Source organism: Phyllobates terribilis, unplaced genomic scaffold, assembly GCF_046119375.1.
Source record: "Phyllobates terribilis strain yellow unplaced genomic scaffold, ASM4611937v1 Scaffold_253__1_contigs__length_2831437, whole genome shotgun sequence".
Lineage (NCBI taxonomy): Eukaryota > Metazoa > Chordata > Amphibia > Anura > Dendrobatidae > Phyllobates > Phyllobates terribilis.
Genome location: NW_027363013.1, coordinates 265,672 through 337,760, shown reverse-complemented (window position 1 = coordinate 337,760; position 72,089 = coordinate 265,672).

Below are 72,089 nucleotides of genomic sequence, written 5' to 3'. Positions count from 1 at the left end.
TGATATTTAGTTGTTTTCAGCCAATTTTCTGGATTTTTGAAAATTTCACTTTTTTTTGAAAATATCCACTAAATGAGGGAATAATATGTGTGAGGGTAACCCAGGAGAGTTCCAAATGTGTGTGTGTAGAAAATATATCCCACGGGGGTAAAATTGAAAAAAGTTGAAAATTTTTTTTTTTTGGACTTAGTCATTTTTCGTGCGTTTATCAGACTTTCAGATAGGGCAAATGTCAGTGAGCGTTTCGATTACAGTTCCAGAGTGATGCGCCCAATGAGTCCTTGATATTTAGTCGTTTTCATCCAATATTTTGGATTTTTGAAAATTTCACTTTTTTGCGAAAATATCCACTAAATGAGGGAATAATATGTGTGAGGGTACCCCAGGAGAGTTCCAAATGTGTGTGGGTAGAATATATATCCCACGGGGGTAAAATTGAAAAAAGTTGAAAAATTTTTTTTTTTTGGACTTAGTCATTTTTCCTGCGTTTATCAGACTTTCAGATAGGGGAAATGTCAGTGAGCGTTAAGATTTCAGTTCCAGAGCGATTCGCCCAATGAGTCCTTGATATTTAGTCGTTTTCAGCCAATTTTCTAGATTTTTGAAAATTTCACTTTTTTGTGAAAATATCCACTAAATGAGGGAATAATATGTGTGAGGGTACCCCAGGAGAGTTCCAAATGTGTGTGGGTAGAATATATATCCCACGGGGGTAAAATTGAAAAAAGTTGAAAAAAAAATTTTTTTACACTTAGTCATTTGTCCGGCGTTTATCAGACTTTCAGATAGGGGAAATGTCAGTGAGCGTTCCGATTTCAGTTCCAGACCGATTCGCCCAATGAGTCCTTGATATTTAGTCGTTTTCAGCCAATTTTCTGGATTTTTGAAAATTTCACTTTTTTGTGAAAATATCTACTAAATGAGGGAATAATATGTGTGAGGGTACCCCAGGAGAGTTCCAAATGTGTTTGGGTAGAATAGATATCCCACGGGGGTAAAATTGAAAAAAGTTGAAAAAAAAATTTTTTTAGACTTAGTCATATTTCCTGCATTTATCAGACTTTCAGATAGGGCAAATGTCAGTGAGCGTTTCGATTTCAGTTCCAGAGTGATTCACCCAATGAGTCCTTGATATTTAGTCGTTTTCAGCCAATATTTTGGATTTTTTTTGAAAATTTCACTTTTTTGTGAAAATATCCACTAAATGAGGGAATAATATGTGTGATGGTACCCCAGGAGAGTTCCAAATGTGTGTTGGTAGAATATATATCGCACGGGGGTAAAATTGAAAAAAGTTGAAAAAAAAATTTTTTTGGACTTAGTCATTTCTCCGGCGTTTATCAGACTTTCAGATAGGGGAAATGTCAGTGAGCGTTCCGATTTCAGTTCCAGAGCGATTCGCCCAATGAGTCCTTGATATTTAGTCGTTTTCAGCCAATTTTCTGGATTTTTAAAAATTTCACTTTTTTGTGAAAATATCCACTAAATGAGGAAATAATATGTGTGAGGGTACCCCAGGAGAGTTCCAAATGTGTGTGGGTAGAATATATATCCCACGGTGGTAAAATTGAAAAAAGTTGAAAAAATTTTTTTTTTGGACTTAGTCATATTTCAGGCTTTTATCAGAATTTCAGATAGGGGAAATGTCAGTGAGTGTTCTGATTTCAGTTCCAGAGCGATTCGCCCAATGAGTCCCTGATATTTAGTCATCTTCAGCCAATTTTCTGGATTTTTGAAAATTTCACTTTTTTGTGAAAATATCCACTAAATGAAGGAATAATATGTGTGAGGGTACCCCAGGAGAGTTCCAAATGTGTGTGGTTAGAATATATATCCCACGGGGGTAAAATTGAAAAAAGTTGAAAAAAATTTTTTTTTGGACTTAGTCATTTTTCCGGCGTTTATCAGTCTTTCCGAGAGAGGAAATGTGAGTGAGCGTTCCGATTTCAGTTACAGAGCGATTCGCCCAATGAGTCCTTGATATTTAGTCGTTTTCAGCCAATTTTCAGGATTTTTGAAAATTTCACTTTTTTGTGAAAATATCCACTAAATGAGGGAATAATATGTGTAAGGTTACCCCAGGAGAGTTCCAAATGTGTGTTGGTAGAATATATATCGCACGGGGGTAAAATTGAAAAAAGTTGAAAAAAAATTTTTTTTGGACTTAGTCATTTGTCCGGCGTTTATCAGACTTTCAGATAGGAGAAATATCAGTGAGCGTTCCGATTTCAGTTCCAGAGCAATTCGCCCAATGAGTCCTTGATATTTAGTCGTTTTCAGCCAATTTTCTGAATTTTTAAAAATTTCACTTTTTTGTGAAAATATCCACTAAATGAGGAAATAATATGTGTGAGGGTACCCCAGGAGAGTTAAAAATGTGTGTGGGTAGAATATATATCCCACGGTGGTAAAATTTAAAAAAGTTGAAAAATTTTTTTTTTTGGACTTAGTAATATTTCACGCTTTTATCAGACTTTCAGATAGGGGAAATGTCAGTGAGTGTTCCGATTTCAGTTCCAGAGCGATTCGGCCAATGAGTCCTTGATATTTAGTTGTTTTCAGCCAATTTTCTGGATTTTTGAAAATTTCACTTTTTTTTGAAAATATCCACTAAATGAGGGAATAATATGTGTGAGGGTAACCCAGGAGAGTTCCAAATGTGTGTGTGTAGAAAATATATCCCACGGGGGTAAAATTGAAAAAAGTTGAAAATTTTTTTTTTTTGGACTTAGTCATTTTTCGTGCGTTTATCAGACTTTCAGATAGGGCAAATGTCAGTGAGCGTTTCGATTTCAGTTCCAGAGTGATTCGCCCAATGAGTCCTTGATATTTAGTCGTTTTCATCCAATATTTTGGATTTTTGAAAATTTCACTTTTTTGCGAAAATATCCACTAAATGAGGGAATAATATGTGTGAGGGTACCCCAGGAGAGTTCCAAATGTGTGTGGGTAGAATATATATCCCACGGGGGTACAATTGAAAAAAGTTGAAAAAAAATTTTTTTTGGACTTAGTCATTTTTCCGGCGTTTATCAGACTTTCAGATAGGGGAAATGTCAGTGAGCGTTCAGATTTCAGTTCTAGAGCGATTCGCCCAATGAGTCCTTGATATATAGTCGTCTTCAGCCAATTTTCTGGATTTTTCAAAAATTTCACTCTTTTGTGAAAATATCCACTAAATGAGGGAATACTATGTGTGAGGGTACCCCAGGACAGTTCCAAATGTGTGTGGGTAGAATATATATCCCACGGGGGTAAAATTGAAAAAAGTTTAAAAATTTTTTTTTTTGGACTTAGTCATTTTTCCTGCGTTTATCAGACTTTCAGATAGGGGAAATGTCAGTGAGCGTTAAGATTTCAGTTCCAGAGCGATTCGCCCAATGAGTCCTTGATATTTAGTTGTTTTCAGCCAATTTTCTAGATTTTTGAAAATTTCACTTTTTTGTGAAAATATCCACTAAATGAGGGAATAATATGTGTGAGGGTACCCCAGGAGAGTTCCAAATGTGTGTGGGTAGAATATATATCCCACGGGGGTAAAATTGAAAAAAGTTGAAAAAAAAAATTTTTTTACACTTAGTCATTTGTCCGGCGTTTATCAGACTTTCAGATAGGGGAAATGTCAGTGAGCGTTCCGATTTTAGTTCCAGACCGATTCGCCCAATGAGTCCTTGATATTTAGTCGTTTTCAGCCAATTTTCTGGATTTTTGAAAATTTCACTTTTTTGTGAAAATATCTACTAAATGAGGGAATAATATGTGTGAGGGTACCCCAGGAGAGTTCCAAATGTGTTTGGGTAGAATAGATATCCCACGGGGGTAAAATTGAAAAAAGTTGAAAAAAAAATTTTTTTAGACTTAGTCATATTTCCTGCATTTATCAGACTTTCAGATAGGGCAAATGTCAGTGAGCGTTTCGATTTCAGTTCCAGAGTGATTCACCCAATGAGTCCTTGATATTTAGTCGTTTTCAGCCAATATTTTGGATTTTTTTTGAAAATTTCACTTTTTTGTGAAAATATCCACTAAATGAGGGAATAATATGTGTGATGGTACCCCAGGAGAGTTCCAAATGTGTGTGGGTAGAATATATATCCCACGGTGGTAAAATTGAAAAAAGTTGAAAAAATATTTTTTTTGGACTTAGTCATATTTCAGGCTTTTATCAGACTTTCAGATAGGGGAAATGTCAGTGAGCGTTCCGATTTCAGTTCCAGAGCGATTCGCCCAATGAGTCCTTGATATTTAGTCATCTTCAGCCAATTTTCTGGATTTTTGAAAATTTCACTTTTTTGTGAAAATATCCACTAAATGAAGGAATAATATGTGTGAGGGTACCCCAGGAGAGTTCCAAATGTGTGTGGTTAGAATATATATCCCACGGGGGTAAAATTGAAAAAAGTTGAAAAAAAATTTTTTTTGGACTTAGTCATTTTTCCGGCGTTTATCAGTCTTTCCGAGAGGGGAAATGTGAGTGAGCGTTCCGATTTCAGTTACAGAACGATTCGCCCAATGAGTCCTTGATATTTAGTCGTTTTCAGCCAATTTTCAGGATTTTTGAAAATTTCACTTTTTTGTGAAAATATCCACTAAATGAGGGAATAATATGTGTAAGGGTACCCCAGGAGAGTTCCAAATGTGTGTTGGTAGAATATATATCGCACGGGGGTAAAATTGAAAAAAGTTGAAAAAAAATTTTTTTTGGACTTAGTCATTTGTCCGGCGTTTATCAGACTTTCAGATAGGGGAAATGTCAGTGAGCGTTCCGATTTCAGTTCCAGAGCGATTCGCCCAATGAGTCCTTGATATTTAGTCGTTTTCAGCCAATTTTCTGGATTTTTGAAAATTTCACTTTTTTGTGAAAATATCCACTAAATGAGGGAATAATATGTGTGAGGGTACCCCAGGAGAGTTCCAAATGTGTGTGGGTAGAATATATATCCCACGGGGGTAGAATTGAAAAAAGTTGAAAAAAAATTTTTTTTGGACTTAGTCATTTTTCCGGCGTTTATCAGACTTTCAGATAGGAGAAATGTCAGTGAGCGTTCCGATTTCAGTTCCAGAGCGATTCGCCCAATGAGTCCTTGATATTTAGTCGTTTTCAGCCAATTTTCTGGATTTTTAAAAATTTCACTTTTTTGTGAAAATATCCACTAAATGAGGAAATAATATGTGTGAGGGTACCCCAGGAGAGTTAAAAATGTGTGTGGGTAGAATATATATCCCACGGTGGTAAAATTTAAAAAAGTTGAAAAAATTTTTTTTTTGGACTTAGTCATATTTCAGACTTTTATCAGACTTTCAGATAGGGGAAATGTCAGTGAGCGTTCCGATTTCAGTTCCAGAGCGATTCGCCCAATGAGTCCTTGATATTTAGTCGTTTTCAGCCAATTTTCTAGATTCTTGAAAATTTCACTTTTTTGTGAATATATCCACTAAATGAGGGAATAATATCTGTGAGGGTACCCCAGGAGAGTTCCAAATGTGTGTGGGTAGAATATATATCCCACGGGGGTAAAACAGAAAAAAGTTGAAAAATAATTTTTTTTGGACTTAGTCATTTTTCCGGCGTTTATCATACTTTCAGATAGGGGAAATGTCAGTGAGCGTTCAGATTTCAGTTCCAGAGCGATTCGCCCAATGAGTCTTTGATATTTAGTAGTTTTCAGCCAATTTTCTGGATTTTTAAAAATTTCACTCTTTTGTGAAAATATCCACTAAATGAGGGAATGCTATGTGTGAGGGTACCCCAGGACAGTTCCAAATGTGTGTGGGTAGAATATATATCCCACGGGGGTAAAATTGAAAAAAGTTGAAAAATTTTTTTTTTTGGACTTAGTCATTTTTCCTGCGTTTATCAGACTTTCAGATAGGGGAAATGTGAGTGAGCGTTCCGATTTCAGTTCTAGAGCGATTCGCCCAATGAGTCCTTGATATTTAGTCGTTTTCAGCCAATTTTCAGGATTTTTGAAAATTTCACTATTTTGTGAAAATATCTACTAAGTGAGGGAATAATATGTGTGAGGGTACCCCAGGAGAGTTCCAAATGTGTTTGGGTAGAATAGATATCCCACGGGGGTAAAATTGAAAAAAGTTGAAAAAAAAATTTTTTTACACTTAGTCATTTGTCCGGCGTTTATCAGACTTTCAGATAGGGGAAATGTCAGTGAGCGTTCCGATTTCAGTTCCAGAGCGATTCGCCCAATGAGTCTTTGATATTTAGTCGTTTTCAGCCAATATTTTGGATTTTTTTTGAAAATTTCACTTTTTTGTGAAAATATCCACTAAATGAGGGAATAATATGTGTGATGGTACCCCAGGAGAGTTCCAAATGTGTGTTGGTAGAATATATATCGCACGGGGGTAAAATTGAAAAAAGTTGAAAAAAAAATTTTTTTGGACTTAGTCATTTCTCCGGCGTTTATCAGACTTTCAGATAGGGGAAATGTCAGTGAGCGTTCCGATTTCAGTTCCAGAGCGATTCGCCCAATGAGTCCTTGATATTTAGTCGTTTTCAGCCAATTTTCTGGATTTTTAAAAATTTCACTTTTTTGTGAAAATATCCACTAAATGAGGAAATAATATGTGTGAGGGTACCCCAGGAGAGTTCCAAATGTGTGTGGGTAGAATATATATCCCACGGTGGTAAAATTGAAAAAAGTTGAAAAAAATTTTTTTTTGGACTTAGTCATATTTCAGGCTTTTATCAGACTTTCAGATAGGGGAAATGTCAGTGAGCGTTCCGATTTCAGTTCCAGAGCGATTCACCCAATGAGTCCTTGATATTTAGTCGTCTTCAGCCAATTTTCTGGATTTTTGAAAATTTCACTTTTTTGTGAAAATATCCACTAAATGAAGGAATAATATGTGTGAGGGTACCCCAGGAGAGTTCCAAATGTGTGTGGTTGGAATATATATCCCACGGGGGTAAAATTGAAAAAAGTTGAAAAAAATTTTTTTTTGGACTTAGTCATTTTTCCGGCGTTTATCAGTCTTTCCGAGAGGGGAAATGTGAGTGAGCGTTCCGATTTCAGTTACAGAGCGATTCGCCCAATGAGTCCTTGATATTTAGTCGTTTTCAGCCAATTTTCAGGATTTTTGAAAATTTCACTTTTTTGTGAAAATATCCACTAAATGAGGGAATAATATGTGTGAGGGTACCCCAGGAGAGTTCCAAATGTGTGTGGGTAGAATATATATCCCACGGGGGTAAAATTGAAAAAAGTTGAAAAAATTTTTTTTTTGGACTTAGTCATTTTTCCAGCGTTTATCAGACTTTCAGATAGGGGAAATGTCAGAGAGTGTTCCGATTTCAGTTCCAGAGCGATTCGGCCAATGAGTCCTTGATATTTCATTGTTTTCAGCCAATTTTCTGGATTTTTGAAAATTTCACTTTTTTTTTAAACTATCCACTAAATGAGGGAATAATATGTGTGAGGGTAACGCAGGAGAGTTCCAAATGTGTGTGGGTAGAATATATATCCCACGGGGGTAAAATTGAAAAAAGTTGAAAAAATTTTTTTTTTGGACTTAGTCATATTTCAGACTTTTATCAGACTTTCAGATAGGGGAAATGTCAGTGAGCGTTCCAATTTCAGTTCCAGAGCGATTCGCCCAATGAGTCCTTGATATTTAGTCGTTTTCAGCCAATTTTCTAGATTCTTGAAAATTTCACTTTTTTGTGAATATATCCACTAAATGAGGGAATAATATCTGTGAGGGTACCCCAGGAGAGTTCCAAATGTGTGTGGGTAGAATATATATCCCACGGGGGTAAAACAGAAAAAAGTTGAAAAATAATTTTTTTTGGACTTAGTCATTTTTCCGGCGTTTATCATACTTTCAGATAGGGGAAATGTCAGTGAGCGTTCAGATTTCAGTTCCAGAGCGATTCACCCAATGAGTCTTTGATATTTAGTAGTTTTCAGCCAATTTTCTGGATTTTTAAAAATTTCACTCTTTTGTGAAAATATCCACTAAATGAGGGAATACTATGTGTGAGGGTACCCCAGGAGAGTTCCAAATGTGTGTGGGTAGAATATATATCCCACGGGGGTAAAATTGAAAAAAGTTGAAAACATTTTTTTTTTGGACTTAGTCATTTTTCCGGCGTTTATCAGACTTTCAGATAGGTGAAATGTCAGAGAGTGTTCCGATTTCAGTTCCAGAGCGATTCGGCCAATGAGTCCTTGATATTTCGTTGTTTTCAGCCAATTTTCTGGATTTTTGAAAATTTCACTTTTTTTTTAAAATATCCACTAAATGAGGGAATAATATGTGTGAGGGTAACGCAGGAGAGTTCCAAATGTGTGTGGGTAGCATATATATCCCACGGGGGTAAAATTGAAAAAAGTTGAAAGTTTTTTTTTTTTGGACTCAGTCATTTTTCGTGCGTTTATCAGACTTTCAGATAAGTCAAATGTCAGTGAGCGTTTCGATTTCAGTTCCAGAGTGATTCGCCCAATGAGTCCTTGATATTTAGTCGTTTTCAGCCAATATTTTGGATTTTTGAAAATTTCACTTTTTTGCGAAAATATCCACTAAATGAGGGAATAATATGTGTGAGGGTACCCCAGGAGAGTTCCAAATGTGTGTGGGCAGAATATATATCCCACGGGAGTAAAATTGAAAAAAGTTTAAAAAAAAATTTTTTTAGACTTAGTCGTTTTTCCTGCGTTTATCAGACTTTCAGATAGGGCAAATGTCAGTGAGCGCTCCGATTTCAGTTCCAGAGCGATTCGCCCAATGAGTCCTTGATATTTAGTCGTTTTCAGCCAATTTTCTAGATTTTTGAAAATTTCACTTTTTTGTGAAAATATCCACTAAATGAGGGAATAATATGTGTAAGGGTACCCCAGGAGAGTTCCAAATGTGTGTTGGTAGAATATATATCCCACGGGGGTAAAATTGAAAAAAGTTGAAAAAAAATTTTTTTTGGACTTAGTCATTTGTCCGGCGTTTATCAGACTTTCAGATAGGGGAAATGTCAGTGAGCGTTCCGATTTCAGTTCCAGAGCGATTCGCCCAATGAGTCCTTGATATTTAGTCGTTTTCAGCCAATTTTCTGGATTTTTGAAAATTTCACTTTTTTGTGAAAATATCCACTAAATGAGGGAATAATATGTGTGAGGGTACCCCAGGAGAGTTCCAAATGTGTGTGGGTAGAATATATATCCCACGGGGGTAGAATTGAAAAAAGTTGAAAAAAAATTTTTTTTGGACTTAGTCATTTTTCCGGCGTTTATCAGACCTTCAGATAGGGGAAATGTGAGTGAGCATTCCGATTTCAGTTCCAGAGCGATTCGCCCAATGAGTCCTTGATATTTAGTCGTTTTCAACCAATTTTCTGGATTTTTAAAAATTTCACTTTTTTGTGAAAATATCCACTAAATGAGGAAATAATATGTGTGAGGGTACCCCAGGAGAGTTCCAAATGTGTGTGGGTAGAATATATATCCCACGGGGGTAAAATTGAAAAAAGTTGAAAAAATTTTTTTTTTGGACTTAGTCATATTTCAGGCTTTTATCAGACTTTCAGATAGGGGAAATGTCAGTGAGCGTTCCGATTTCAGTTCCAGAGCGATTCGCCCAATGAGTCCTTGATATTTAGTCGTTTTCAGCCAATTTTCTAGATTCTTGAAAATTTCACTTTTTTGTGAATATATCCACTAAATGAGGGAATAATATCTGTGAGGGTACCCCAGGAGAGTTCCAAATGTGTGTGGGTAGAATATATATCCCACGGGGGTAAAACAGAAAAAAGTTGAAAAATAATTTTTTTTGGACTTAGTCATTTTTCCGGCGTTTATCAGACTTTCAGATAGGGGAAATGTCAGTGAGCGTTCCGATTTCAGTTCCAGAGCGATTCGCCCAATGAGTCCTTGATATTTAGAAGTTTTCAGCCAATTTTCTGGATTTTTAAAAATTTCACTTTTTTGTGAAAATATCCACTAAATGAGGGAATACTATGTGTGAGGGTACCCCAGGAGAGTTCCAAATGTGTGTGGGTAGAATATATATCCCACGGGGGTAAAATTGAAAAAAGTTGAAAACATTTTTTTTTTGGACTTAGTCATTTTTCCGGCGTTTATCAGACTTTCAGATAGGGGAAATGTCAGAGAGTGTTCCGATTTCAGTTCCAGAGCGATTCGGCCAATGAGTCCTTGATATTTCGTTGTTTTCAGCCAATTTTCTGGATTTTTGAAAATTTCACTTTTTTTTTAAAATATCCACTAAATGAGGGAATAATATGTGTGAGGGTAACGCAGGAGAGTTCCAAATGTGTGTGGGTAGAATATATATCCCACGGGGGTAAAATTGAAAAAAGTTGAAAGTTTTTTTTTTTTGGACTCAGTCATTTTTCGTGCGTTTATCAGACTTTCAGATAAGTCAAATGTCAGTGAGCGTTTCGATTTCAGTTCCAGAGTGATTCGCCCAATGAGTCCTTGATATTTAGTCGTTTTCAGCCAATATTTTGGATTTTTGAAAATTTCACTTTTTTGCGAAAATATCCACTAAATGAGGGAATAATATGTGTGAGGGTACCCCAGGAGAGTTCCAAATGTGTGTGGGCAGAATATATATCCCACGGGAGTAAAATTGAAAAAAGTTTAAAAAAAAATTTTTTTAGACTTAGTCGTTTTTCCTGCGTTTATCAGACTTTCAGATAGGGCAAATGTCAGTGAGCGCTCCGATTTCAGTTCCAGAGCGATTCGCCCAATGAGTCCTTGATATTTAGTCGTTTTCAGCCAATTTTCTAGATTTTTGAAAATTTCACTTTTTTGTGAATATATCCACTAAATGAGGGAATAATAACTGTGAGGGTACCCCAGGAGAGTTCCAAATGTTTGTGGGTAGAATATATATCCCACGGGGGTAAAACTGAAAAAAGTTGAAAAATATTTTTTTTTGGACTTAGTCATTTTTCCGGCGTTTATCAGACTTTCAGATAGGGGAAATGTCAGTGAGCGTTCAGATTTCAGTTCCAGAGCGATTCGCCCAATGAGTCCTTGATATTTAGTTGTTTTCAGCCAATTTTCTGGATTTTTAAAAATTTCACTCTTTTGTGAAAATATCCACTAAATGAGGGAATACTATGTGTGAGGGTACCCCAGGAGAGATCCAAATGTGTGTGGGTAGAATATATATCCCACGGTGGTAAAATTGAAAAAAGTTGAAAAAAATTTTTTTTTGGACTTAGTCATTTTTCCGGCGTTTATCAGTATTTCCGAGAGGGGAAATGTGAGTGAGCGTTCCGATTTCAGTTCCAGAGCGATTCGCCCAATGAGTCCTTGATATTTAGTCGTTTTCAACCAATTTTCTGGATTTTTAAAAATTTCACTTTTTTGTGAAAATATCCACTAAATGAGGAAATAATATGTGTGAGGGTACCCCAGGAGAGTTCCAAATGTGTGTGGGTAGAATATATATCCCACGGGGGTAAAATTGAAAAAAGTTGAAAAAATTTTTTTTTTGGACTTAGTCATATTTCAGGCTTTTATCAGACTTTCAGATAGGGGAAATGTCAGTGAGCGTTCCGATTTCAGTTCCAGAGTGATTCGCCCAATGAGTCCTTGATATTTAGTCGTTTTCAGCCAATTTTCTAGATTCTTGAAAATTTCACTTTTTTGTGAATATATCCACTAAATGAGGGAATAATATCTGTGAGGGTACCCCAGGAGAGTTCCAAATGTGTGTGGGTAGAATATATATCCCACGGGGGTAAAACAGAAAAAAGTTGAAAAATAATTTTTTTTGGACTTAGTCATTTTTCCGGCGTTTATCATACTTTCAGATAGGGGAAATGTCAGTGAGCGTTCAGATTTCAGTTCCAGAGCGATTCGCCCAATGAGTCTTTGATATTTAGTAGTTTTCAGCCAATTTTCTGGATTTTTAAAAATTTCACTTTTTTGTGAAAATATCCACTAAATGAGGGAATACTATGTGTGAGGGTACCCCAGGAGAGTTCCAAATGTGTGTGGGTAGAATATATATCCCACGGGGGTAAAATTGAAAAAAGTTGAAAACATTTTTTTTTTGGACTTAGTCATTTTTCCGGCGTTTATCAGACTTTCAGATAGGGGAAATGTCAGAGAGTGTTCCGATTTCAGTTCCAGAGCGATTCGGCCAATGAGTCCTTGATATTTCGTTGTTTTCAGCCAATTTTCTGGATTTTTGAAAATTTCACTTTTTTTTTAAAATATCCACTAAATGAGGGAATAATATGTGTGAGGGTAACGCAGGAGAGTTCCAAATGTGTGTGGGTAGAATATATATCCCACGGGGGTAAAATTGAAAAAAGATGAAAAAAAAATTTTTTTGGACTTAGTCATTTTTCCGGCTTTTATCAGGCTTTCAGATAGGGGAAATGTCAGTGAGCGTTCCGATTTCAGTTCCAGAGCGATTCGCCCAATGAGTCCTTGATATTTAGTCGTTTTCAGCCAATTTTCTAGATTTTTGAAAATTTCACTTTTTTGTGAATATATCCACTAAATGAGGGAATAATAACTGTGAGGGTACCCCAGGAGAGTTCCAAATGTTTGTGGGTAGAATATATATCCCACGGGGGTAAAACTGAAAAAAGTTGAAAAATATTTTTTTTTGGACTTAGTCATTTTTCCGGCGTTTATCAGACTTTCAGATAGGGGAAATGTCAGTGAGCGTTCAGATTTCAGTTCCAGAGCGATTCGCCCAATGAGTCCTTGATATTTAGTTGTTTTCAGCCAATTTTCTGGATTTTTAAAAATTTCACTCTTTTGTGAAAATATCCACTAAATGAGGGAATAATATGTGTGAGGGTACCCCAGGAGAGTTCCAAATGTGTGTGGGCAGAATATATATCCCATGGGAGTAAAATTGAAAAAAGTTTAAAAAAAAATTTTTTTAGACTTAGTCGTTTTTCCTGCGTTTATCAGACTTTCAGATAGGGCAAATGTCAGTGAGCGCTCCGATTTCAGTTCCAGAGCGATTCGCCCAATGAGTCCTTGATATTTAGTCGTTTTCAGCCAATTTTCTAGATTTTTGAAAATTTCACTTTTTTGTGAATATATCCACTAAATGAGGGAATAATAACTGTGAGGGTACCCCAGGAGAGTTCCAAATGTTTGTGGGTAGAATATATATCCCACGGGGGTAAAACTGAAAAAAGTTGAAAAATATTTTTTTTTGGACTTAGTCATTTTTCCGGCGTTTATCAGACTTTCAGATAGGGGAAATGTCAGTGAGCGTTCAGATTTCAGTTCCAGAGCGATTCGCCCAATGAGTCCTTGATATTTAGTTGTTTTCAGCCAATTTTCTGGATTTTTAAAAATTTCACTCTTTTGTGAAAATATCCACTAAATGAGGGAATACTATGTGTGAGGGTACCCCAGGAGAGTTCCAAATGTGTGTGGGTAGAATATATATCCCACGGGGGTAGAATTGAAAAAAGTTGAAAAAATATTTTTTTTGGACTTAGTCATTTTTCTGGCGTTTATCAGACCTTCAGATAGGGGAAATGTGAGTGAGCATTCCGATTTCAGTTCCAGAGCGATTCGCCCAATGAGTCCTTGATATTTAGTCGTTTTCAACCAATTTTCTGGATTTTTAAAAATTTCACTTTTTTGTGAAAATATCCACTAAATGAGGAAATAATATGTGTGAGGGTACCCCAGGAGAGTTCCAAATGTGTGTGGGTAGAATATATATCCCACGGTGGTAAAATTGAAAAAAGTTGAAAAAATTTTTTTTTTGGACTTAGTCATATTTCAGGCTTTTATCAGACTTTCAGATAGGGGAAATGTCAGTGAGCGTTCCGATTTCAGTTCCAGAGCGATTCGCCCAATGAGTCCCTGATATTTAGTCGTCTTCAGCCAATTTTCTGGATTTTTGAAAATTTTACTTTTTTGTGAAAATATCCACTAAATGAAGGAATAATATGTGTGAGGGTACCCCAGGAGAGTTCCAAATGTGTGTGGGTAGAATATATATCCCACGGTGGTAAAATTGAAAAAAATTGAAAAAAAATTTTTTTTTTTGGACTTAGTCATTTGTCCGGCGTTTATAAGACTTTCAGATAGGGGAAATGTCAGTGAGCGTTCCGATTTCAGTTCCAGAGCGATTCGCCCAATGAGTCCTTGATATTTAGTCGTTTTCAGCCAATTTTCTGGATTTTTGAAAATTTCACTTTTTTGTGAAAATATCCACTAAATGAGGGAATAATATGTGTGAGGGTAACCCAGGAGAGTTCCAAATGTATGTGGGTAGAATATATATCCCACGGGGGTAAAACAGAAAAAAGTTGAAAAATAATTTTTTTTGGACTAAGTCATTTTTCGTGCGGTTATTAGACTTTCAGATAAGTCAAATGTCAATGAGCGTTTCGATTTCAGTTCCAGAGTGATTCGCCCAATGAGTCCTTGATATTTAGTCGTTTTCAGCCAATATTTTGGATTTTTGAAAATTTCACTTTTTTGCAAAAATATCCACTAAATGAGGGAATAATATGTGTGAGGGTACCCCAGGAGAGTTCCAAATGTGTGTGGGTAGAATATATATCCCACGGGGGTAGAATTGAAAAAAGTTGAAAAAATTTTTTTTTTGGACTTAGTCATATTTCAGGCTTTTATCAGACTTTCAGATAGGGGAAATGTCAGTGAGCGTTCCGATTTCAGTTCCAGAGCGATTCGCCCAATGAGTCCTTGATATTTACTCGTCTTCAGCCAATTTTCTGGATTTTTGAAAATTTCACTTTTTTGTGAAAATATCCACTAAATGAAGGAATAATATGTGTGAGGGTACCCCAGGAGAGTTCCACATGTGTGTGGGTAGAATATATATCCCACGGGGGTAAAATTGAAAAAAGTTGAAAAAAATTTTTTTTTGGACTTAGTCATTTTTCCGGCGTTTATCAGTCTTTCAGAGAGGGGAAATGTGAGTGAGCGTTCCGATTTCAGTTCCAGAGCGATTCGCCCAATGAGTCCTTGATATTTAGTCGTTTTCAGCCAATTTTCAGGATTTTTGAAAATTTCACTTTTTTGTGAAAATATCCACTAAATGAGGGAATAATATGTGTGAGGGTACCCCAGGAGAGTTCCAAATGTGTGTGGGCAGAATATATATCCCATGGGAGTAAAATTGAAAAAAGTTTAAAAAAAAATTTTTTTAGACTTAGTCGTTTTTCCTGCGTTTATCAGACTTTCAGATAGGGCAAATGTCAGTGAGCGCTCCGATTTCAGTTCCAGAGCGATTCGCCCAATGAGTCCTTGATATTTAGTCGTTTTCAGCCAATTTTCTAGATTTTTGAAAATTTCACTTTTTTGTGAATATATCCACTAAATGAGGGAATAATAACTGTGAGGGTACCCCAGGAGAGTTCCAAATGTTTGTGGGTAGAATATATATCCCACGGGGGTAAAACTGAAAAAAGTTGAAAAATATTTTTTTTTGGACTTAGTCATTTTTCCGGCGTTTATCAGACTTTCAGATAGGGGAAATGTCAGTGAGCGTTCAGATTTCAGTTCCAGAGCGATTCGCCCAATGAGTCCTTGATATTTAGTTGTTTTCAGCCAATTTTCTGGATTTTTAAAAATTTCACTCTTTTGTGAAAATATCCACTAAATGAGGGAATACTATGTGTGAGGGTACCCCAGGAGAGTTCCAAATGTGTGTGGGTAGAATATATATCCCACGGGGGTAGAATTGAAAAAAGTTGAAAAAATATTTTTTTTGGACTTAGTCATTTTTCTGGCGTTTATCAGACCTTCAGATAGGGGAAATGTGAGTGAGCATTCCGATTTCAGTTCCAGAGCGATTCGCCCAATGAGTCCTTGATATTTAGTCGTTTTCAACCAATTTTCTGGATTTTTAAAAATTTCACTTTTTTGTGAAAATATCCACTAAATGAGGAAATAATATGTGTGAGGGTACCCCAGGAGAGTTCCAAATGTGTGTGGGTAGAATATATATCCCACGGTGGTAAAATTGAAAAAAGTTGAAAAAATTTTTTTTTTGGACTTAGTCATATTTCAGGCTTTTATCAGACTTTCAGATAGGGGAAATGTCAGTGAGCGTTCCGATTTCAGTTCCAGAGCGATTCGCCCAATGAGTCCCTGATATTTAGTCGTCTTCAGCCAATTTTCTGGATTTTTGAAAATTTTACTTTTTTGTGAAAATATCCACTAAATGAAGGAATAATATGTGTGAGGGTACCCCAGGAGAGTTCCAAATGTGTGTGGGTAGAATATATATCCCACGGTGGTAAAATTGAAAAAAATTGAAAAAAAATTTTTTTTTTTGGACTTAGTCATTTGTCCGGCGTTTATAAGACTTTCAGATAGGGGAAATGTCAGTGAGCGTTCCGATTTCAGTTCCAGAGCGATTCGCCCAATGAGTCCTTGATATTTAGTCGTTTTCAGCCAATTTTCTGGATTTTTGAAAATTTCACTTTTTTGTGAAAATATCCACTAAATGAGGGAATAATATGTGTGAGGGTACCCCAGGAGAGTTCCAAATGTGTGTGGGTAGAATATATATCCCACGGGGGTAAAATTGAAAAAAGATGAAAAAAAATTTTTTTTGGACTTAGTCATTTTTCCGGCTTTTATCAGGCTTTCAGATAAGGGAAATGTCAGTGAGCGTTCTGATTTCCGTTCCAGAGCGATTCGCCCAATGAGTCCTTGATATTTAGTCGTTTTCAGCCAATTTTCTAGATTCTTGAAAATTTCACTTTTTTGTGAATATATCCACTAAATGAGGGAATAATATCTGTGAGGGTACCCCAGGAGAGTTCCAAATGTATGTGGGTAGAATATATATCCCACGGGGGTAAAACAGAAAAAAGTTGAAAAATAATTTTTTTTGGACTAAGTCATTTTTCGTGCGGTTATTAGACTTTCAGATAAGTCAAATGTCAATGAGCGTTTCGATTTCAGTTCCAGAGTGATTCGCCCAATGAGTCCTTGATATTTAGTCGTTTTCAGCCAATATTTTGGATTTTTGAAAATTTCACTTTTTTGCAAAAATATCCACTAAATGAGGGAATAATATGTGTGAGGGTAACCCAGGAGAGTTCCAAATGTGTGTGGGCAGAATATATATCCCACGGGAGTAAAATTGAAAAAAGTTTAAAAAAAAATTTTTTTAGACTTAGTCGTTTTTCCTGCGTTTATCAGACTTTCAGATAGGGCAAATGTCAGTGAGCGCTTCAATTTCATTTCCAGAGCGATTCGCCCAATGAGTCCTTGATATTTAGTCGTTTTCAGCCAATTTTCTGGATTTTTAAAAATTTCACTTTTTTGTGAAAATATCCACTAAATGAGGAAATAATATGTGTGAGGGTACCCCAGGAGAGTTCCAAATGTGTGTGGGTAGAATATATATCCCACGGTGGTAAAATTGAAAAAAGTTGAAAAAATTTTTTTTTTGGACTTAGTCATATTTCAGGCTTTTATCAGACTTTCAGATAGGGGAAATGTCAGTGAGCGTTCCGATTTCAGTTCCAGAGCGATTTGCCCAATGAGTCCTTGATATTTAGTCGTCTTCAGCCAATTTTCTGGATTTTTGAAAATTTCACTTTTTTGTGAAAATATCCACTAAATGAGGGAATAATATGTGTGAGGGTACCCCAGGAGAGAGCCAAATGTGTGTGGGTAGAATATATATCCCACGGGGGTAAAATTGAAAAAAGTTGAAAACATTTTTTTTCTGGACTTAGTCATTTTTCCGGCTTTTATCAGACTTTCAGATAGGGCAAATGTCAGTGAGCGTTTCGATTTCAGTTCCAGAGTGATTCACCCAATGAGTAGTTGATATTTAGTCGTTTTCAGCCAATATTTTGGATTTTTGAAAATTTCACTTTTTTGTGAAAATATCCACTAAATGAGGGAATAATATGTGTGAGGGTACCCCAGGAGAGTTCCAAATGTGTGTGGGCAGAATATATATCCCACGGGAGTAAAATTGAAAAAAGTTTTAAAAAAATTTTTTTTTATACTTAGTCGTTTTTCCTGCGTTTATCAGACTTTCAGATAGGGCAAATGTCAGTGAGCGCTTCGATTTCATTTCCAGAGTGATTCGCCCAATGAGTCCGTGATATTTAGTCGTTTTCAGCCAATTTTCTGGATTTTTGAAAATTTCACTTTTTTGTGAAAATATCCACTAAATGAGGGAATAATATGTGTGAGGGTACCCCAGGAGAGTTCCAAATGTGTGTGTGTAGAATATATATCCCACGGGGGTAAAATTGAAAAAAGATGAAAAAAAAATTTTTTTGGACTTAGTCATTTTTCCGGCTTTTATCAGGCTTTCAGATAGGGGAAATGTCAGTGAGCGTTCCGATTTCAGTTCCAGAGCGATTCGCCCAATGAGTCCTTGATATTTAGTCGTTTTCAGCCAATTTTCTGGATTTTTGAAAATTTCACTTTTTTGTGAAAATATCCACTAAATGAGGAAATAATATGTGTGAGGGTACCCCAGGAGAGTTCCAAATGTGTGTGGGTAGAATATATATCCCACGGTGGTAAAATTGAAAAAAATTGAAAAAAAATTTTTTTTTTTGGACTTTGTCATTTGTCCGGCGTTTATCAGACTTTCAGATAGGGGAAATGTCAGTGAGCGTTCCGATTTCAGTTCCAGAGCGATTCGCCCAATGAGTCCTTGATATTTAGTCGTTTTCAGCCAATTTTCTGGATTTTTGAAAATTTCACTTTTTTGTGAAAATATCCACTAAATGAGGGAATAATATGTGTGAGGGTACCCCAGGAGAGTTCCAAATGTGTGTGGGTAGAATATATATCCCACGGGGGTAGAATTGAAAAAGTTGAAAAAAAATTTTTTTTGGACTTAGTCATTTTTCCGGCGTTTATCAGACTTTCAGATAGGAGAAATGTCAGTGAGCGTTCCGATTTCAGTTCCAGAGCGATTCGCCCAATGAGTCCTTGATATTTAGTCGTTTTCAGCCAATTTTCTGGATTTTTGAAAATTTCACTTTTTTGTGAAAATATCCACTAAATGAGGGAATAATATGTGTGAGGGTACCCCAGGAGAGTTCCAAATGTGTGTGGGTAGAATATATATCCCACGGGGGTAAAATTGAAAAAAGATGAAAAAAAATTTTTTTTGGACTTAGTCATTTTTCCGGCTTTTATCAGGCTTTCAGATAAGGGAAATGTCAGTGAGCGTTCTGATTTCCGTTCCAGAGCGATTCGCCCAATGAGTCCTTGATATTTAGTCGTTTTCAGCCAATTTTCTAGATTCTTGAAAATTTCACTTTTTTGTGAATATATCCACTAAATGAGGGAATAATATCTGTGAGGGTACCCCAGGAGAGTTCCAAATGTATGTGGGTAGAATATATATCCCACGGGGGTAAAACAGAAAAAAGTTGAAAAATAATTTTTTTTGGACTAAGTCATTTTTCGTGCGGTTATTAGACTTTCAGATAAGTCAAATGTCAATGAGCGTTTCGATTTCAGTTCCAGAGTGATTCGCCCAATGAGTCCTTGATATTTAGTCGTTTTCAGCCAATATTTTGGATTTTTGAAAATTTCACTTTTTTGCAAAAATATCCACTAAATGAGGGAATAATATGTGTGAGGGTAACCCAGGAGAGTTCCAAATGTGTGTGGGCAGAATATATATCCCACGGGAGTAAAATTGAAAAAAGTTTAAAAAAAAATTTTTTTAGACTTAGTCGTTTTTCCTGCGTTTATCAGACTTTCAGATAGGGCAAATGTCAGTGAGCGCTTCAATTTCATTTCCAGAGCGATTCGCCCAATGAGTCCTTGATATTTAGTCGTTTTCAGCCAATTTTCTGGATTTTTAAAAATTTCACTTTTTTGTGAAAATATCCACTAAATGAGGAAATAATATGTGTGAGGGTACCCCAGGAGAGTTCCAAATGTGTGTGGGTAGAATATATATCCCACGGTGGTAAAATTGAAAAAAGTTGAAAAAATTTTTTTTTTGGACTTAGTCATATTTCAGGCTTTTATCAGACTTTCAGATAGGGGAAATGTCAGTGAGCGTTCCGATTTCAGTTCCAGAGCGATTTGCCCAATGAGTCCTTGATATTTAGTCGTCTTCAGCCAATTTTCTGGATTTTTGAAAATTTCACTTTTTTGTGAAAATATCCACTAAATGAGGGAATAATATGTGTGAGGGTACCCCAGGAGAGAGCCAAATGTGTGTGGGTAGAATATATATCCCACGGGGGTAAAATTGAAAAAAGTTGAAAACATTTTTTTTCTGGACTTAGTCATTTTTCCGGCTTTTATCAGACTTTCAGATAGGGCAAATGTCAGTGAGCGTTTCGATTTCAGTTCCAGAGTGATTCACCCAATGAGTAGTTGATATTTAGTCGTTTTCAGCCAATATTTTGGATTTTTGAAAATTTCACTTTTTTGTGAAAATATCCACTAAATGAGGGAATAATATGTGTGAGGGTACCCCAGGAGAGTTCCAAATGTGTGTGGGCAGAATATATATCCCACGGGAGTAAAATTGAAAAAAGTTTTAAAAAAATTTTTTTTTATACTTAGTCGTTTTTCCTGCGTTTATCAGACTTTCAGATAGGGCAAATGTCAGTGAGCGCTTCGATTTCATTTCCAGAGTGATTCGCCCAATGAGTCCGTGATATTTAGTCGTTTTCAGCCAATTTTCTGGATTTTTGAAAATTTCACTTTTTTGTGAAAATATCCACTAAATGAGGGAATAATATGTGTGAGGGTACCCCAGGAGAGTTCCAAATGTGTGTGTGTAGAATATATATCCCACGGGGGTAAAATTGAAAAAAGATGAAAAAAAAATTTTTTTGGACTTAGTCATTTTTCCGGCTTTTATCAGGCTTTCAGATAGGGGAAATGTCAGTGAGCGTTCCGATTTCAGTTCCAGAGCGATTCGCCCAATGAGTCCTTGATATTTAGTCGTTTTCAGCCAATTTTCTGGATTTTTGAAAATTTCACTTTTTTGTGAAAATATCCACTAAATGAGGAAATAATATGTGTGAGGGTACCCCAGGAGAGTTCCAAATGTGTGTGGGTAGAATATATATCCCACGGTGGTAAAATTGAAAAAAATTGAAAAAAAATTTTTTTTTTTGGACTTTGTCATTTGTCCGGCGTTTATCAGACTTTCAGATAGGGGAAATGTCAGTGAGCGTTCCGATTTCAGTTCCAGAGCGATTCGCCCAATGAGTCCTTGATATTTAGTCGTTTTCAGCCAATTTTCTGGATTTTTGAAAATTTCACTTTTTTGTGAAAATATCCACTAAATGAGGGAATAATATGTGTGAGGGTACCCCAGGAGAGTTCCAAATGTGTGTGGGTAGAATATATATCCCACGGGGGTAGAATTGAAAAAGTTGAAAAAAAATTTTTTTTGGACTTAGTCATTTTTCCGGCGTTTATCAGACTTTCAGATAGGAGAAATGTCAGTGAGCGTTCCGATTTCAGTTCCAGAGCGATTCGCCCAATGAGTCCTTGATATTTAGTCGTTTTCAGCCAATTTTCTGGATTTTTGAAAATTTCACTTTTTTGTGAAAATATCCACTAAATGAGGGAACAATATGTGTGAGGGTACCCCAGGAGAGTTCCAAATGTGTGTGGGTAGAATATATATCCCACGGGGGTAAAATTGAAAAAAGATGAAAAAAAATTTTTTTTGGACTTAGTCATTTTTCCGGCTTTTATCAGGCTTTCAGATAAGGGAAATGTCAGTGAGCGTTCTGATTTCCGTTCCAGAGCGATTCGCCCAATGAGTCCTTGATATTTAGTCGTTTTCAGCCAATTTTCTAGATTCTTGAAAATTTCACTTTTTTGTGAATATATCCACTAAATGAGGGAATAATATCTGTGAGGGTACCCCAGGAGAGTTCCAAATGTATGTGGGTAGAATATATATCCCACGGGGGTAAAACAGAAAAAAGTTGAAAAATAATTTTTTTTGGACTAAGTCATTTTTCGTGCGGTTATTAGACTTTCAGATAAGTCACATGTCAATGAGCGTTTCGATTTCAGTTCCAGAGTGATTCGCCCAATGAGTCCTTGATATTTAGTCGTTTTCAGCCAATATTTTGGATTTTTGAAAATTTCACTTTTTTGCAAAAATATCCACTAAATGAGGGAATAATATGTGTGAGGGTAACCCAGGAGAGTTCCAAATGTGTGTGGGCAGAATATATATCCCACGGGAGTAAAATTGAAAAAAGTTTAAAAAAAATTTTTTTTAGACTTAGTCGTTTTTCCTGCGTTTATCAGACTTTCAGATAGGGCAAATGTCAGTGAGCGCTTCAATTTCATTTCCAGAGTGATTCGCCCTATGAGTCCTTGATATTTAGTCGTTTTCATCCAATTTTCTGGATTTTTGAAAATTTCACTTTTTTGTGAAAATATCCACTAAATGAGGGAATAATATGTGTGAGGGTACCCCAGGAGAGTTCCAAATGTGTGTGGGTAGAATATATATCCCACGGGGGTAGAATTGAAAAAAGTTGAAAAAAAATTTTTTTTGGACTTAGTCATTTTTCCGGCGTTTATCAGACCTTCAGATAGGGGAAATGTGAGTGAGCATTCCGATTTCAGTTCCAGAGCGATTCGCCCAATGAGTCCTTGATATTTAGTCGTTTTCAGCCAATTTTCTGGATTTTTAAAAATTTCACTTTTTTGTGAAAATATCCACTAAATGAGGAAATAATATGTGTGAGGGTACCCCAGGAGAGTTCCAAATGTGTGTGGGTAGAATATATATCCCACGGTGGTAAAATTGAAAAAAGTTGAAAAAATTTTTTTTTTGGACTTAGTCATATTTCAGGCTTTTATCAGACTTTCAGATAGGGGAAATGTCAGTGAGCGTTCCGATTTCAGTTCCAGAGCGATTCGCCCAATGAGTCCTTGATATTTAGTCGTCTTCAGCCAATTTTCTGGATTTTTGAAAATTTCACTTTTTTGTGAAAATATCCACTAAATGAGGGAATAATATGTGTGAGGGTACCCCAGGAGAGTTCCAAATGTGTGTGGGTAGAATATATATCCCACGGGGGTAAAATTGAAAAAAGTTGAAAACATTTTTTTTTTGGACTTAGTCATTTTTCCGGCTTTTATCAGACTTTCAGATAGGGCAAATGTCAGTGAGCGTTTCGATTTCAGTTCCAGAGTGATTCACCCAATGAGTCCTTGATATTTAGTCGTTTTCAGCCAATATTTTGGATTTTTGAAAATTTCACTTTTTTGTGAAAATATCCACTAACTGAGGGAATAATATGTGTGAGGGTACCCCAGGAGAGTTCCAAATGTGTGTGGGCAGAATATATATCCCACGGGAGTAAAATTGAAAAAAGTTTAAAAAATTTTTTTTTTATACTTAGTCGTTTTTCCTGCGTTTATCAGACTTTCAGATAGGGCAAATGTCAGTGAGCGCTTCGATTTCATTTCCAGAGTGATTCGCCCAATGAGTCCTTGATATTTAGTCGTTTTCAGCCAATTTTCTGGATTTTTGAAAATTTCACTTTTTTGTGAAAATATCCACTAAATGAGGGAATAATATGTGTGAGGGTACCCCAGGAGAGTTCCAAATGTGTGTGGGTAGAATATATATCCCACGGGGGTAAAATTGAAAAAAGATGAAAAAAAAATTTTTTTGGACTTAGTCATTTTTCCGGCTTTTATCATGCTTTCAGATAGGGGAAATGTCAGTGAGCGTTCCGATTTCAGTTCCAGAGCGATTCGCCCAATGAGTCCTTGATATTTAGTCGTTTTCAGCCAATTTTCTAGATTTTTGAAAATTTCACTTTTTTGTGAATATATCCACTAAATGAGGGAATAATAACTGTGAGGGTACCCCAGGAGAGTTCCAAATGTTTGTGGGTAGAATATATATCCCACGGGGGTAAAACTGAAAAAAGTTGAAAAATATTTTTTTTTGGACTTAGTCATTTTTCCGGCGTTTATCAGACCTTCAGATAGGGGAAATGTGAGTGAGCGTTCCGATTTCAGTTCCAGAGCGATTCGCCCAATGAGTCCTTGATATTTAGTCGTTTTCATCCAATTTTCTGGATTTTTGAAAATTTCACTTTTTTGTGAAAATATCCACTAAATGAGGGAATAATATGTGTGAGGGTACCCCAGGAGAGTTCCAAATGTGTGTGGGTAGAATATATATCCCACGGGGGTAGAATTGAAAAAAGTTGAAAAAATTTTTTTTTTGGACTTAGTCATATTTCAGGCTTTTATCAGACTTTCAGATAGGGGAAATGTCAGTGAGCGTTCCGATTTCAGTTCCAGAGCGATTCGCCCAATGAGTCCTTGATATTTAGTCGTCTTCAGCCAATTTTCTGGATTTTTGAAAATTTCACTTTTTTGTGAAAATATCCACTAAATGAAGGAATAATATGTGTGAGGGTACCCCAGGAGAGTTCCAAATGTGTGTGGGTAGAATATATATCCCACGGGGGTAAAATTGAAAAAAGTTGAAAAAAATTTTTTTTTGGACTTAGTCATTTTTCCGGCGTTTATCAGTCTTTCAGAGAGGGGAAATGTGAGTGAGCGTTCCGATTTCAGTTCCAGAGCGATTCGCCCAATGAGTCCTTGATATTTAGTCGTTTTCAGCCAATTTTCAGGATTTTTGAAAATTTCACTTTTTTGTGAAAATATCCACTAAATGAGGGAATAATATGTGTGAGGGTACCCCAGGAGAGTTCCAAATGTGTGTGGGCAGAATATATATCCCACGGGAGTAAAATTGAAAAAAGTTTTAAAAAAATTTTTTTTTATACTTAGTCGTTTTTCCTGCGTTTATCAGACTTTCAGATAGGGCAAATGTCAGTGAGCGCTTCGATTTCATTTCCAGAGTGATTCGCCCAATGAGTCCGTGATATTTAGTCGTTTTCAGCCAATTTTCTGGATTTTTGAAAATTTCACTTTTTTGTGAAAATATCCACTAAATGAGGGAATAATATGTGTGAGGGTACCCCAGGAGAGTTCCAAATGTGTGTGTGTAGAATATATATCCCACGGGGGTAAAATTGAAAAAAGATGAAAAAAAAATTTTTTTGGACTTAGTCATTTTTCCGGCTTTTATCAGGCTTTCAGATAGGGGAAATGTCAGTGAGCGTTCCGATTTCAGTTCCAGAGCGATTCGCCCAATGAGTCCTTGATATTTAGTCGTTTTCAGCCAATTTTCTGGATTTTTGAAAATTTCACTTTTTTGTGAAAATATCCACTAAATGAGGAAATAATATGTGTGAGGGTACCCCAGGAGAGTTCCAAATGTGTGTGGGTAGAATATATATCCCACGGTGGTAAAATTGAAAAAAATTGAAAAAAAATTTTTTTTTTTGGACTTTGTCATTTGTCCGGCGTTTATCAGACTTTCAGATAGGGGAAATGTCAGTGAGCGTTCCGATTTCAGTTCCAGAGCGATTCGCCCAATGAGTCCTTGATATTTAGTCGTTTTCAGCCAATTTTCTGGATTTTTGAAAATTTCACTTTTTTGTGAAAATATCCACTAAATGAGGGAATAATATGTGTGAGGGTACCCCAGGAGAGTTCCAAATGTGTGTGGGTAGAATATATATCCCACGGGGGTAGAATTGAAAAAGTTGAAAAAAAATTTTTTTTGGACTTAGTCATTTTTCCGGCGTTTATCAGACTTTCAGATAGGAGAAATGTCAGTGAGCGTTCCGATTTCAGTTCCAGAGCGATTCGCCCAATGAGTCCTTGATATTTAGTCGTTTTCAGCCAATTTTCTGGATTTTTGAAAATTTCACTTTTTTGTGAAAATATCCACTAAATGAGGGAATAATATGTGTGAGGGTACCCCAGGAGAGTTCCAAATGTGTGTGGGTAGAATATATATCCCACGGGGGTAAAATTGAAAAAAGATGAAAAAAAATTTTTTTTGGACTTAGTCATTTTTCCGGCTTTTATCAGGCTTTCAGATAAGGGAAATGTCAGTGAGCGTTCTGATTTCCGTTCCAGAGCGATTCGCCCAATGAGTCCTTGATATTTAGTCGTTTTCAGCCAATTTTCTAGATTCTTGAAAATTTCACTTTTTTGTGAATATATCCACTAAATGAGGGAATAATATCTGTGAGGGTACCCCAGGAGAGTTCCAAATGTATGTGGGTAGAATATATATCCCACGGGGGTAAAACAGAAAAAAGTTGAAAAATAATTTTTTTTGGACTAAGTCATTTTTCGTGCGGTTATTAGACTTTCAGATAAGTCACATGTCAATGAGCGTTTCGATTTCAGTTCCAGAGTGATTCGCCCAATGAGTCCTTGATATTTAGTCGTTTTCAGCCAATATTTTGGATTTTTGAAAATTTCACTTTTTTGCAAAAATATCCACTAAATGAGGGAATAATATGTGTGAGGGTAACCCAGGAGAGTTCCAAATGTGTGTGGGCAGAATATATATCCCACGGGAGTAAAATTGAAAAAAGTTTAAAAAAAATTTTTTTTAGACTTAGTCGTTTTTCCTGCGTTTATCAGACTTTCAGATAGGGCAAATGTCAGTGAGCGCTTCAATTTCATTTCCAGAGTGATTCGCCCTATGAGTCCTTGATATTTAGTCGTTTTCATCCAATTTTCTGGATTTTTGAAAATTTCACTTTTTTGTGAAAATATCCACTAAATGAGGGAATAATATGTGTGAGGGTACCCCAGGAGAGTTCCAAATGTGTGTGGGTAGAATATATATCCCACGGGGGTAGAATTGAAAAAAGTTGAAAAAAAATTTTTTTTGGACTTAGTCATTTTTCCGGCGTTTATCAGACCTTCAGATAGGGGAAATGTGAGTGAGCATTCCGATTTCAGTTCCAGAGCGATTCGCCCAATGAGTCCTTGATATTTAGTCGTTTTCAGCCAATTTTCTGGATTTTTAAAAATTTCACTTTTTTGTGAAAATATCCACTAAATGAGGAAATAATATGTGTGAGGGTACCCCAGGAGAGTTCCAAATGTGTGTGGGTAGAATATATATCCCACGGTGGTAAAATTGAAAAAAGTTGAAAAAATTTTTTTTTTGGACTTAGTCATATTTCAGGCTTTTATCAGACTTTCAGATAGGGGAAATGTCAGTGAGCGTTCCGATTTCAGTTCCAGAGCGATTCGCCCAATGAGTCCTTGATATTTAGTCGTCTTCAGCCAATTTTCTGGATTTTTGAAAATTTCACTTTTTTGTGAAAATATCCACTAAATGAGGGAATAATATGTGTGAGGGTACCCCAGGAGAGTTCCAAATGTGTGTGGGTAGAATATATATCCCACGGGGGTAAAATTGAAAAAAGTTGAAAACATTTTTTTTTTGGACTTAGTCATTTTTCCGGCTTTTATCAGACTTTCAGATAGGGCAAATGTCAGTGAGCGTTTCGATTTCAGTTCCAGAGTGATTCACCCAATGAGTCCTTGATATTTAGTCGTTTTCAGCCAATATTTTGGATTTTTGAAAATTTCACTTTTTTGTGAAAATATCCACTAACTGAGGGAATAATATGTGTGAGGGTACCCCAGGAGAGTTCCAAATGTGTGTGGGCAGAATATATATCCCACGGGAGTAAAATTGAAAAAAGTTTAAAAAATTTTTTTTTTATACTTAGTCGTTTTTCCTGCGTTTATCAGACTTTCAGATAGGGCAAATGTCAGTGAGCGCTTCGATTTCATTTCCAGAGTGATTCGCCCAATGAGTCCTTGATATTTAGTCGTTTTCAGCCAATTTTCTGGATTTTTGAAAATTTCACTTTTTTGTGAAAATATCCACTAAATGAGGGAATAATATGTGTGAGGGTACCCCAGGAGAGTTCCAAATGTGTGTGGGTAGAATATATATCCCACGGGGGTAAAATTGAAAAAAGATGAAAAAAAAATTTTTTTGGACTTAGTCATTTTTCCGGCTTTTATCATGCTTTCAGATAGGGGAAATGTCAGTGAGCGTTCCGATTTCAGTTCCAGAGCGATTCGCCCAATGAGTCCTTGATATTTAGTCGTTTTCAGCCAATTTTCTAGATTTTTGAAAATTTCACTTTTTTGTGAATATATCCACTAAATGAGGGAATAATAACTGTGAGGGTACCCCAGGAGAGTTCCAAATGTTTGTGGGTAGAATATATATCCCACGGGGGTAAAACTGAAAAAAGTTGAAAAATATTTTTTTTTTGACTTAGTCATTTTTCCGGCGTTTATCAGACTTTCAGATAGGGGAAATGTCAGTGAGCGTTCAGATTTCAGTTCCAGAGCGATTCGCCCAATGAGTCCTTGATATTTAGTTGTTTTCAGCCAATTTTCTGGATTTTTAAAAATTTCACTCTTTTGTGAAAATATCCACTAAATGAGGGAATACTATGTGTGAGGGTACCCCAGGAGAGTTCCAAATGTGTGTGGGTAGAATATATATCCCACGGGGGTAAAATTTAAAAAAGTTGAAAAAAATTTTTTTTTGGACTTAGTCATTTTTCCGGCGTTTATCAGACCTTCAGATAGGGGAAATGTGAGTGAGCGTTCCGATTTCAGTTCCAGAGCGATTCGCCCAATGAGTCCTTGATATTTAGTCGTTTTCATCCAATTTTCTGGATTTTTGAAAATTTCACTTTTTTGTGAAAATATCCACTAAATGAGGGAATAATATGTGTGAGGGTACCCCAGGAGAGTTCCAAATGTGTGTGGGTAGAATATATATCCCACGGGGGTAGAATTGAAAAAAGTTGAAAAAATTTTTTTTTTGGACTTAGTCATATTTCAGGCTTTTATCAGACTTTCAGATAGGGGAAATGTCAGTGAGCGTTCCGATTTCAGTTCCAGAGCGATTCGCCCAATGAGTCCTTGATATTTAGTCGTCTTCAGCCAATTTTCTGGATTTTTGAAAATTTCACTTTTTTGTGAAAATATCCACTAAATGAAGGAATAATATGTGTGAGGGTACCCCAGGAGAGTTCCAAATGTGTGTGGGTAGAATATATATCCCACGGGGGTAAAATTGAAAAAAGTTGAAAAAAATTTTTTTTTGGACTTAGTCATTTTTCCGGCGTTTATCAGTCTTTCAGAGAGGGGAAATGTGAGTGAGCGTTCCGATTTCAGTTCCAGAGCGATTCGCCCAATGAGTCCTTGATATTTAGTCGTTTTCAGCCAATTTTCAGGATTTTTGAAAATTTCACTTTTTTGTGAAAATATCCACTAAATGAGAGAATAATATGTGTGAGGGTACCCCAGGAGAGTTCCAAATGTGTGTGCGTAGAATATATATCCCACGGGGGTAAAATTGAAAAAAGTTGAAAACATTTTTTTTTTGGACTTAGTCATTTTTCCGGCTTTTATCAGACTTTCAGATAGGGGAAATGTCAGTGAGCGTTCCGATTTCAGTTCCAGAGCGATTCGCCCAATGAGTCCTTGATATTTAGTCGTTTTCAGCCAATTTTCTAGATTCTTGAAAATTTCACTTTTTTGTGAATATATCCACTAAATGAGGGAATAATATCTGTGAGGGTACCCCAGGAGAGTTCCAAATGTGTGTGGGTAGAATATATATCCCACGGGGGTAAAACAGAAAAAAGTTGAAAAATAATTTTTTTTGGACTTAGTCATTTTTCCGGCGTTTATCAGACTTTCAGATAGGGGAAATGTCAGTGAGCGTTCAGATTTCAGTTCCAGAGCGATTCGCCCAATGAGTCTTTGATATTTAGTCGTTTTCAGCCAATTTTCAGGATTTTTGAAAATTTCACTTTTTTGTGAAAATATCCACTAAATGAGGGAATAATATGTGTGAGGGTACCCCAGGAGAGTTCCAAATGTGTGTGGGTAGAATATATATCCCACGGGGGTAAAATTGAAAAAAGTTGAAAACATTTTTTTTTTGGACTTAGTCATTTTTCCGGCTTTTATGAGACTTTCAGATAGGGCAAATGTCAGTGAGAGTTTCGATTTCAGTTCCAGAGTGATTCACCCAATGAGTCCTTGATATTTAGTCGTTTTCAGCCAATATTTTGGATTTTTGAAAATTTCACTTTTTTGTGAAAATATCCACTAAATGAGGGAATAATATGTGTGAGGGTACCCCAGGAGAGTTCCAAATGTGTGTGGGCAGAATATATATCCCACGGGAGTAAAATTGAAAAATGTTTTAAAAATTTTTTTTTTATACTTAGTCGTTTTTCCTGCGTTTATCAGACTTTCAGATAGGGCAAATGTCAGTGAGCGCTTCGATTTCATTTCCAGAGTGATTCGCCCAATGAGTCCGTGATATTTAGTCGTTTTCAGCCAATTTTCTGGATTTTTGAAAATTTCACTTTTTTGTGAAAATATCCACTAAATGAGGGAATAATATGTGTGAGGGTACCCCAGGAGAGTTCCAAATGTGTGTGTGTAGAATATATATCCCACGGGGGTAAAATTGAAAAAAGATGAAAAAAAAATTTTTTTGGACTTAGTCATTTTTCCGGCTTTTATCAGGCTTTCAGATAGGGGAAATGTCAGTGAGCGTTCCGATTTCAGTTCTAGAGCGATTCGCCCAATGAGTCCTTGATATTTAGTCGTTTTCAGCCAATTTTCTAGATTTTTGAAAATTTCACTTTTTTGTGAATATATCCACTAAATGAGGGAATAATAACTGTGAGGGTACCCCAGGAGAGTTCCAAATGATTGTGGGTAGAATATATATCCCACGGGGGTAAAACTGAAAAAAGTTGAAAAATATTTTTTTTTGGACTTAGTCATTTTTCCGGCGTTTATCAGACTTTCAGATAGGGGAAATGACAGTGAGCATTCAGATTTCAGTTCCAGAGCGATTCGCCCAATGAGTCCTTGATATTTAGTCGTTTTCAGCCAATTTTCTGGATTTTTGAAAATTTCACTTTTTTGTGAAAATATCCACTAAATGAGGGAATAATATGTGTGAGGGTACCCCAGGAGAGTTCCAAATGTGTGTGGGTAGAATATATATCCCACGGGGGTAGAATTGAAAAAAGTTGAAAAAAAATTTTTTTTGGACTTAGTCATTTTTCCGGCGTTTATCAGACTTTCAGATAGGAGAAATGTCAGTGAGCGTTCCGATTTCAGTTCCAGAGCGATTCGCCCAATGAGTCCTTGATATTTAGTCGTTTTCAGCCAATTTTCTGGATTTTTGAAAATTTCACTTTTTTGTGAAAATATCCACTAAATGAGGGAATAATATGTGTGAGGGTACCCCAGGAGAGTTCCAAATGTGTGTGGGTAGAATATATATCCCACGGGGGTAAAATTGAAAAAAGATGAAAAAAAATTTTTTTTGGACTTAGTCATTTTTCCGGCTTTTATCAGGCTTTCAGATAAGGGAAATGTCAGTGAGCGTTCTGATTTCCGTTCCAGAGCGATTCGCCCAATGAGTCCTTGATATTTAGTCGTTTTCAGCCAATTTTCTAGATTCTTGAAAATTTCACTTTTTTGTGAATATATCCACTAAATGAGGGAATAATATCTGTGAGGGTACCCCAGGAGAGTTCCAAATGTATGTGGGTAGAATATATATCCCACGGGGGTAAAACAGAAAAAAGTTGAAAAATAATTTTTTTTGGACTAAGTCATTTTTCGTGCGGTTATTAGACTTTCAGATAAGTCAAATGTCAATGAGCGTTTCGATTTCAGTTCCAGAGTGATTCGCCCAATGAGTCCTTGATATTTAGTCGTTTTCAGCCAATATTTTGGATTTTTGAAAATTTCACTTTTTTGCAAAAATATCCACTAAATGAGGGAATAATATGTGTGAGGGTAACCCAGGAGAGTTCCAAATGTGTGTGGGCAGAATATATATCCCACGGGAGTAAAATTGAAAAAAGTTTAAAAAAAAATTTTTTTAGACTTAGTCGTTTTTCCTGCGTTTATCAGACTTTCAGATAGGGCAAATGTCAGTGAGCGCTTCAATTTCATTTCCAGAGTGATTCGCCCAATGAGTCCTTGATATTTAGTCGTTTTCAGCCAATATTTTGGATTTTTGAAAATTTCACTTTTTTGCAAAAATATCCACTAAATGAGGGAATAATATGTGTGAGGGTAACCCAGGAGAGTTCCAAATGTGTGTGGGCAGAATATATATCCCACGGGAGTAAAATTGAAAAAAGTTTAAAAAAAAATTTTTTTAGACTTAGTCGTTTTTCCTGCGTTTATCAGACTTTCAGATAGGGCAAATGTCAGTGAGCGCTTCAATTTCATTTCCAGAGTGATTCGCCCTATGAGTCCTTGATATTTAGTCGTTTTCATCCAATTTTCTGGATTTTTGAAAATTTCACTTTTTTGTGAAAATATCCACTAAATGAGGGAATAATATGTGTGAGGGTACCCCAGGAGAGTTCCAAATGTGTGTGGGTAGAATATATATCCCACGGGGGTAGAATTGAAAAAAGTTGAAAAAAAATTTTTTTTGGACTTAGTCATTTTTCCGGCGTTTATCAGACCTTCAGATAGGGGAAATGTGAGTGAGCATTCCGATTTCAGTTCCAGAGCGATTCGCCCAATGAGTCCTTGATATTTAGTCGTTTTCAGCCAATTTTCTGGATTTTTAAAAATTTCACTTTTTTGTGAAAATATCCACTAAATGAGGAAATAATATGTGTGAGGGTACCCCAGGAGAGTTCCAAATGTGTGTGGGTAGAATATATATCCCACGGTGGTAAAATTGAAAAAAGTTGAAAAAATTTTTTTTTTGGACTTAGTCATATTTCAGGCTTTTATCAGACTTTCAGATAGGGGAAATGTCAGTGAGCGTTCCGATTTCAGTTCCAGAGCGATTCGCCCAATGAGTCCTTGATATTTAGTCGTCTTCAGCCAATTTTCTGGATTTTTGAAAATTTCACTTTTTTGTGAAAATATCCACTAAATGAGGGAATAATATGTGTGAGGGTACCCCAGGAGAGTTCCAAATGTGTGTGGGTAGAATATATATCCCACGGGGGTAAAATTGAAAAAAGTTGAAAACATTTTTTTTTTGGACTTAGTCATTTTTCCGGCTTTTATCAGACTTTCAGATAGGGCAAATGTCAGTGAGCGTTTCGATTTCAGTTCCAGAGTGATTCACCCAATGAGTCCTTGATATTTAGTCGTTTTCAGCCAATATTTTGGATTTTTGAAAATTTCACTTTTTTGTGAAAATATCCACTAACTGAGGGAATAATATGTGTGAGGGTACCCCAGGAGAGTTCCAAATGTGTGTGGGCAGAATATATATCCCACGGGAGTAAAATTGAAAAAAGTTTAAAAAATTTTTTTTTTATACTTAGTCGTTTTTCCTGCGTTTATCAGACTTTCAGATAGGGCAAATGTCAGTGAGCGCTTCGATTTCATTTCCAGAGTGATTCGCCCAATGAGTCCTTGATATTTAGTCGTTTTCAGCCAATTTTCTGGATTTTTGAAAATTTCACTTTTTTGTGAAAATATCCACTAAATGAGGGAATAATATGTGTGAGGGTACCCCAGGAGAGTTCCAAATGTGTGTGGGTAGAATATATATCCCACGGGGGTAAAATTGAAAAAAGATGAAAAAAAAATTTTTTTGGACTTAGTCATTTTTCCGGCTTTTATCATGCTTTCAGATAGGGGAAATGTCAGTGAGCGTTCCGATTTCAGTTCCAGAGCGATTCGCCCAATGAGTCCTTGATATTTAGTCGTTTTCAGCCAATTTTCTAGATTTTTGAAAATTTCACTTTTTTGTGAATATATCCACTAAATGAGGGAATAATAACTGTGAGGGTACCCCAGGAGAGTTCCAAATGTTTGTGGGTAGAATATATATCCCACGGGGGTAAAACTGAAAAAAGTTGAAAAATATTTTTTTTTGGACTTAGTCATTTTTCCGGCGTTTATCAGACTTTCAGATAGGGGAAATGTCAGTGAGCGTTCAGATTTCAGTTCCAGAGCGATTCGCCCAATGAGTCCTTGATATTTAGTTGTTTTCAGCCAATTTTCTGGATTTTTAAAAATTTCACTCTTTTGTGAAAATATCCACTAAATGAGGGAATACTATGTGTGAGGGTACCCCAGGAGAGTTCCAAATGTGTGTGGGTAGAATATATATCCCACGGGGGTAAAATTTAAAAAAGTTGAAAAAAATTTTTTTTTGGACTTAGTCATTTTTCCGGCGTTTATCAGACCTTCAGATAGGGGAAATGTGAGTGAGCGTTCCGATTTCAGTTCCAGAGCGATTCGCCCAATGAGTCCTTGATATTTAGTCGTTTTCATCCAATTTTCTGGATTTTTGAAAATTTCACTTTTTTGTGAAAATATCCACTAAATGAGGGAATAATATGTGTGAGGGTACCCCAGGAGAGTTCCAAATGTGTGTGGGTAGAATATATATCCCACGGGGGTAGAATTGAAAAAAGTTGAAAAAATTTTTTTTTTGGACTTAGTCATATTTCAGGCTTTTATCAGACTTTCAGATAGGGGAAATGTCAGTGAGCGTTCCGATTTCAGTTCCAGAGCGATTCGCCCAATGAGTCCTTGATATTTAGTCGTCTTCAGCCAATTTTCTGGATTTTTGAAAATTTCACTTTTTTGTGAAAATATCCACTAAATGAAGGAATAATATGTGTGAGGGTACCCCAGGAGAGTTCCAAATGTGTGTGGGTAGAATATATATCCCACGGGGGTAAAATTGAAAAAAGTTGAAAAAAATTTTTTTTTGGACTTAGTCATTTTTCCGGCGTTTATCAGTCTTTCAGAGAGGGGAAATGTGAGTGAGCGTTCCGATTTCAGTTCCAGAGCGATTCGCCCAATGAGTCCTTGATATTTAGTCGTTTTCAGCCAATTTTCAGGATTTTTGAAAATTTCACTTTTTTGTGAAAATATCCACTAAATGAGAGAATAATATGTGTGAGGGTACCCCAGGAGAGTTCCAAATGTGTGTGCGTAGAATATATATCCCACGGGGGTAAAATTGAAAAAAGTTGAAAACATTTTTTTTTTGGACTTAGTCATTTTTCCGGCTTTTATCAGACTTTCAGATAGGGGAAATGTCAGTGAGCGTTCCGATTTCAGTTCCAGAGCGATTCGCCCAATGAGTCCTTGATATTTAGTCGTTTTCAGCCAATTTTCTAGATTCTTGAAAATTTCACTTTTTTGTGAATATATCCACTAAATGAGGGAATAATATCTGTGAGGGTACCCCAGGAGAGTTCCAAATGTGTGTGGGTAGAATATATATCCCACGGGGGTAAAACAGAAAAAAGTTGAAAAATAATTTTTTTTGGACTTAGTCATTTTTCCGGCGTTTATCAGACTTTCAGATAGGGGAAATGTCAGTGAGCGTTCAGATTTCAGTTCCAGAGCGATTCGCCCAATGAGTCTTTGATATTTAGTCGTTTTCAGCCAATTTTCAGGATTTTTGAAAATTTCACTTTTTTGTGAAAATATCCACTAAATGAGGGAATAATATGTGTGAGGGTACCCCAGGAGAGTTCCAAATGTGTGTGGGTAGAATATATATCCCACGGGGGTAAAATTGAAAAAAGTTGAAAACATTTTTTTTTTGGACTTAGTCATTTTTCCGGCTTTTATGAGACTTTCAGATAGGGCAAATGTCAGTGAGAGTTTCGATTTCAGTTCCAGAGTGATTCACCCAATGAGTCCTTGATATTTAGTCGTTTTCAGCCAATATTTTGGATTTTTGAAAATTTCACTTTTTTGTGAAAATATCCACTAAATGAGGGAATAATATGTGTGAGGGTACCCCAGGAGAGTTCCAAATGTGTGTGGGCAGAATATATATCCCACGGGAGTAAAATTGAAAAATGTTTTAAAAATTTTTTTTTTATACTTAGTCGTTTTTCCTGCGTTTATCAGACTTTCAGATAGGGCAAATGTCAGTGAGCGCTTCGATTTCATTTCCAGAGTGATTCGCCCAATGAGTCCGTGATATTTAGTCGTTTTCAGCCAATTTTCTGGATTTTTGAAAATTTCACTTTTTTGTGAAAATATCCACTAAATGAGGGAATAATATGTGTGAGGGTACCCCAGGAGAGTTCCAAATGTGTGTGTGTAGAATATATATCCCACGGGGGTAAAATTGAAAAAAGATGAAAAAAAAATTTTTTTGGACTTAGTCATTTTTCCGGCTTTTATCAGGCTTTCAGATAGGGGAAATGTCAGTGAGCGTTCCGATTTCAGTTCCAGAGCGATTCGCCCAATGAGTCCTTGATATTTAGTCGTTTTCAGCCAATTTTCTAGATTTTTGAAAATTTCACTTTTTTGTGAATATATCCACTAAATGAGGGAATAATAACTGTGAGGGTACCCCAGGAGAGTTCCAAATGATTGTGGGTAGAATATATATCCCACGGGGGTAAAACTGAAAAAAGTTGAAAAATATTTTTTTTTGGACTTAGTCATTTTTCCGGCGTTTATCAGACTTTCAGATAGGGGAAATGACAGTGAGCATTCAGATTTCAGTTCCAGAGCGATTCGCCCAATGAGTCCTTGATATTTAGTCGTTTTCAGCCAATTTTCTGGATTTTTGAAAATTTCACTTTTTTGTGAAAATATCCACTAAATGAGGGAATAATATGTGTGAGGGTACCCCAGGAGAGTTCCAAATGTGTGTGGGTAGAATATATATCCCACGGGGGTAGAATTGAAAAAAGTTGAAAAAAAATTTTTTTTGGACTTAGTCATTTTTCCGGCGTTTATCAGACTTTCAGATAGGAGAAATGTCAGTGAGCGTTCCGATTTCAGTTCCAGAGCGATTCGCCCAATGAGTCCTTGATATTTAGTCGTTTTCAGCCAATTTTCTGGATTTTTGAAAATTTCACTTTTTTGTGAAAATATCCACTAAATGAGGGAATAATATGTGTGAGGGTACCCCAGGAGAGTTCCAAATGTGTGTGGGTAGAATATATATCCCACGGGGGTAAAATTGAAAAAAGATGAAAAAAAATTTTTTTTGGACTTAGTCATTTTTCCGGCTTTTATCAGGCTTTCAGATAAGGGAAATGTCAGTGAGCGTTCTGATTTCCGTTCCAGAGCGATTCGCCCAATGAGTCCTTGATATTTAGTCGTTTTCAGCCAATTTTCTAGATTCTTGAAAATTTCACTTTTTTGTGAATATATCCACTAAATGAGGGAATAATATCTGTGAGGGTACCCCAGGAGAGTTCCAAATGTATGTGGGTAGAATATATATCCCACGGGGGTAAAACAGAAAAAAGTTGAAAAATAATTTTTTTTGGACTAAGTCATTTTTCGTGCGGTTATTAGACTTTCAGATAAGTCAAATGTCAATGAGCGTTTCGATTTCAGTTCCAGAGTGATTCGCCCAATGAGTCCTTGATATTTAGTCGTTTTCAGCCAATATTTTGGATTTTTGAAAATTTCACTTTTTTGCAAAAATATCCACTAAATGAGGGAATAATATGTGTGAGGGTAACCCAGGAGAGTTCCAAATGTGTGTGGGCAGAATATATATCCCACGGGAGTAAAATTGAAAAAAGTTTAAAAAAAAATTTTTTTAGACTTAGTCGTTTTTCCTGCGTTTATCAGACTTTCAGATAGGGCAAATGTCAGTGAGCGCTTCAATTTCATTTCCAGAGTGATTCGCCCTATGAGTCCTTGATATTTAGTCGTTTTCATCCAATTTTCTGGATTTTTGAAAATTTCACTTTTTTGTGAAAATATCCACTAAATGAGGGAATAATATGTGTGAGGGTACCCCAGGAGAGTTCCAAATGTGTGTGGGTAGAATATATATCCCACGGGGGTAGAATTGAAAAAAGTTGAAAAAAAATTTTTTTTGGACTTAGTCATTTTTCCGGCGTTTATCAGACCTTCAGATAGGGGAAATGTGAGTGAGCATTCCGATTTCAGTTCCAGAGCGATTCGCCCAATGAGTCCTTGATATTTAGTCGTTTTCAGCCAATTTTCTGGATTTTTAAAAATTTCACTTTTTTGTGAAAATATCCACTAAATGAGGGAATAATATGTGTGAGGGTACCCCAGGAGAGTTCCAAATGTGTGTGGGTAGAATATATATCCCACGGGGGTAAAATTGAAAAAAGTTGAAAACATTTTTTTTTTGGACTTAGTCATTTTTCCGGCTTTTATCAGACTTTCAGATAGGGCAAATGTCAGTGAGCGTTTCGATTTCAGTTCCAGAGTGATTCACCCAATGAGTCCTTGATATTTAGTCGTTTTCAGCCAATATTTTGGATTTTTGAAAATTTCACTTTTTTGTGAAAATATCCACTAAATGAGGGAATAATATGTGTGAGGGTACCCCAGGAGAGTTCCAAATGTGTGTGGGCAGAATATATATCCCACGGGAGTAAAATTGAAAAAAGTTTAAAAAAAATTTTTTTTATACTTAGTCGTTTTTCCTGCGTTTATCAGACTTTCAGATAGGGCAAATGTCAGTGAGCGCTTCGATTTCATTTCCAGAGTGATTCGCCCAATGAGTCCTTGATATTTAGTCGTTTTCAGCCAATTTTCTGGATTTTTGAAAATTTCACTTTTTTGTGAAAATATCCACTAAATGAGGGAATAATATGTGTGAGGGTACCCCAGGAGAGTTCCAAATGTGTGTGGGTAGAATATATATCCCACGGGGGTAAAATTGAAAAAAGATGAAAAAAAAATTTTTTTGGACTTAGTCATTTTTCCGGCTTTTATCAGGCTTTCAGATAGGGGAAATGTCAGTGAGCGTTCCGATTTCAGTTCCAGAGCGATTCGCCCAATGAGTCCTTGATATTTAGTCGTTTTCAGCCAATTTTCAGGATTTTTGAAAATTTCACTTTTTTGTGAAAATATCCACTAAATGAGGGAATAATATGTGTGAGGGTACCCCAGGAGAGTTCCAAATGTGTGTGCGTAGAATATATATCCCACGGGGGTAAAATTGAAAAAAGTTGAAAACATTTTTTTTTTGGACTTAGTCATTTTTCCGGCTTTTATCAGACTTTCAGATAGGGGAAATGTCAGTGAGCGTTCCGATTTCAGTTCCAGAGCGATTCGCCCAATGAGTCCTTGATATTTAGTCGTTTTCAGCCAATTTTCTAGATTCTTGAAAATTTCACTTTTTTGTGAATATATCCACTAAATGAGGGAATAATATCTGTGAGGGTACCCCAGGAGAGTTCCAAATGTGTGTGGGTAGAATATATATCCCACGGGGGTAAAACAGAAAAAAGTTGAAAAATAATTTTTTTTGGACTTAGTCATTTTTCCGGCGTTTATCAGACTTTCAGATAGGGGAAATGTCAGTGAGCGTTCAGATTTCAGTTCCAGAGCGATTCGCCCAATGAGTCTTTGATATTTAGTCGTTTTCAGCCAATTTTCAGGATTTTTGAAAATTTCACTTTTTTGTGAAAATATCCACTAAATGAGGGAATAATATGTGTGAGGGTACCCCAGGAGAGTTCCAAATGTGTGTGGGTAGAATATATATCCCACGGGGGTAAAATTGAAAAAAGTTGAAAACATTTTTTTTTTGGACTTAGTCATTTTTCCGGCTTTTATCAGACTTTCAGATAGGGCAAATGTCAGTGAGCGTTTCGATTTCAGTTTCAGAGTGATTCACCCAATGAGTCCTTGATATTTAGTCGTTTTCAGCCAATATTTTGGATTTTTGAAAATTTCACTTTTTTGTGAAAATATCCACTAAATGAGGGAATAATATGTGTGAGGGTACCCCAGGAGAGTTCCAAATGTGTGTGGGCAGAATATATATCCCACGGGAGTAAAATTGAAAAAAGTTTTAAAAATTTTTTTTTTATACTTAGTCGTTTTTCCTGCGTTTATCAGACTTTCAGATAGGGCAAATGTCAGTGAGCGCTTCGATTTCATTTCCAGAGTGATTCGCCCAATGAGTCCGTGATATTTAGTCGTTTTCAGCCAATTTTCTGGATTTTTGAAAATTTCACTTTTTTGTGAAAATATCCACTAAATGAGGGAATAATATGTGTGAGGGTACCCCAGGAGAGTTCCAAATGTGTGTGTGTAGAATATATATCCCACGGGGGTAAAATTGAAAAAAGATGAAAAAAAAATTTTTTTGGACTTAGTCATTTTTCCGGCTTTTATCAGGCTTTCAGATAGGGGAAATGTCAGTGAGCGTTCCGATTTCAGTTCCAGAGCGATTCGCCCAATGAGTCCTTGATATTTAGTCGTTTTCAGCCAATTTTCTAGATTTTTGAAAATTTCACTTTTTTGTGAATATATCCACTAAATGAGGAAATAATATGTGTGAGGGTACCCCAGGAGAGTTCCAAATGTGTGTGGGTAGAATATATATCCCACGGTGGTAAAATTGAAAAAAGTTGAAAAAATTTTTTTTTTGGACTTAGTCATATTTCAGGCTTTTATCAGACTTTCAGATAGGGGAAATGTCAGTGAGCGTTCCGATTTCAGTTCCAGAGCGATTCGCCCAATGAGTCCTTGATATTTAGTCGTCTTCAGCCAATTTTCTGGATTTTTGAAAATTTCACTTTTTTGTGAAAATATCCACTAAATGAAGGAATAATATGTGTGAGGGTACCCCAGGAGAGTTCCAATTGTGTGTGGGTAGAATATATATCCCACGGGGCTAAAACAGAAAAAAGTTGAAAAATAATTTTTTTTGGACTTAGTCATTTTTCCGGCGTTTATCAGACTTTCAGATAGGGGAAATGTCAGTGAGCGTTCAGATTTCAGTTCCAGAGCGATTCGCCCAATGAGTCTTTGATATTTAGTCGTTTTCAGCCAATTTTCTGGATTTTTAAAAATTTCACTCTTTTGTGAAAATATCCACTAAATGAGGGAATACTATGTGTGAGGGTACCCCAGGAGAGTTCCAAATGTGTGTGGGTAGAATAGATATCCCACGGGGGTAAAATTGAAAAAAGATGAAAAATGTTTTTTTTTGGACTTAGTCATTTTTCCGATGTTTATCAGACTTTCAGATAGGGGAAATGGAAGTGAGCGTTCCGATTTCAGTTCCAGAGCGATTCGCCCAATGAGTCCTTGATATTTAGTCGTTATCAGCCAATTTTCTGGATTTTTGAAAATTTCACTTTTTTGCGAAAATATCCACTAAATGAGGGAATAATATGTGTGAGGGTACCCCAGGAGAGTTCCAAATGTGTGTGGGTAGAATATATATCCCACGGGGGTAAAATTGAAAAAAGTTGAAAAAAATATTTTTTTGGACTTAGTCATAATTCAGGCTTTTATCAGACTTTCAGATAGGGGAAATGTCAGTGAGCATTCCGATTTCAGTTCCAGAGCGATTCGCCCAATGAGTCCTTGATATTTAGTCGTCTTCAGCCAATTTTCAGGATTTTTGAAAATTTCACTTTTTTGTGAAAATATCCACTAAATGAGATAATAATATGTGTGAGGGTACCCCAGGAGAGTTCCAAATGTGTGTGGGTAGAATATATATCCCACGGGGGTAAAATTGAAAAAAGTTTAAAAAAAAATTTTTTTGGACTTAGTCATTTTTCCGGCGTTTATCAGACTTTCAGATAGGGGAAATGTCAGTGAGCATTCAGATTTCAGTTCCAGAGTGATTCGCCCAATGAGTCCTTGATATTTAGTCGTTTTCAGCCAATTTTCTGGATTTTTGAAAATTTCACTTTTTTGTGAAAATATCCACTAAATGAGGGAATAATAACTGTGAGGGTACCCCAGGAGAGTTCCAAATGTTTGTGGGTAGAATATATATCCCACGGGGGTAAAACTGAAAAAAGTTGAAAAATATTTTTTTTTGGACTTAGTCATTTTTCCGGCGTTTATCAGACTTTCAGATAGGGGAAATGTCAGTGAGCGTTCAGATTTCAGTTCCAGAGCGATTCGCCCAATGAGTCCTTGATATTTAGTTGTTTTCAGCCAATTTTCTGGATTTTTAAAAATTTCACTCTTTTGTGAAAATATCCACTAAATGAGGGAATACTATGTGTGAGGGTACCCCAGGAGAGTTCCAAATGTGTGTGGGTAGAATATATATCCCACGGGGGTAAAATTTAAAAAAGTTGAAAAAAATTTTTTTTTGGACTTAGTCATTTTTCCGGCGTTTATCAGACCTTCAGATAGGGGAAATGTGAGTGAGCGTTCCGATTTCAGTTCCAGAGCGATTCGCCCAATCAGTCCTTGATATTTAGTCGTTTTCATCCAATTTTCTGGATTTTTGAAAATTTCACTTTTTTGTGAAAATATCCACTAAATGAGGGAATAATATGTGTGAGGGTACCCCAGGAGAGTTCCAAATGTGTGTGGGTAGAATATATATCCCACGGGGGTAGAATTGAAAAAAGTTGAAAAAATTTTTTTTTTGGACTTAGTCATATTTCAGGCTTTTATCAGACTTTCAGATAGGGGAAATGTCAGTGAGCGTTCCGATTTCAGTTCCACAGCGATTCGCCCAATGAGTCCTTGATATTTAGTCGTCTTCAGCCAATTTTCTGGATTTTTGAAAATTTCACTTTTTTGTGAAAATATCCACTAAATGAAGGAATAATATGTGTGAGGGTACCCCAGGAGAGTTCCAATTGTGTGTGGGTAGAATATATATCCCACGGGGCTAAAACAGAAAAAAGTTGAAAAATAATTTTTTTTGGACTTAGTCATTTTTCCGGCGTTTATCAGACTTTCAGATAGGGGAAATGTCAGTGAGCGTTCAGATTTCAGTTCCAGAGCGATTCGCCCAATGAGTCTTTGATATTTAGTCGTTTTCAGCCAATTTTCTGGATTTTTAAAAATTTCACTCTTTTGTGAAAATATCCACTAAATGAGGGAATACTATGTGTGAGGGTACCCCAGGAGAGTTCCAAATGTGTGTGGGTAGAATAGATATCCCACGGGGGTAAAATTGAAAAAAGATGAAAAATGTTTTTTTTTGGACTTAGTCATTTTTCCGATGTTTATCAGACTTTCAGATAGGGGAAATGGAAGTGAGCGTTCCGATTTCAGTTCCAGAGCGATTCGCCCAATGAGTCCTTGATATTTAGTCGTTATCAGCCAATTTTCTGGATTTTTGAAAATTTCACTTTTTTGCGAAAATATCCACTAAATGAGGGAATAATATGTGTGAGGGTACCCCAGGAGAGTTCCAAATGTGTGTGGGTAGAATATATATCCCACGGGGGTAAAATTGAAAAAAGTTGAAAAAAATATTTTTTTGGACTTAGTCATAATTCAGGCTTTTATCAGACTTTCAGATAGGGGAAATGTCAGTGAGCATTCCGATTTCAGTTCCAGAGCGATTCGCCCAATGAGTCCTTGATATTTAGTCGTCTTCAGCCAATTTTCAGGATTTTTGAAAATTTCACTTTTTTGTGAAAATATCCACTAAATGAGATAATAATATGTGTGAGGGTACCCCAGGAGAGTTCCAAATGTGTGTGGGTAGAATATATATCCCACGGGGGTAAAATTGAAAAAAGTTTAAAAAAAAATTTTTTTGGACTTAGTCATTTTTCCGGCGTTTATCAGACTTTCAGATAGGGGAAATGTCAGTGAGCATTCAGATTTCAGTTCCAGAGTGATTCGCCCAATGAGTCCTTGATCTTTAGTCGTTTTCAGCCAATTTTCTGGATTTTTGAAAATTTCACTTTTTTGTGAAAATATCCACTAAATGAGGGAATAATATGTGTGAGGGTACCCCAGGAGAGTTCCAAATGTGTGTGGGTAGAATATATATCCCACGGGGGTAAAATTGAAAAAAGATGAAAAAAAAATTTTTTTGGACTTAGTCATTTTTCCGGCTTTTATCAGGCTTTCAGATAGGGGAAATGTCAGTGAGCGTTCCGATTTCAGTTCCAGAGCGATTCGCCCAATGAGTCCTTGATATTTAGTCGTTTTCAGCCAATTTTCTAGATTTTTGAAAATTTCACTTTTTTGTGAATATATCCACTAAATGAGGGAATAATAACTGTGAGGGTACCCCAGGAGAGTTCCAAATGTTTGTGGGTAGAATATATATCCCACGGGGGTAAAACTGAAAAAAGTTGAAAAATATTTTTTTTTGGACTTAGTCATTTTTCCGGCGTTTATCAGACTTTCAGATAGGGGAAATGTCAGTGAGCGTTCAGATTTCAGTTCCAGAGCGATTCGCCCAATGAGTCCTTGATATTTAGTTGTTTTCAGCCAATTTTCTGGATTTTTAAAAATTTCACTCTTTTGTGAAAATATCCACTAAATGAGGGAATACTATGTGTGAGGGTACCCCAGGAGAGTTCCAAATGTGTGTGGGTAGAATATATATCCCACGGGGGTAAAATTTAAAAAAGTTGAAAAAAATTTTTTTTTGGACTTAGTCATTTTTCCGGCGTTTATCAGACCTTCAGATAGGGGAAATGTGAGTGAGCGTTCCGATTTCAGTTCCAGAGCGATTCGCCCAATCAGTCCTTGATATTTAGTCGTTTTCATCCAATTTTCTGGATTTTTGAAAATTTCACTTTTTTGTGAAAATATCCACTAAATGAGGGAATAATATGTGTGAGGGTACCCCAGGAGAGTTCCAAATGTGTGTGGGTAGAATATATATCCCACGGGGGTAAAATTGAAAAAAGTTGAAAACATTTTTTTTTTTGGACTTAGTCATTTTTCCGGCGTTTATCAGACTTTCAGATAGGGGAAATGTCAGAGAGTGTTCCGATTTCAGTTCCAGAGCGATTCGGCCAATGAGTCCTTGATATTTCGTTGTTTTCAGCCAATTTTCTGGATTTTTGAAAATGTCACTTTTTTTTAAAAATATCCACTAAATGAGGGAATAATATGTGTGAGGGTAACCCAGGAGAGTTCCAAATGTGTGTGGGTAGAATATATATCCCACGGGGGTAAAATTGAAAAAAGTTGAAAACATTTTTTTTTTTTACTTAGTCATTTTTCCGGCGTTTATCAGACTTTCAGATAGGGGAAATGTCAGTGAGCGTTTCGATTTCAGTTCCAGAGTGATTCGCCCAATGAGTCCTTGATATTTAGTCGTTTTCAGCCAATAATTTGGATTTTTGAAAATTTCACTTTTTTTGTGAAAATATCCACTAAATGAGGGAATAATATGTGTGAGGGTACCCCAGGAGAGTTCCAAATGTGTGTGGGTAGAATATATATCCCACGGGGGTAAAATTGAAAAAAGTTTAAAAAAAAATTTTTTTGGACTTAGTCATTTTTCCGGCGTTTATCAGACTTTCAGATAGGGGAAATGTCAGTGAGCATTCAGATTTCAGTTCCAGAGTGATTCGCCCAATGAGTCCTTGATATTTAGTCGTCTTCAGCCAATTTTCTGGATTTTTAAAAATGTCACTCTTTTGTGAAAATATCCACTAAATGAGGGAATACTATGTGTGAGGGTAACCCAGGAGAGTTCCAAATGTGTGTGGGTAGAATATATATCCCACGGGGATAAAATTGAAAAAAGTTGCAAAAAATTTTTTTTTGGACTTAGTAATTTTTCCGGCGTTCATCATACTTTCAGATAGTGGAAATGTCAGTGAGTGTTCCGATTTCAGTTCCAGAGCGATTCGGCCAATGAGTCCTTGATATTTAGTTGTTTTCAGCCAATTTTCTGGATTTTTGAAAATTTCACTTTTTTTTTAAAATATCCACTAAATGAGGGAATAATATGTGTGAGGATACCCCAGGAGGGTTCCAAATGTGTGTGGGTAGAATATATATCCCACGGGCGTAGAATTGAAAAAAGTTGAAAAAAAATTTTTTTTGGACTTAGTCATTTTTCCGGCGTTCATCAGACTTTCAGATAGGGGAAATGTCAGTGAGCGTTTAGATTTCAGTTCCAGAGCGATTCTCCCAATGAGTCCTTGATATTTAGTCGTCTTCAGCCAATTTTCTGGATTTTTAAAAATTTCACTCTTTTGTGAAAATATCCACTAAATGAGGGAATACTATCTGTGAGGGTACCCCAGGAGAGTTCCAAATGTGTGTGGGTAGAATATATATCCCACGAGGGTAAAATTGAAAAAAGTAGAAACATTTTTTTTTTTGGACTTAGTCATTTTTCCTGCGTTTATCACACTTTCAGATAGTGGAAATGTCAGTGAGTGTTCCGATTTCAGTTCCAGAGCGATTCGGCCAATGAGTCCTTGATATTTAGTTGTTTTCAGCCAATTTTCTGGATTTTTGAAAATTTCACTTTTTTTTTTAAATATCCACTAAATGAGGGAATAATATGTGTGAGGGTAACCCAGGAGTGTTCCAAATGTGTGTGGGTAGAATATATATCCCATGGGGGTAAAATTGAAAAAAGTTGAAAATTTTTTTTTTTTGGACTTAGTCATTTTTCGTGCGTTTATCAGACTTTCAGATAGGGCAAATGTCAGTGGGCGTTTCGATTTCAGTTCCAGAGTGATTCGCCCAATGAGTCCTTGATATTTAGTCGTTTTCAGCCAATATTTTGGATTTTTGAAAATTTCACTTTTTTGCGAAAATATCCACTAAATGAGGGAATAATATGTGTGAGGGTACCCAAGGAGAGTTCCAAATGTGTGTTGGTAGAATATATATCCCACGGGGGTAAAATTGAAAAAAGTTTAAATAAAAATTTTTTTTGGACTAAGTCATTTGTCCGGCGTTTATCAGACTTTCAGATAGGGGAAATGTCAGTGAGCGTTCCGATTTCAGTTCCAGAGCGATTTGCCCAATGAGTCCTTGATATTTAGTCGTCTTCAGCCAATTTTCTGGATTTTTAAAAATTTCACTCTTTTGTGAAAATATCCACTAAATGAGGGAATACTATCTGTGAGGGTACCCCAGGAGAGTTCCAAATGTGTGTGGGTAGAATATATATCCCACGGGGGTAAAATTGAAAAAAGTAGAAACAAATTTTTTTTGGACTAAGTCATTTTTCCTGCGTTTATCAGACTTTCAGATAGGGGAAATGTCAGTGAGCGTTCCGATTTCAGTTCCAGAGCGATTCGCCCAATGAGTCCTTGATATTTAGTCATTTTCAGCCAATTTTCTGGATTTTTGAAAATTTCACTTTTTTGTGAAAATATCCACAAAATGAGGGAATAATATGTGTGACGGTACCCCAGGAGAGTTCCAAATGTGTGTGGGTAGAATATATATCCCACGGGGGTAAAATTGAAAAAAGTTGGAAACATTTTTTTTTTGGACTTAGTCATTTTTCCGGCTTTTATCAGACTTTCAGATAGGGGAAATGTCAGTGAGCGTTCCGATTTCAGTTCCAGAGCGATTCGCCCAATGAGTCCTTGATATTTTGTCGTTTTCAGCCAATTTTCTAGATTTTTCAAAATTTCACTTTTTTGTGAATATATCCACTAAATGAGGGAACAATATCTGTGAGGCTACCCCAGGAGAGTTCCAAATGTGTGTGGGTAGAATATATATCCCACGGGGGTAAAACAGAAAAAAGTTGAAAAATATTTTTTTTTGGACTTAGTCATTTTTCCTGCGTTTATCGGACGTTCAGATAGGGGAAATGTCAGTGAGCGTTCAGATTTCAGTTCCAGAGCGATTCGCCCAATGAGTCCTTGATATTTAGTCGTTTTCAGCCAATTTTCTGGATTTTTAAAAATTTCACTCTTTTGTGGAAATATCCACTAAATGAGGGAATACTATGTGTGAGGGTACCCCAGGAGAGTTCCAAATGTGTGTGGGTAGAATATATATCCCACGGGGGTAAAATTGAAAAAAGTTGAAAACATTTTTTTTTTGGACTTAGTCATTTTTCCGGCGTTTATCAGACTTTCAGATAGGGGAAATGTCAGAGAGTGTTCCGATTTCAGTTCCAGAGTGATTCGCCCAATGAGTCCTTGATATTTAGTCGTTTTCAGCCAATATTTTGGATTTTTGAAAATTTCACTTTTTTGCGAAAATATCCACTAAATGAGGGAATAATATGTGTGAGGGTACCCCAGGAGAGTTCCAAATGTGTGTGGGCAGAATATATATCCCACGGGAGTAAAATTGAAAAAAGTTTAAAAAAAAATTTTTTTAGACTTAGTCGTTTTTCCTGCGTTTATCAGACTTTCAGATAGGGCAAATGTCAGTGAGTGCTTCGATTTCATTTCCAGATTGATTCGCCCAATGAGTCCTTGATATTTAGTCGTTTTCAGCCAATTTTCTGGATTTTTGAAAATTTCACTTTTTTGTGAAAATATCCACAAAATGAGGGAATAATATGTGTGAGGGTACCCCAGGAGAGTTCCAAATGTGTGTGGGTAGAATATATATCCCACGGGGGTAAAATTGAAAAAAGTTGGAAACATTTTTTTTTTGGACTTAGTCATTTTTCCGGCTTTTATCAGACTTTCAGATAGGGGAAATGTCAGTGAGCGTTCCGATTTCAGTTCCAGAGCGATTCGCCCAATGAGTCCTTGATATTTAGTCGTTTTCAGCCAATTTTCTAGATTTTTCAAAATTTCACTTTTTTGTGAATATATCCACTAAATGAGGGAACAATATCTGTGAGGCTACCCCAGGAGAGTTCCAAATGTGTGTGGGTAGAATATATATCCCACGGGGGTAAAATTGAAAAAAGTTTTAAAAAATTTTTTTTGGGACTTAGTCATTTTTACGGCGTTTATCAGACTTTCAGATAGGGCAAATGTCAGTGAGCTTTCCGATTTCAGTTCCAGAGCGATTCGCCCAATGGGTCCTTGATATTAAGTATTTTTCAGCCAATTTTCTGGATTTTTGAAAATTTCACTTTTTTGTGAAAATATCCACTAAATGAGGGAATAATATGTGTGAGGGTACCCCAGGAGAGTTCCAAATGTGTGTGGGTAGAATATATATCCCACAGGGGTAAAATTGAAAAAAAAAATTTTTGACTTAGTCATTTTTACGGCATTTATCAGACTTTCAGATAGGGGAAATCTCAGTGAGCGTTTCGATTTCAGTTCCAGAGCGATTCGCCCAATGAGTCCTTGATATTTAGTCGTTTTCAGCCAATATTTTGGATTTTTGAAAATTTCACTTTTTTGTGAAAATATCCACTAAATGAGGGAATAGTATGTGTGAGGGTACCCCAGGAGAGTTCCAAATGTGTGTCGATAGAATATATATCCCACGGGGGTAAAATTGAAAAAAGTTGAAAAAAAATTTTTTTGGACTTCGTCATTTTTCCGGCGTTTATCAGACTTTCAGATAGGGGAAATCTCAGTGAGCGTTTCGATTTCAGTTCCAGAGCGATTCGCCCAATGAGTCCTTGATATTTAGTCGTTTTCAGCCAATAGTTTGGATTTTTGAAAATTTCACTTTTTTGTGAAAATATCCACTAAATGAGGGAATAATATGTGTGAGGGTACCCCAGGAGAGTTCCAAATGTGTGTGGGTAGAATACATATCCCACGGGGGTAAAATTGAAAAAAGTTAAAAAAAATTTTTTTTTAGACTTAGTCATTTTTCCGACGTTTATCAGACTTTCAGATAGGGCAAATGTCAGTGATCATTCCGATTTCAGTTCCAGAGCGATTCGCCCAATGACTCCTTGATATTTAATCGTTTTCAGCCAATTTTCAGGATTTTTGAAAATTTCACTTTTTTGTGAAAATATCCACTAAATTAGGGAATAATATGTGTGAGGGTACCCCAGGAGAGTTCCAAATGTGTGTGGGTAGAATATATATCCCACAGGGGTAAAATTGAAAAAAAAAAATTTTTGACTTAGTCATTTTTCTGGCGTTTATCAGACTTTCAGATAGGGGATATGTCAGTGAGCGTTCCGATTTCAGTTCCAGAGCGATTCGCCCAATGAGTCCTTGATATTTAATCGTTTTCAGCCAATTTTCTGGATTTTTCAAAATTTCACTTTTTTGGGAAAATATCCACTCAATGAGGGAATAATATGTGTGAGGGTACCCCAGGAGAGTTCCAAATGTGTGTCGGTAGAATATATATCCCACGGGGGTAAAATTGAAAAAAGTTGAAAAAAAATTTTTTTGGACTTCGTCATTTTTCCGGCGTTTATCAGACTTTCAGATAGAGGAAATCTCAGTGAGCGTTTAGATTTCAGTTCCAGAGCGATTCGCCCAATGAGTCCTTGATATTTAGTCGTTTTCATCCAATAGTTTGGATTTTTGAAAATTTCACTTTTTTGTGAAAATATCCACTAAATGAAGGAATAATATGTGTACCCCAGGAGAGTTCCAAATGTGTGTGGGTAGAATACATATCCCACGGGGGTAAAATTGAAAAAAGTTTTAAAAAATTTTTTTGGGACTTAGTCATTTTTACGGCGTTTATCAGACTTTCAGATAGGGCAAATGTCAGTGAGCGTTTCGATTTCAGTTCCAGAGTGATTCGCCCAATGAGTCCTTGATATTTAGTCGTTTTCAGCCACTATTTTGGATTTTTGAAAATTTCACTTTTTTGTGAAAATATCCACTAAATGAGGGAATAATATGTGTGAGGGTACCCCAGGAGAGCTCCAAATGTGTGTGGGTAGAATATATATCCCACGGGGGTAAAATTGAAAAAAGTTGAAAAAAAATTTTTTTTGGACTTAGTCATTTTTCCGGCGTTTATCAGACTTTCAGATAGGGGAAATGTCAGTGAGCGTTCCGATTTCAGTTCCAGAGAGATTCGCCCAATGACTCCTTGATATTTATTCGTTTTCAGCCAATTTTCAGGATTTTTGAAAATTTCACTTTTTTGTGAAAATATCCACTAAATGAGGGAATAATATGTGTGAGGGTACCCCAGGAGAGTTCCAAATGTGTGTGGGTAGAATACATATCCCAAGGGGGTAAAATTGAAAAAAGTTTTAAAAAAATTTTTTGGGACTTAGTCATTTTTACGGCGTTTATCAGACTTTCAGATAGGGCAAATGTCAGTGAGCGTTTCGATTTCAGTTCCAGAGTGATTCGCCCAATGAGTCCTTGATATTTAGTAGTTTTCAGCCAATATTTTGGATTTTTGAAAATTTCACTTTTTTGTGAAAATACCCACTAAATGAAGGAAGAAGGAATAATATGTGTACCCCAGGAGAGTTCCAAATGTGTGTGGGTAGAATACATATCCCACGGTGGTAAAATTGAAAAAAGCTGAAAAAAAATTTTTTTTGGACTTTGCCATTTTTCCGACATTTATCAGACTTTCATATAGGGCAAATGTCAGTGAGCATTCCGATTTCAGTTCCAGAGCGATTCGCCCTATGAGTCCTTGATATTTTGTTGCTTTCAGCCAATTTTCTGGATTATTGAAAATTTCACTTTTTTGTGAAAATATCCACTAAATGAGGGAATAATATGTGTGAGGGTACCCCAGGAGAGTTCCAAATGTGTGTGGGTAGAATATATATCCCACAGGTTTAAAATTGAAAAAAAAAAATTTTTGACTTAGTCATTTTTACGGCATTTATCAGACTTTCAGATAGGGGAAATGTCAGTGAGCATTCCGATTTCAGTTCCAGAGCGATTCGCCCAATGAGTCCTTGATATTTAATCGTTTTCAGCCAATTTTCTGGATTTTTCAAAATTTCACTTTTTTGGGAAAATATCCACTAAATGAGGGAATAATATGTGTGAGGGTACCCCAGGAGAGTTCCAAATGTGTGTGGGTAGAATACATATCCCACGGGGGTAAAATTGAAAAAAGTTGAAAAATTTTTTTGGGGGACTTAGTCATTTTTACGGCGTTTATCAGACTTTCAGATAGGGCAAATGTCAGTGAGCGTTTTGATTTCAGTTCCAGAGCGATTCGCCCAATGAGTCCTTGATATTAAGTCGTTTTCAGCCAATAGTTTGGATTTTTGAAAATTTCACTTTTTTGTGAAAATATCCACTAAATGAGGGAATAATATGTGTACCCCAGGAGAGTTCCAAATGTGTGTGGGTAGAATATATACCCCACGGGGGTAAAATTGAAAAAAGTTAAAAAATTTTTTTTTTTAGACTTAGTCATTTTTCCAGCGTTTATCAGACTTTCAGATAGGGCAAATGTCAGTGAGCGTTTCGATTTCAGTTCCAGAGTGATTCGTTAAATGAGTCCTTGACATTTAGTCGTTTTCAGCCATTATTTTGGATTTTTGAAAATTTCACTTTTTTGTGAAAATATCCACTAAATGAGGGAATAATATGTGTGAGGGTACCCCAGGAGAGTTCCAAATGTGTGTCGGTAGAATATATATCCCACGGGGGTAAAATTGAAAAAAGTTTAAAAAAAATTTTTTTGGGACTTAGTCATTTTTCCAGCGTTTATCAGACTTTCAGATAGGGGAAATCTCAGTGAGCGTTCCGATTTCAGTTCCAGAGCGATTCGCCCAATGACTCCTTGATATTTATTCGTTTTCAGCCAATTTTCAGGATTTTTGAAAATTTCACTTTTTTGGGAAAATATCCACTAAATGAGGGAATAATATGTGTGAGGGTACCCCAGGAGAGTTCCAAATGTGTGTGTGTAGAATACATATCCCACGGGGGTAAAATTGAAAAAAGTTTTAAAAAAATTTTTTTGGGACTTAGTCATTGTTACGGCGTTTATCAGACTTTCAGATAGGGCAAATGTCAGTGAGCGTTTCGATTTCAGTTCCAGAGTGATTCGCCCAATGAGATCCTTGATATTCAGTCGTTTTCAGCCAATATTTTGGATTTTTGAAAATTTCACTTTTTTGTGAAAATATCCACTAAATGAGGGAATAGTATGTGTGAGGGTACCCCAGGAGAGTTCCAAATGTGTGTTGGTAGAATATATATCCCACGGGGGTAAAATTGAAAAAAGTTAAAAAAAAATTTTTTTGGACTTAGTCAATTTTAAGGCATTTATGAGAATTTCAGATAGGGGATATGTCAGTGAGCGTTCCGATTTCAGTTCCAGAGCGATTCGCCCAATGAGTCCTTGATATTTAGTCGTTTTCAACCAATAGTTTGGATTTTTGAAAATTTCACTTTTTTGTGAAAATATCCACTAAATGAGGGAATAATATGTGTGAGGGTACCCCAGGAGAGTTCCAAATGTGTGTGGGTAGAATAGATATCCCACGGGGGTAAAATTGAAAAAAGTTGAAAAAAAATTTTTTTGAACTTAGTCATTTTTCCGGCGTTTATCAGACTTTCAGATAGGGGAAATGTCAGTGAGCGTTCCGATTTCAGTTCCAGAGCGATGCTCCCAATGAGTCCTTGATATTCAGTCGTTTTCAGCCAATTTTATGGATTTTTGAAAATTTCACTTTTTTGTGAAAATATCCACTAAATGAGGGATTAATATGTGTGAGGATACACCAGGAGAGTTCCAAATGTGTGTGGGTAGAATATATATTAGTGTTGAGCCACCCCCGTAGTGTTCGAGTTCGGTTCGTCGAACACCCCGTGTGTTCGCCGAACTGTTCGTCGAACTGTTCGTCGAACACCTTCGAACACAGTTAAAACCAATGGCAGGCAAACAAAAACACATAGAAACACATAGAAAACACCTTCAAAGGTGTCCAAAAGCTGACAAACTGCTCAAAAGACACAACTAACACATGGAAAAGTGACAAGTACATATAGTCATGCGAAAAGAAAAGAGGTGGAGGAGTAAAAGGAGGGGGAGACACAGATATAGGCATGTCATGCCCTTCTAAAATCCAAAAAGTGAGCAGCCGACACGTTCAGTCCGCTCCTGCCCGTGCCACCTCCGCGTCGCCGGGCTTGTGCCAGAGTCGCAGTGAACCCTGACGGCCAGCCCCCCTCTCCCAATACTGGTGCCTGTCCGCTGGTGGGTCGAGCGAGCCCCCCTGTGGTGGAGGCAGCTCTAAGCTTTTTAATTTAAATTGTCTCTCTAATTTGAATGAATACACTTTAAATCCATTTACAAGGATCTATTGGAGGGCAAGTCTCATGCCAGCAGCCGCGTAATTCCAGCTCCAGTAGCGTCCACTAAAGCTGCTGCAGTTAAAAAGCTTTTATAAGGATCGAGCTCGGCTGTCCACCGCAAGGCATCCTACTGCCAGTCCCAGCCCTTATGCCTTGGGGTGCCTCCTGATGCTCTTCACTGAGTATCCCGTGGTCCCGAAGCATTTCCTTTGAAAAAATTAAGTGTCCAAACTACAGGTGGTGTAGCTTGCTTAACAGCCGGGATAATCCGCTGACTAGCAGACACTGCTACTAGGCACAAAGTATTTCCTGGGTTAGATGCAGTTAAAAATATGTAATTAGATACTCTCGTTGGATGCTGAGAAAGCATTCCATAGAGTCTCCTGGCACGCCATATATGATTCTCTTAAAAAGCTTGGGGTAGGGGTCTAGGGGACCCTTTTATAGCCAAAATCACCGCCCTGTATCGCAATACGTCACCTAGGCTGAAGATAAATGGAACTGTAGCACCCTGAGGGCTCGGTTGCTACAGAGGTATTGCACCTCACCCAGAGGTGTGATATCTCACTCTCAGGTAAGGATGTAGTGTGGATCAGGACCCGACACCTGCATGCATTACACCACATTGTCGTGGGGCAGGGTGACCAATATGCCCCTGAGATGGGCACGACAGTCCCTGTCCCTGGCTGGAGTGGGGGGAGGGAACACTGAGGAAGGGGAACCCTGTAGTGCAGGAGCAGGGAGGAAGCAGTTCCTGGGTGCATTGAGAAGGGAGTATAAAAGGTGGGCACCATCTTAGTTCAGTGCAGAGAAGTCTGAGCAGAAGTGGCAGGGAGCAGGGGCTCTGCATGAGCTCTGCTCCGGAGGTGGGCCTAGTAACAGAGGCCCAGGCCTGGAAGAGGGAGAAGGAAGGAAGAGGAGCGGAGAAGGCTCCAGGAATGAGGAACGAAGGGATCCCAGGGGTGCGGACGGGCGAGTCGCCACCGCACGCCCGAATCCACCTGCGTGGAGGGGTCAGGCCAAAGGGGGAGACCGGTCCCCAAAACTAGTGGAGGCAGGAAACGACCCTCAGCTAGAAACAGGAGGCTGTGACATTTTATGTGGCGCAGCCCCTCGCTACACCCGCTAGGAAGGCACCACATAGGGTCAGGGAAACTGGCGCCAAGTTTACCAAGAGGAGGCCCGAGGCAGCCGGACAGAAGGGTTGGTAAGAAAGGCCATACAAAGGACACACAAAGGGGGTCCTGTGAAGCGCTCCAAAGTTATCTGGGAGTTGTCTGAGCCCCTCACCTGGTGAGCACAGTACGACATGGGCAGCCGTTACCTGCAGACGTGGTCTGGATAATAAGAACTGTGAGTAAAGGCCCTGGACTGCATCACTGACTCCGTGTCGTTACTGCTGCTGCCCTGCACCATCACCCCCATCCTCCGCATACACTGCCCTGAGGCTATACTCCTCCCGTGGGGAGTTATGCTACGCTCTGCTGCACCTACAACACCAGCCTCAGCGGTCTGCCCTGGAGCGGCGGTTCACTCTGACCGCAATCCAAGGGTGGCGTAGTCGGACATTTAAACATCAAAACCACATAAATAGTTCCGCCACTGGTTTGACCGCCCTGAGCCACGGAACCGGGTCGCCGCCACGGAGACTACAACCACCAGCATCCACCAAAAAGGGTCCGGCTCCGGGTGTCCCAAGGCCCAGGGGGCGCGTCAGAACATTTTCATCACCTTCCACAATCACCAATGGGACAAGGCAGGGATGTTCTCTGTCCCCTCTCTTATACATCCTAGTGACGGAGCACCTGCTCTCATCAATTCGCCATAACCCCAATATTAGGTGGATTGAGGTGGGAGGCACCGAGTACAAGTGCTCTCTATTTGCTGATGATGTCCTAGTATATATCACTCAATCACATATATCCATCCATGCTGTTTTGGCTGAAATAGATCACTTTGTTACATGGTCAAATTTTAAAATCAATGCAGCGAAGTCTGAGGCCCTCGATGTCTCCCTCCCCAAATCCATATAGGATTCCATCCAGTCCAACTTTCCCTTTGCCTGGCCCTCACAGGGTATGAAATACTTAGGAATTCCTATTCATAGAGACCTCTCCCATCTATGTTGTCTTAATTTTGGGCCCTTTATTGAACAACTCCATACAGACCACGGTTGGCAAGTTAGAACTGTAAGATTCACTACGTGAACCACTGGTGTTTTGTGGAAAAGCACATGTACACTGTGTTCCAAATTATTATGCAAAAAGTGTTTAGGAGTGATAAGGGAAGAATTTGTTTGTTTGTCAGTTAAACTCATTGATGGTGATGTGTGTCAGGGCTCTTTATATCACTGTAAGCAATTGCAGACACCTGTGCTAATTAGTTTGGCAGGTGTGTCCAATGAAAGGCAAGACTACTTAAGAAGGCTGTCTCACATTATTAAGCAGCCTACATTTTCTGCCAAAATGGGAAAGAAAAAGGATGTGTCGGCTGCTGAGAAGCAACAAATTGTGGAGTGTTTAGGTCAAGGCATGACTACAATCAACATTGTGCGATGATCAGGATGAAGTATCTTGGCAATCAAGAAGTATGTAGCTGATTCACAGTACACACGTGTGCGTGCTGATAAGGGCAAATTGAGGACTCTTTCCTACAGGCAATTAAGTCAGATTGAAAGAGCAGCGGCAAAAAAGCCTTGTCATAGCAGCAGACAAGTTTTTGAAGCTGCTGGTGCCTCCAACGTCCCCCGAACAACAAGATGCAGGGTCCTTCAGAGGTTTGCAGCTGTGCATACGCCATTCTGTCGACCTCCTCTATCCACTTCACCAAGCAGAAACGGCTCCAGTGGGCCAAACATTACATGAAGACTGATTTCAAAACTGTTTTGTTCACGGATGAGTGCCGTGCAGCGCTCGATGGTCAAGATGGATGGAGTGGAGGATAGCTGGTTGATGGACACCCCACGCAAACACGGCTACAGCGCCAACAAGGAGGTGGAGTAATGTTTTGGGCTGGAATCATGGGGAGAGAGATTGTCGGCCCCTTTAGGATCCCTGAAGGCGCTAAAGATGAACTTCATAATGTATGTGGATTTTCTCAAACAGCACTTCCTGCCATGGTTCAAGAAGAAGAACCGTGTATTTCACAGCAAGATCATTTTTTTGCATGATAATGCACCATCTCATGCTGCACATAAAACATCTGCATCTCTGGCTGATATGGGCATAAAAGGGGACAAACTTATGGTGTGACCCCCATGCTCCCCTGACCTCTACCCCATTCAGAACCTTTGGAGCATCATTAAAAGGAGTGTCTATGATGGCGGGAGGCAGTTCACATCTAAGCAACAGCTCTGGGAGGGTATTCTGTCCTCATGCAAAACAATTGAAGCAGAAACCATCCAAAACCTGACAAATTCAATGGACGAGAGAGTTCAGAAGCTCCTTTCGAACAAGGGGTCCTATGTGAAAATGTAACATCACCTAGAATAAAGTTTTGAGTTGAAAACTGTTTGATTTCAGTTTCTAACAACCTGCTAATGCTTATAATTTCAAAAATGACCATTTTTTTGGTCTTTATTAAAATGAAAAGGTTGATCGAAAAGTTTGGGGGATCTAAGAGTGTGGCAACCCAGTAGTCATGATTACTTCGAATTCTGACAATATGAGGGTCATGCTGCAGGTAGTGCAGCAAGAAGGCACTTATGTGTCTTGCGCATCTCGGAGCCCCAAAATTATTTTCCGGGCTAGATGCAGCTAAAAATTATTATTAATTTTAAATCTGGTGAAGCTTTAGTATAGATGGCCTAATAGGATCAGTGCTGCACACTGCTACTAAGCCCAAATTATTTTCCAGTCAAGATACAGATAAACATGATTAGTAATTTTAAATCTGGTGTAGCTTATTATAGGTGGCCTAATAGAATCAGTGCTGCACACTGCTACAAAGCCCAAATTATTTTCCAGCCAAGATACAGATAAACATGATTAGTAATTTGAAAGCTTAAAACGGTTGGTAGGGTGATTTTAACCAATCATCAAGCTTTTACTCTCCCCAGGATGACACAGGGGTAGAAAAGTCGTTTCGGATCCATGATTTGTTCATCTTTATGAACGTGAGTCTGTCTACATTATCAGTGGAGAGCCGCGTGCACTTATCTGTCAGCACACCACCAGCAGCGCTGAACACACGTTCAGACAGAACGCTGGCTGCGGGGCATGACAAGATCTCCAAGGCATAAGTGGCTAGCTCCGGCCATTTATCCAGATTGGAAGCCCAAAAAGAGCAAGGGTCCAGTGACACAGTCATGGCTTCAATGTTTACTTGGAGATACTCCTGTACCATCGTCTCTAGGCGTTGACTATGTGTCAGACTTCTTGTCTCCTGTGGCCTTGCAAAGGATGGGCTAAAAAAAGTGGTGAAATGATTCCGCAAAATTGATGTTACCAGCAGATACTGTGGTTCTGTTACGGTTTGAGTGCTGAACACTTGACGGTCCCACGGTTGGCAAGTTGGAACTGTGAGATTCACTACGTGCACCACTGGTATTTTGTGGAAAAGCACATGTAAGATTCTGCAACAGTCTCTGCTGATACTCCTGCATGCGTGCATCCCTTTCTATGGCAGGAATAATTTCTGCAAATTTACTTTTGTACCGGGGATCTAACAGTGTGGCAACCCAGTAGTCAGGATTATTTCTAATTCTCACAATTCGAGGGTCATGTTGCAGGTAGTGCAGCAAGAAGGCACTCATGTGTGTTGCGCATCCAGGAGCACCAAGTCCCTGTTGTGTTGGTGGCGAGGTAACAATCATGCTTCCTTCCTCTGTCCTCTCCCCCCAACCTCGCACAACAGAAATGTGATCAATGTCTCCCTCATCTGATGAGTCTTCCATCAGTTCGTCCTCCACTTCTTCCTGGGCTCCTGCACCTTCCTCACTAGTTTGGCTGCTACCATGCGCCCTGGTAAAATCATCTCTCCCACCCTCACATGCCTGCCGCCTTGGTGCTGCCGACCGTCTGGACCTTGCAGATGTTAGCCCTTCTGCATACAACTCCTCCTCCTCTACTTCCTCCACCTCCTCTTGTGCCACCACCTGACTCCGAACTCTGTTTAACATGTGCTCCAGCATGTAAATCACCGGAATAGTCATGCTGATAATGGCATCGTCAGCACTAAACATCTTCGTCGCCATTTCAAAACTGCAGAAGGGTGCATAGGTCCCTGATCTGAGACCACTCCTCCAGCGTGATTTGCCCCACCTCTGGATCTCGTTGGCCCAGGCTATACATCAGAACGTATTGCACCAGGGCTTGTCGGTGCTTCCACAGTCGCTGCAACATGTGCAGAGTTGAATTCCACCGGGTAGGCACATCGCATTTTAGCCAGTGAAGTGGCAGGCCCAACGACTTCTGTAGAGATGTAAGTCGCTGAGCTGCGGGATGCGAACGGCGGAAGTGAGCACACAGCGACCGTGCCCTCTGCAGAAGGCCATCTAGTCTGGGATAGTGGGCTAAAAATTGCTGGACAACCAGGTTCAACACGTGAGCCATACAAGGCACGTGTGTGACATTGCCCCGGCGAAGGGCCGCACCCAGGTTTGCAGCATTGTCGCACACGGCCTTCCCTGGTTTCAGGTCCAGTGGAGACAACCATTCATGAAATTGGTTCTCCAGAGCTGACCACAACTCCTCAGCTGTGTGACTCACTTTTTCCAGACATTTCAATGTAAAAACCGCCTGATGACGTTGAGCCCTACTGCCAGCATAGTAAGGAGGTGTGCAGGATCCCTTCTGCGTAGTTAGAAAGCTTGTGGCATGACCAGACAGGCTTTGGGTGCAGGTGGAAGACCGAGAGGAGGTTGAGGAGGCAGAAGCAGTGGAGGAACTTTGACATAAAGAGGATTGACGCACAACTCGTGGGGACGGCAAGACTTGGACAGCAGCCCCTTGTCCTGCTGTCACCATAGTTACCCAGTGCCCAGTCAGCGACATGTAACGCCCCTGTCCATACCTACTCGTCCAAGTGTCTGTGGTGAAATGCACCCTGTCACACACAGAGTTTCTCAAAGAAGCGGTGATGTTGTGTGCGACATGCTGGTGGAGCGCAGGCACACCTTTCTTTGAGAAGTAGTGCCGACTGGGCATCTGGTACTGGGGCACTGCGACGGACATAAGGTCTCGAAAATCCTCTGTGTCCACCAGGCGGAAAGGCAGCATTTCTGTAGCCAAGAGCTTGCAGATGGTGAAATTCAACCTCTTAGCTTTCTCATGGCTAGGAGGAAATGGTCTTTTACTTGTCCACATCTAAGGGACTGAGGGCTGGCTATTGTGCTTAGACGGGGTTGATAAGGGTGTCCCCGGCAAACTGCCGGTCTGTGAGGAAGATGCAGGCAGACATGTTAGGTTGCCTTGATCCAAAGGTGGTGCTATCGATGTCGGACAGCGCTCAACACCAGCTGGTGTTACCACCTCCAAAGAAAATGATGACCTGCCAATCACGCTGGCTGTTGCGGGTAAAGAGGTGGCAGGTCTGCGCCCCAAAACAGGTGTGACTGCTGTCCCCCCAGTCACAGAGGATGAAGAGGCGGCGAATGCACAAGATATGGCAGACGGTGGTTGGCCCGGCCGGCTAGGCCGCATTGTAGCACACTGAGCTTCCCACTGCAACTTATGCTTCATGTCCATGTGCCGGTTCATGCATGAAGTACTCAAACTATGTATTTTTTGGCCTCTACTTAGCTTTTGCTGACAAATATTACAGATAACACGAGTTGGGTCATCTTTATCGATCTGAAAAAATGCCCAGGCTATGCAAGGCTTAGCACCCATGCGACCTGAAGAGCCACCACGACTTGTGGTGAGAGGCAGAGTTGTGTTTGAGGATGCAGTTGTTGACGTGCTTCCAGTACTACGTCTCTGTCCAGGAAGGCGCAACCTGACCTCGTCGTCACTAGCATCTTCCTCCACCTCCTCTGCTGACCTCATCTCTTGGCTGACTGTGGGTTGACAGTAAGTGGGATCTCCAACCTCATCATCATCATCCTGTGCGTTATCACACCCGTCGTCCTCAGAGCCAACCTGTTCCTGCCCTGACAAAAAACTAAAGTTGTCGCTCCAATCAGGTATTTGAGTCTTATCATCGTCTTCCTCATTGTCTCCACCAACAGGAGTTACAGTTTGGGAATGAGGGTCTACATTATGGTCAGAACCTTCTGCGTCTGGTCCTGGATCCGACTCATAAAGATTCTGGGCATCAGTGCAGATCATTTCCTCGTCTGGATTCACAGAAGCGCTGGAGTCGACCTCTGATTCCCAGGCTATAGTATGAGTAAACAGCTCTGCAGACTCAACCATCTGTTCTACCTCATACTCAGACGGGCAGCTGGAGATTTGGGAGCTGTGAGGAAGCAAGTGCGATTGGGGTGACACCTTTGAGGACTGGAGTATTTGTGATGTTGAAGTTGATGTGGAGGAGAGCCCACTTAAAGGAGCACTTGATATCCGTTGAAGCACCTGCTGTTTTTCTGCCTCATCTGGAATTTGTAGCGATTGGCGTGGCCGTAAAAAAGGGATCTTATCACATTGTCCGCTAAAAGAAGTAGACATTTTAGTTTGGCTGGAAGATGGTCTTTCTTCTGCAGATGTTACTGTTGCTTTAACACCTACCCCACGGACACAACTTTTTTTCCCCTTCCCAACACGCCTATTCCCCTTTCCACCAGCAGCAGGCCTTTTTCCACTCATTTTGGTGGTTACCTAATTCACAACTCTGGAGTTGTTTGCACAAAAAAACAATGGATGGGAACCGAGCAGAGCTGAGTGGCCAAACTGTGGTATTAGGCCAAAACTATTGGCTGGGTTAGATGCAGAAAAAAATTATATTCAATTTGCAACCTGATGGAGGTCAGTATAGATGTACTAATAGAACAAGTCCCACACACAGCTAGAAGCCCAAATATTTTTTCAGAGGTAGATGCAGAAAATTTTTTTATTCAGTTTGCAACCTGATGGAGGTCTGTATAGATGGATTAATAGAACAAGTCCCACACACAGCTACAAGCCCAATATTTTTTCATAGGTAGATGCAGAAAAAAAATATATTCAGTTTGCAACCTGATGGAGGTCAGTATAGATGGACTAATAGAGAAAGTCCCACACACTGCTAGAAGGCCAAATATTTTTTCAGAGCTAGATGCAGACAAAAAATTATTTTGAATTTTCAACCTGATGGAGGTCAGTATAGGTGGACTAATAGAACAAGTCCCACACACTGCTAGAAGGCCAAATATTTTTTCAGAGCTAGATGCAGAAAAAAATTATATTCAGTTTGCAACCTGATGGAGGTCTGTATAGATGGATTAATAGAACAAGTCCCACACACAGCTAGAAGCCCAAATATTTTTTCAGAGGTAGATGCAGATAAAAATTATTTTTAATTTGCAACCTGATGGAGGTCAGTATAGATGGACTAATAGAGAAAGTCCCACACACTGCTAGAAGGCCAAATATTTTTTCAGAGCTAGATGCAGATAAAAATTATATTCAATTTGCAACCTGATGGAGGTCAGTATAGATGGACTAATAGAGAAAGTCCCACACACTGCTAGAAGGCCAAATATTTTTTTCAGAGCTAGATGCAGATAAAAATTATATTCAATTTGCAACCTGATGGAGGTCAGTATAGATGGACTAATAGAACAAGTCCCACACACAGCTAGAAGCCCAAATATTTTTTCAGAGGTACTGTAGATGCAGATAAAAATTATTTTTAATTTGCAACCTGATGGAGGTCAGTATAGATGGACTAATAGAGAAAGTCCCACACACTGCTAGAAGGCCAAATATTTTTTCAGAGCTAGATGCAGATAAAAATTATTTTTAATTTGCAACCTGGTGGAGGTCAGTATAGATGGACTAATAGAGAAAGTCCCACACACTGCTAGAAGCCCAAATATTTTTTCAGAGCTAGATGCAGATAAAAATTATATTCAATTTGCAACCTGATGGAGGTCAGTATAGATGGACTAATAGAACAAGTCCCACACACAGCTAGAAGCCCAAATATTTTTTCAGAGGTACTGTAGATGCAGATAAAAATTATTTTTAATTTGCAACCTGATGGAGGTCAGTATAGATGGACTAATACAACAAGTCCCACACACAGCTAGAAGCCCAATATTTTTTCAGAGGTAGATGCAGAAAAAAATATATTCAGTTTGCAACCTGATGGAGGTCAGTATAGATGGAGTAATAGAACAAGTCCCACACACAGCTAGAAGCCCAAATATTTTTTCAGAGGTAGATGCAGATAAAAATTATTTTTAATTTGCAACCTGATGGAGGTCAGTATAGATGGACTAATAGAGAAAGTCCCACACACTGCTAGAAGGCCAAATATTTTTTCAGAGCTAGATGCAGATAAAAATTATATTCAATTTGCAACCTGATGGAGGTCAGTATAGATGGACTAATAGAGAAAGTCCCACACACTGCTAGAAGGCCAAATATTTTTTCAGAGCTAGATGCAGATAAAAATTATATTCAATTTGCAACCTGATGGAGGTCAGTATAGATGGACTAATAGAACAAGTCCCACACACAGCTAGAAGCCCAAATATTTTTTCAGAGGTACTGTAGATGCAGATAAAAATTATTTTTAATTTGCAATCTGATGGAGGTCAGTATAGATGGACTAATAGAGAAAGTCCCACACACTGCTAGAAGGCCAAATATTTTTTCAGAGCTAGATGCAGAAAAAAATTATATTCAGTTTGCAACCTGATGGAGGTCAGTATAGATGGACTAATAGAGAAAGTCCCACACACTGCTAGAAGGCCACATATTTTTTCAGAGGTAGATGCAGAAAAAAATATATTCAGTTTGCAACCTGATGGAGGTCTGTATAGATGGATTAATAGAACAAGTCCCACACACAGCTAGAAGCCCAATATTTTTTCAGAGGTAGATGCAGAAAAATATATATTCAGTTTGCAACCTGATGGAGGTCAGTATAAATGGACTAATACAACAAGTCCCACACACAGCTAGAAGCCCAATATTTTTTCAGAGCTAGATGCAGAAAAAAATATATTCAGTTTGCAACCTGATGGAGGTCTGTATAGATGGATTAATAGAAGAAGTCACACACACAGCTAGAAGCCCAATATTTTTTCAGAGGTAGATGCAGAAAAAAATATATTCAGTTTGCAACCGATGGAGGTCAGTATAGATGGACTAATACAACAAGTCCCACACACAGCTAGAAGCCCAATATTTTTTCAGAGCTAGATGCAGAAAAAAATTATATTCAATTTGCAACCTGATGGAGGTCAGTATAGATGGACTAATAGAATGATGCTATGCCCAAAAGATTTTACTTCACTAGGTGCAGTAAAAAAATTGGTATTCTATACACAGGTGGTATATCTTGCAACACAGATAGGCTACTCCACTGACTAACACACTCTGCAATAGGCCAAAAAGGATTAGCTTTGCTAGATTCAGCCAAATGCTGTGAAAAAAACTTGCACAGCACTGGCACAGACCTGCCTGGCAAAAACTGATAGGAACTGATGTAACCTAGTCCTGAAAAGGACTCCAATTACAATTAGTCTTTACTCCCACAATCTATCTATTTAAGAGCACAGACCTGCCTGATAAAAGTCGTAGGAAATGCTGTAACCTAGTCCTTAAAAGGACTGCAATCACAACTATTCCCTACTCCCAAGCTATCTGTAGATTTGTGCGAAAATTGGCTTGAAATTAACAAGGTATAGCGCACACAGCAACAGCGGTGCCGTCTAACGCGCAGCTGCAGCAGTGAGAAAATGGTGGCGACGGGGAAAATGGCTTGGTCTTATAGGGCAAGGACATGTGACACACACTGCCAATGACACATGCCCTTGCTTGTGTGAAAAAAAGCACTTCGCTCCGTGTGTGCGCTGCTGATAGGCTGACAGATTGCACCTACCCACTGTGAATGTGGGAAAGAGAAAAAAAAAATGGAGATCTTCATTGTTCCTGCAGAGATCCATCCCCTGCCCCTCCACCCACCCCGCTGTACACTCAAACTGCGTATTAACATTAATTTTCATCATTACTGAGAAAAAATCCAGTTATGATTTTGGTGCACAAACAGTTATCGAACATAACCTCGAACAGCCGAAATTTTCTCAAATTGTTCGTGTTCGCCGAACGGCTCGAACACAGCCCAAAACAGCTCGAATTTGAGATTGGCGAACAGTTCGAGTAGAACAACGCTCATCTCTAATATATATCCCACGGGGGTAAAATTGAAAAAAGTTGAAAAAAATTTTTTTTGGACTTAGTCATTTTTCCGGCGTTTATCAGACTGTCAGATAGGGGAAATGTCAGTGAGAGTTCCGATTTCAGTTCCAGAGCGATTCGCCCAATGAGTCCTTGATATTAAGTCGTTTTCAGCTAATTTTCTGGATTTTTGAAAATTTCACTTTTTTGTGAAAATATCCACTAAATGAGGGAATAATATGTGTGAGGGTACCCCAGGAGAGTTCCAAATGTGTGTGGGTAGAATATACATCCCACGGGGGTAAAATTGAAAAAAGTTTAAAAATTTTTTTTTTTGGACTTTGTCATTTTTCCGGTGTTTATCAGACTTTCAGATAAGGGAAATGTCAGTAAGCGTTCCAATTTCAGTTCCAGAGCGATTCGCCCATTGAGTCCTTAATATTTAGTCGTTTTCAGCCTATAGTTTGGATTTTTAAAAATTTCACTTTTTTGTGAAAATATCCACTAAATGAGGGAATAATATGTGTGAGGATACACCAGGAGAGTTCCAAATGTGTGTGGGTAGAATATATATCCCACGGTGGTAAAATTGAAAAAATTTAAAAAAAAATTTTTTTTGGACTTATTCATTTTTCCGGCGTTTATCAGACTTTCAGATAGGGCAAATGTCAGTGAGCGTTCTGATTTCAGTTCCAGAGCGATTCACCCAATGAGTCCTTGATATTTTGTTGCTTTCAGCCAATTTTCTGGATTTTTGAACATTTCACTTTTTTGTGAAAATATCCACTAAATGAGGGAATAATATGTGTGAGGGTACCCCAGGAGAGTTCCAAATGTGTGTGGGTAGAATATATATCCCACAGGGGTAAAATTGAAAAAAAAAAATTTTTGACTTAGTCATATTTACGCCATTTATCAGACTTTCAGATAGGTGATATGTCAGTGAGCGTTCCGATTTCAGTTCCAGAGCGATTCGCCCAATGAGTCCTAGATATTAAGTCGTTTTCAGCCAATTTTCTGGATTTTTGAAATTTTCACTTTTTTGTGAAAATATCCACTAAATGAGGGAATAATATGTGTGAGGGTACCCCAGGAGAGTTCCAAATGTGTGTGGGTAGAATTTATATACCACGGGGGTAAAATTGAAAAAAGTTGAACATTTTTTTTTTTTGGAATTAGTTATTTTTCCGACGTTTATCAGACTTTCAGATAGGGGATATGTCAGTGAGCGTTCCGATTTCAGTTCCAGAGCGATTCGCTCAATGAGTCGTTGATATTTAGTCATTTTCCGCCAAATTTCTGGATTATTGAAAATTTCACTTTTTTGTGAAAATATCCACTAAATGAGGGAATAATATTTGTGAGGGTACCCCAGGAGAGTTCCAAATGTGTGTGGGTAGAATATATATCCCACAGGAGTAAAATTGAAAAAAGTTGAAAAAAATTTTTTTTGGACTTAGTCATTTTTCCGTCGTTTATCAGACCTTCAGATAGGGAAAATGTCAGTGAGCGTTCCGATTTCAGTTCAAGAGCGATTCGTCCAATGAGTCCTTGATATTTAGTTGTTTTCAGCCAATTTTCTGGATTTTTGAAAATGTTACTTTTTTATGAAAATATCCACTAAATGAGGGAATAATATGTGTGAGGGTACTCCAGGAGAGTTCCAAATGTGTGTGGGTAGAATATATATCCCACGGGGATAAAATTGAAAAAAGTAGAAAAATTTTTGTTTTTGGACTTAGCCATTTTTCCGGCGTTTATCAGACTTTTAGATAGTGCAAATGTTAGTGAGCATTTCGATTTCAGTTTCAGAGTGATTCACCCAATGAGTCCTTGATATTAAGTCGTTTTCAGCCAATATTTTGGATTTTTGAAAATTTCACTTTTTTGTGAAAATATCCACTAAATGCGGGAATAATGTGTGTGAGGGAGCCCCAGGATAGTTCCAAATGTGTGTGGGTAGAATATTTATCCCACGGGGGTAAAATAGAAAACAGTTGAAAAAAATTTTTTTTTAGACTTAGTCATTTTTCCGACGTTTATCAGACTTTCAGATAGGGGAAATGTCAGTGAGCGTTCCGATTTCAGTTCCAGAGTGATTCGCCCAATGAGTTCTGGATATTAAGTCGTTTTCAGCCAATTTTCTGAATTTTTGAAATTTTCACTTTTTTGCGAAAATATCCACTAAATGAGGGAATAATATGTGTGAGGGTACCCCAGGAGAGTTCCAAATGTGTGTGGGTAGAATATATATCCAACGGGGGTGTAATACTATTGTAGGAACTCGAGGATTCTGATAGCGTGGGGCAATGAACAAGCAGAGACGGGTTTCTTTAGTGCAAATAGTGTATTTGTGCAACAGCAATAACACCCAAAAACAATATACAGATAACCCGTAGTGACATACAATGAAATAAGTCCAGCAATATTAAGTCTTTGAAACCTATATAGCAAAGTCGGCAATGTTCTTACGACGGAGTCCTCACACAAATGTGATCAAAAGGAAAGTCTGACACACTGGTGACGTGGCTTGATTCAAACACTGCGGGTGTAGTAATAGTCAGAACCAGGTATGCAGTAGCCACAGGGAAGTCCAAGAACAAGTTCACAAGTTAATCCTGGATGTAGCGTGGAATCAGGGAAGTCCAGAAACACGTTCACATTTAAGTAATATTCCAGTAAATAGTTCCAGCAGCCCTCACCGGAGGGAGTGAATGAAGGGTTAAACAACAGCACAGTTCAGAAACACAGTTCTTACCGGGTGGAGTGAGGCAAGGGTTAAATTCCAAAGTCAACAGGTTAATGATAACACAGTGAGTGTAGCTTACATAGGCAGAGAATGTCCAGAGTCACGGGCTGCTGCTGAGAAACACGTGAAGATTAACCTGGTAAATACACAAGAGATCTGGGAGATAATAGTAGGACAAGGCAGCTTGACTGAAGGGAAACGGAAGCAGAATACTCCAGCAAGGAAGCCAGCACCAGAGCCAGGTTTTAAACAAATGAACAGGAAGTAGGGCATACAAAAACAGCAAACTCCATCTTAACAAAGGGCAAAATCATTCATAAGGTTACCTAGAAAACCAGGAATACTGACATTACTCCCCCCTAAAGACTGCCTCCGAACGGTCCAGGACCAGGCTTGTCCGGGTATCTCTGATGAAACTGAGCGACCTTCAGGGGAGCATTGATGTTACTTACTGGTTCCCAAGAATTGTCTTCGGGAGAGTAACCTTGCCATCTAACTAGATACTGAAGCCGGTTCCTATGAAGTCTCGAATCAACAATATCCTGTACCACAAATTGCTCTTCACCATCAACCAACACTGGTGGAGGGGGAGATACGATACGTCCCTGAAACGTGTTAGGAGAGACCGGTTTTAATAAAGAAACATGAAATACTGGGTGTACCTTTAAAGTCCGTGGTAGCTTCAGCCGACAGGCAGCAGAGCTCACAATCCCAGTGATCTTGAATGGACCGATGAATTTCTGCCCCAGTTTCTGCGAAGGAACACCCAATCTTAGATTCTCGGTAGACAACCAAACCGCGTCTCCTACCTTATACATAGGTGCCGGTTTCGGCCGACTTCTTGTAATGCTCCTGTGCTACGGTCAGGGTGTCCTTTAAAAGTTCCAGATTACGTTGCAACACCGCCACTCTATCTTCAACCGCCGGTACCGAAATAGCAACAGGAGACCTAGGCAAAATATTTGGATGATATCCCAGATTGGCAAAAAAAGGCGTTACCTTCGTAGAACTGCTCTGAGAGTTGTTGTACGAAAATTCCGCTAAAGGAAGTAGCTTCAGCCAATCATCCTGCAAATGACTGACGTAACAGCGTAGATATTGCTCCAAGGTTTGATTTGTCCGTTCGGTCTGCCCGCTGGTCTGAGGATGGTATGCAGAAGACAGGAAAACATTAATGTGGAGTGCAGAACAAAATCCTTTCCAAAATCTAGAGGTAAATTGTATTCCCCGGTCAGAAATGATCTCATCTGGTACTCCATGCAGCCGGAAAACGTTCTGGATAACCAGATCCACTGTCTCTGTAGCAGAGGGAAGACCGGTACATGGAATGAAATGAGCAGCCTTCGTTAAACGATCTACTACCACCAAAATAGTATTTTTACCGCCAGAGGTGGGTAACTCCACAATAAAGTCCATTGAAATAGACCCCCAAGGGCGAGACGGTACAGGTAGCGGTTTAAGAAGACCAGTAGGTGAAACGCGAGGAACTTTGTACCGGGCACAAACCTCACAAGAGCGGACATAGTCATTCACATCTTTCAAACAGGTAGGCCACCAAAAAAAACGACTTAAAAATTCCTGCGTCTTCTGTACCCCCCTATGACCAGCCAATACAGAGTCGTGGACCAACTTGAGAATTCGAAGTCTCACAGCCTCTGGGACATAAATACATCGATCTCTAAGCCACACACCATTCCGAAGGACAAGATTCACGTTGTCAGATGGAGCAGCAAGAAATACGTCACCGTCATAGGCCAGCTTGATCTCCTGACACAAGTCCCGGTCCAGGAGCACTCCTACGAAATTGGCATCAGACAAGAAGGTCTTAGAAGGGGTCCCAGGCACGGAGTCCACCGTATGGATTCGGGATAATGCGTCAGCTTTCCCATTACGTGAACCTGGGCGGTACGAAATAATAAAATTAAACTGGTTCAAGAACAAACTCCACCTAGCTTGTCGAGGAGAAAGACACCTGGCAGACTTAAGGAATTCCAAATTACGATGATCCGTGAGTACCACTACCTGTTGAGTTGCTCCCTGCAAATGGTGTCTCCATTCCTTAAAGGCGGAAATAATTGCCAAAAGTTCCTTATCTGCAATATCATAGTTCAGTTCAGCAGAAGATAACCTATGAGAAAAGAAGGCACACGGGTGCAGCAAACCTTTGTCTCCGGTACGTTGTGAGAGGATAGCTCCCAATGCACAGTCAGAAGCGTCCACCTCCACGATAAAAGGCAGTGCAGGATCCGGATGCATCAATATCGGAGCCGTGGTAAAACAAACCTTGAGGCGATCAAAGGCTTCCTGAGCTTGCGAAGACCATACAAACTTCTTCCCCTTCTTGGTGAGAAGAGTGATGGGACGGACAACTTCTGAAAAATTTCGGATGAAACGTCTATAAAAGTTAGCGAAACCAATGAATCGTTGTAACTCTTTAATGTTTCCTGGTACTGGCCAGTCTAAGATTGCCTGGATCTTGCTGGACTCCATATTCAATCCATGAGGAGAAATAATATAGCCTAAAAATTGGATTTCGGAGCAATGAAATTCACACTTTTCGAGTTTGATGTACAAATGATTATCTCTCAATCGTCTAAGCACGGTCTTAACATGTTCCCGATGTTCCTGTAAGGAATCAGAGAAGATCAAAATGTCATCCAGGTAAATTACCACATATTGGTCCAATAAATCCCTGAAAATATCGTTGGCTAACTGTTGAAAAGCAGCAGGAGCGTTACAGAGTCCGAATGGCATCACCAAATATTCATAATGTCCATACCGGCATCTAAAAGCTGTTTTCCATTCGTCTCTGGGACGTATACGGAGTAAATTATATGCCCCGCGAAGATCTAATTTGGTAAATACCTTGGCCTGGCGAACTCTTTCCAACAATTCCGGAATTAGCAGCAACGGGTACCTGTTATGAATGGTTACCTTATTTAACTCCCAGTAGTCAATGCAGGGTCTTAGAGTCCCATCCTTCTTCTTTACAAAGAATATAGGGGCTACCGCTGGTGAAGAAGATGGTGGGATAAACCCCTTGGCTAAATTCTCATCTATATATTCTCGTAATGATTTTAATTCCGGAGCCGCCAGCGGGTAAACATGGCCGAAAGGAATCGCTGCCCCAGGAAGCAATTCTATGGGGCAATCATACAGTCTATGTGGGGGAAGTTGATCTGCCTTCCTCTTGTCACAAACGTCCGAGAATTCCTGGTAAACCAGAGGGAGAGTGGGTACCTGTATTGCCTCTTCCAAGTTCTGGGTGACTGGAACCGCTACCGTTGGACTGATGGTAGGACTACACTTCGGAAGGAAGGATATCTCCTTGGTTTCCCAATTGATGTTTGGATTTTGTGACCGTAACCAGGGAATTCCTACAATTACAGGAAAATGAGGAGAAGATATTAACATGAATGAAACTGTTTCTTGATGGTCCGGTTCCATCTTACACTCCAGAAGCACTGTCTCCCGATCTACTGGTCCAGAAACTAATGGGGAACCATCCACCGTTTCCATAGTGACTGGTAAAGCTCTTAGTTGCGTCTTTATACCATGTTCCCTGGCAAAAGAAGAATCCATGAAATTCCCACCTGCTCCAGAGTCTATCATGGCAGAACTTGGTATCCACTGTCCCTCCCACTGAATCTGAATAGGAAGAGAACAATGTGAATATTTCTCCCCTTGGTCTTTAGGGGAAGTCGGCATCAATATAGGGGGAAAAAACAGCATCTAGATGTAGACTGGTCTCCGAAACTTCAGACTCAGCGTCAGTGTTGTCATAATCCCCTACTACCGCCAACACCTTCTTGGGTCGCGTGGGACATTTAGGACAATTGATAAGGAAATGGTCTGATTGACCACAATAGAAACATAAGCGCTCACGGAGACGGTATTCGCGGCGTTCATTACTCTCTCGTTTTAGTAGCGAGTCCACCTGCATAGGCACCTCCTCGGCCTCCCGTGAGTTTTTGCCTGTGGTTTCCCTAGACGGAAGGGAGAAATTAGTGATGCGATTTACAGCTGTCCATTTTTCTTGTCTGCGTTCAGTTAGACGGATATCAATACGTACACAGTGTTGTAAAAACAACTCAAACTCCTGTGGAGACTCTGAACGAGCTAGCTCATCCTTGATTGCACTGGACAAACCCTTTCTAAAGATTGGCAATAAAGCATTGTTATCCCAGTTGGTGTCCACCACTAACCTTTTAAATTCAGTAACATATTCTATGACTGAACGTTTCCCCTAGCGTAAGGAAAGCAAGGCAGATTCAGCGGTAGCACGGCGATTGGGATCGTCGAACATTTGTGCCATGGCTGTCAGAAAATCATCCAAATTATTTAGACGGGTATCGTGACTTTCAACCTTAGGATTTGCCCAAGCCAGTGCCCGTGATGTCAACAA